Below are 72,089 nucleotides of genomic sequence, written 5' to 3'. Positions count from 1 at the left end.
AGTTTGAAGTTACGCTCATACAACCAAAAAAAAGGATTGAGCCTACTTGAGCCAATATCAAGTAAAATAAAAGAAACACTAATCATCAGACAGATTGTAATCAGAATCTGCAGCATCTTCTTCACTGCCAGCCCCCAGATCCTTTTCCAAATTTTCCAGCATCATACTCACTCGCTCTTTACATCTGCCCCAGGCACGTTCATTTTCATAGGCTAGCTTTCGAGCAGCTCTATGGAATTGAATCATGAGAGTGGACATGTTAGAGAATTCGGTTAGGATTTCCCTTGATGACTCAGTTGCTTTAGAAGATTCAAACTGGCTTTCTAGATCACTGTCCATTGGCATCGGTTTCTTGCTCTTTGTCCCTTTTACCGCACCACCACCTTTGATCATGGAAGTTTTGTTCTCCACATACTCATTGGTTAAATCTACCTTATAGTACTCAAAAATACACGTGAGAAACATTCCATAAGGTAAATTAGCCTTTTTTGTACTTCTTACATAGTCCCACATATGTCTGATCATAAGATAAGCAAATGAAATAGGAGTAGAAGTAACAAGGGCAAAAATTATTAAGGAATCAGATACAGTTACCCTATTGTGAGAATCACTCTGTGGAGTTAAAATGTGGGTAATGATGCGATGCAGCAATGAATTGGTTGGTCCAAGAGCTTTATGAGTAGGGACCGTGCCATCTAATCCAGACATGTTTGCACAAATATGGGAGAGAATCTGCTTGTAAGTCATCCCAACATGATCATTCCATTTGTCATTCATGTATACCTTTGGTCCCTCGTCCGTGTACCCAAGGGCAGCACTGATGGTTTCCGAGTTCAGAACCATATGCACACGTTTCACATAAGAGTGAAGAGCACCATCAATCATTCTGAGGTTCGCATAAAATTGCCTAACCAGTTTTGGGTATACCATTTTGTGAATGTGTAGCAGAGGGGTCCACTTGAGATTATCAAACAGGGGATGCAAAATAATTCCTTTAGTTGACAGATAATCAAGGTTCACCAGGTAGGAAAGACAGATATGTCTCTTTTCCAGAATTTCTTGATGGAATTCATAAAATGCACATGTCAGGAATCTGGATGGATCAAAATGAGAATGAGGCTTGTGAAACCGGTTCTTGAACTCCAGTGACTCAAGATTTGCTGGTTCCCTGGTTTCATGCAACACGAAACCTTTGGGCTTCTGAGAGCTTTTTCCTGATGTGTGTGGGTGATGAGCGGATAATTTGTATGCTTTTTGGCATTGTTTTTAGTATATTTTTAGTATGATCTAGTTAGTTTTTAGTATATTTTTATTAGTTTTTAGTTAAAATTCACTTTTCTGGACTTTACTATGAGTTTGTGTGTTTTTCTGTGATTTCAGGTATTTTCTGGCTGAAATTGAGGGACCTGAGCAAAAATCTGATCCAGAGACTCAAAAGGACTGCAGATGCTGTTGGATTCTGACCTCCCTGCACTCGAAGTGGATTTTCTGACGCTACAGAAGCCCAATTGGCGCGCTCTCAACGGCGTTGGAAAGTAGACATCCTGGGCTTTCCAGCAATATATAATAGTTCATACTTTGCCCAAGATTTGATGGCCCAAACCGGCGTTCAAAGTCACCTCAAGAAATTCCAGCGTTAAACGCCGGAACTGGCACCTAATTGGGAGTTAAACGCCCAAACTGGCACTAAAGCTGGCGTTTAACTCCAAGGAGAGTCTCTACACGAAAAAGCTTCATTGCTCAGCCCAAGCACACACCAAGTGGGCCCGGAAGTGGATTTTTATGTCATTTACTCATCTATGTACTAGTTTTCTATAAGTAGGACCTTTTACTATTGTAAAAAAAAAGAGACTTTTGGTAGCTATCTTGTTTTTATGCTATCTTAGACCTTTGGGAGGCTGGCCATTCGGCCATGCCTAGACCTTGTTCTTATGTATTTTCAACGGTGGAGTTTCTACACACCATAGATTAAGGTGTGGAGCTCTGCTGTACCTCGAGTATTAATGCAATTACTATTGTTCTTCCATTCAATTCCACTTGTTCTTTGTCCAAGATATCACTTGTTCTTCAACTTGATGAAGGTGATTATTGACGCCCATCACCATTCTCACTCATGAACAAGGTGACTGACAACCATTCTTGTTCTACAAGCATCTGAGGCTTAGTGAATATCTCTTGGATTCCTGATTGCACGATGCATGGTTGATCGCCTGACAACCGAGTGCTCGCCTGACAAACGAGCCAACCATTCCGTGAGATCAGAGTCTTCGTGGTATAGGCAAGAACTGATGGCAGCATTCAAGAGAATCCGGAAGGTCTAACCTTGTCTGTGGTATTCTGAGTAGGATTCAATGACTGAATGACTGTGACGTGCTTCAAACTCCTAGCAGGCTAGGGCGTTAGTGACAGACGCAAAAGTATCAATGGATATTATTCCGGCCTGACCGAGAACCGACAGCTGAATTCCGCTATGCCGTGACAGGACATATGCAATCGCTTTCACTGAGAGGATGGGAGGTAGCCACTGACAATGGTGAAACCCTACACAAGCTTGCCATGGAAAGGAGTAAGAAGGATTGGATGAAGGCAGTAGGAAAGCAGAGAGACGGAAGGGAAGGCATCTTCATACGCTTGTCTGAAGCTCTTACACCAATGATATACATAAGTATCACTATCTTTATCTTTTATATTATTTTCGTTCATCATCATATACATTTGAGTTTGCCTGACTAAGATTTACAAGATGACCATAGCTTGCTTCAATGCTAACAATCTCCGTGGGATCGACCCTTACTCACGTAAGGTATTACTTGGACGACCCAGTGCACTTGCTGGTTAGTTGTGCGAAGTTGTGTAATGCCATGGAATTGAACCACCAAGTTTTTGGAGTTCATGACCAGGGATTATGAGAGTTGTGAAAAGTATTGTTCACAATTTCGCGCACCAAGTTTTTGGCGCCGTTGCCGGGGATTGTTCAAGTTTTGAGCAAGCTCTTTGTCCGGTAACATCAGTGCCAAAATCCGGCAACAGCACCAAGTTTTTGGCGCCGTTGCCGGGGATTGTTCAAGTTTTGAGCAAGCTTTTGGTAACAATGCCTGGGATTGTTCTAGTTTGGACAACTGACGATTCATCTTGTTGCTTAGATTAGGTATTTATTTTTTTCGAAATTCTTGAAGATGAATTCTAGAGTTTCATGATGATTTGTTGAAATCTGGCTGGCTGAGAAGCCATGTCTAATCTGATTGGACCGAGGTTTCAACTTATCACCACAAGAGCTTGTTGATTTTCATCAATCTTGCTTTTGGAGCAGTGATCTGCTAAGACTTGGCTGACCTTTGGCCATGTCTAGTGTTTTGGACCGAAGCTTTCTTTGAAAGCTTGGCTGGCTGTGAAGCCATGTCTAATTCCTGGACCGGAGTCTTAGACTAGCATTGCACTGATTCCTGGAATTCTCATTAAGAATTTTGATACCTTTTCCCACTTAATTTTCGAAAAACACAAAAAAATTACAAAATCATAAAAAAAAACCAAAAATATTTGATGTTTCTTGTTTGAGTCTAGAGTCTCATCTTAAGTTTGGTGTCAAATGCATGTTTTTGTTATATTTTTCGAATCCATGCATATAGTTCTTTGTTTTGATCTTTAAATTCTATTGACTTGAGTGTTCATGTGTCTCATATAGTGTCAGTAGCACACAAACTGCTAAGTTTGGTGTCTTGCATGCATTGCTATTTGATTCTTGTTGCATTTTTTATTATTAAAAATCCAAAAATATTTTTAATTTGTGTCTTTTCAAGTCAATGATACAAAGAATCGAAGATTCAGAACATACTGCAGAGGAATTATACAGAAAAAGCTGAGCATTCAAAAATGCCCAGTGAAGAAGACAGACTGGCGTTTAAACGCCAGCCAGGGTACCTGGTTGGGCGTTTAACGCCCAAAGAGGTAGCATTTTGGGCGTTAAACGCCAGAATGTATACCATTCTGGGCGTTTAACGCCAGGATGGTGCTAGGAGGAAGATTTTGTTTTCAAAATCAATTTTTTTTCAAGTTTTCAAAGTTTTTCAAAACCAAATCTTTTTCAAATCATATCTTTTCAATCAAATGTTTTCAAAATCAATTTCTTTCCTTTTTCAAAGATACTTACCAACAATTAATGATTTGATTGAACATTTTTTGCCTTTTCTATTAAGAAAGGTTTTATGTTTGAATCTTATCTTTTCTTGTTAGGCAAGTCATTAATATTTTTTTTAAATTCATATCTTTTCAAATTGTTTTCAAATCATATCTTTTAAAATTATTTTCAAATCATATCTTCTCAATCACATCTTTTTAAAACCATAACTTTTCAATCAAATCTTTTTAACCTCATCTTTTTCAAAATAGTTTTCAATCAAATCTTTTTGACTTCTAATTTCAAAATCTTTTTCAAAAATCACTTCAATTCTTCCCCACTTTCAATTTTCGAAAATTATCAATCAATTTTTAAAATGTTTTTGACATCTTTCTAATTAATTTTCGAAAATCCTCTTCCCTCCTTCTCACATCCTTCTATTTATGGAGTACTACTCCTTCTTAATGCACAATTCGAACTATAACTAATCAAGTTCGAATTCTTCTACCTTCTCTTCTTCTATTTTTCTTTTCCTCTGACACTTCAAGGAATCTCTGTACTGTGACATAGAGGATTCCACATTTCTCTTGTTCTCTTCTCTTTCATATGAGCAGGAGCAGAGACAAAGGCATTCTTGTTGAAGTTGACCCTGAACCCGAGAGAACCTTGAAGAGAAAGCTAAGAGAAGCCAAGGCACAACTCTCTTTAGAGGACCTGACCGAATTCTTCAAAGAAGAAGAACACATGGCAGCCGAAAACAATAACAATGCCAACAATGCAAGGAAGGTGCTGGGTGACTTCACTGCACCTACTCCTAATTTTTATGGGAGAAGCATCTCTATCCCTGCCATTGGAGCAAACAACTTTGAGCTTAAGCCTCAATTAGTTTCTCTAATGCAACAGAATTGCAAGTTCCATGGACTTCCAATGGAAGATCCTCATCAGTTCTTAGCTGAACTCTTGCAAATCTGTGACACAGTCAAGACTAATGGGGTTAACCCTGAGGTCTACAGACTGATGCTATTCCCTTTTGCTGTAAGAGACAGAGCTAGAATATGGTTGGATTCTCAACCTAAAGAAAGCCTGGACTCTTGGGAAAAGCTAGTCAATGCCTTCTTGGCAAAGTTCTTTCCACCACAAAGATGGAGTAAGCTTAGAGTGGAAGTCCAAACCTTCAGACAGAAGGATGGAGAATCCCTCTATGAAGCTTGGGAAAGATACAAACAATTAATCAGAAGATGTCCCTCAGACATGCTTTCTGAATGGAGCATCATAGGTATTTTCTATGATGGTCTCTCTGAACTATCTAAGATGTCCTTGGATAGCTCTGCTGGAGGATCTTCATCTGAAGAAGACGCCTGCAGAAGCTCAAGAATTGATTGAAATGGTTGCAAATAACCAATTCATGTACACTTCTGAAAGGAATCCTGTGAACAATGGGACGAGTCAGAAGAAAGGAGTTCTTGAGATTGACACTCTGAATGCCATATTGGCTCAGAACAAGATATTGACTCAACAAGTCAATTTGATTTCTCAAAGTCTGTCTGGAATGCAAAATGCACCAAACAGTACTAAGGATGCTTCATCTGAGGAAGAAGCTTATGATCCTGAGAACCCTTCCATGGAAGAGGTGAATTACCTAGGAGAACCCTATGGAAACACCTATAATTCTTCATGGAGAAATCACCCAAATCTCTCATGGAAGAATCAAGAGAGACCTCAACAAGGTTTCAATAACAATAATGGTGGAAGAAACAGGTTTAGCAATAGCAAGCCTTTTCCATCATCTTCTCAGCAACAGACAGAGAGTTCTAAGCAGAATACTTCTGACTTAGCAACAATGGTCTCTGATCTAATAAAGACCACTCAAAGTTTCATGAATGAAACAAGGTCCTCCATCAGAAATTTGGAAGGACAAGTGGGTCAGCTGAGCAAGAAAGTTACTGAACTCCCTCCTAGCACTCTCCCAAGTAATACAGAAGAAAATCCAAAAGGAGAGTGCAAAGCCATAGACATGGCCGAATATGGAGAGGAAAGAGAGGAGGAGGATGCCACTGAGGAAGACCTCAGTGGGCGTGTACCAATCTCCTCTGAGTTCCTCAATGAGGAACAATGGGAATCTGAGGCTCAAAATGAGACCATAGAGATTCCATTGGACTTACTTCTGCCATTCATGAGCTCTGATGAGTATTCTTCCTCTGAAGAGGATGAGTATACTACTGAAGAGCAAGTTGCTAAATACCTTGGAGCAATCATGAAGCTAAATGACAAGTTATTTGGAAATGAGACTTGGGAGGATGAACCACCTTTGCTCACCAAAGAACTGGATGACTTGTCTAGGCAGAAACTGCCTCAAAAGAGGCAAGATCCTGGGAAGTTTTCTATACCTTGTACCATAGGCACCATGACCTTCAAGAAGGCCTTGTGTGACTTAGGGTCAAGTGTAAACCTCATGCCCCTCTCTGTAATGGAGAAATCAGGGATCTTTGAGGTGCAAGCTGCAAGAATCTCATTAGAGATGGCAGACAATTCAAGAAAACAAGCTCATGGACTTGTAGAGAATGTTTTGGTGAAGATTGAAGACCATTACATCCCTACTGATTTCATAGTCCTAGAGACTGGGAAGTGCATGGATGAATCCATCATCCTTGGCAGACCCTTCCTAGCCACAGCAAAGGCTGTGATTGATGTTGATAGAGGAGAGTTGATCATTCAAGTGAATGGAGAATCCTTGGTGTTTAAGGCCCAAGGACATCCCTCTATCATCATGGAGAGGAAGCATGAAGAGCTTCTCTCAAAACAGAGCCAAGCAGAGCCCCCACAGTCAAACTCTAAGTTTGGTGTTGGGAGGCCACAACCAAACTCTAAGTTTGGTGTTGAACCCCCACATTCAAACTCTAAGTTTGGTGTTGGGAGGTTCCAACACGGTTCTGAGTATTTCTGAGGCTCCATGAGAGTCCTCTGTCAAGCTAATGACATTAAAGAAGCGCTTGTTGGGAGGCAACCCAATGTTTTATAGTTAACTATTTCTTTTGTTATTTTATCTTTTTTGTAGGTTGATGATCATAAGAAGTCACAAAAACAATGAAAAAAGCAAAAACAGAATGAAAAACAGGAAGAAAAATAGCACACCCTGGAGGAGAAGAAGCTGGCGTTCAAACGCCAGTAATGCTAGCTGTTGGGCGTTTAACGCCCAGTCTGGCACCATTCTGGGCGTTTAACGCCAGAAAGGGGCACCAGACTGGCGTTAAACGCCAGTAAAGGGCAACAACCTGGCGTTAAACGCCAGAAATGGGCACCAGCCCGGCGTTTAACGCCAGAAATAGCTCAAAACGTGATTTTGAGCAACATTTGGTGCAGGGATGACTTTTCCTTGACACCACAGGATCTGTGGACCCCACAGGACCCCACCATCAATCTCTCTCTTCTTCCCCCATTCACCAATCACCTCAATACCTCTTCCCCAAAAACCCTTCACCTATCAAATCCCATCTTTCTCTTCACCACTCACATCCATCCTTCATAAAACCTCACCAACCTCACCCTTCAAATTCAAACCACTTTCCCTCCCAAACCCACCCATAATGGCCGAACCATTACCCCCCTCTCTCCTATATATACCCTTCTTCAACCCTTCATTTTCACACAACCTAAACACCCCTTCTTTCCCTTCTTGGCCGAACACACCACCTTCCCCCTCTTCCTCATTTCTTCTTCTTCTACTCTCTTCTTTCTTCTTTTGCTCGAGGACGAGCAAACATTTTAAGTTTGGTGTGGTAAAAGCGTTGCTTTTTCGTTTTTCCATAACCATTTATGGCATCCAAGGCCGGAGAAACCTCTAAAAAGAGGAAAGGGAAGGCAAAAGCTTCCACCTCCGAGTCATGGGAGATGGATAGATTCCTCTCAAGGGTGCATCAAGACCACTTCTATAAAGTTGTGGCCTTGAAGAAGGTGATCCCCGAGGTCCCCTTTTCACTCAAAAAGGGTGAATATCCGGAGATCCGCCATGAGATCCGAAGAAGAGGTTGGGAAGTACTTACCAACCCCATTCAACAAGTCGGAATCTTGATGGTTCAAGAGTTCTATGCCAATGCATGGATCACCAAGAACCATGACCAAAGTATGAACCCAAATCCAAAGAATTATCTCACTATGGTTCGGAGGAAATACTTGGATTTCAGTCCGGAGAGTGTGAGGGTGGCGTTCAACTTGCCTATGATGCAAGGAGATGAGCATCCTTACACTAGAAGGGTCAACTTTGATCAAAGGTTGGACCAAGTCCTCACAACCATATGTGAAGAGGGCGCACAATGGAAGCAAGATTCAAGAGGAAAGCCGGTTCAATTGAGAAGGCATGACCTCAAGCCCGTGGCTAGAGGATGGTTAGAGTTCATACAACGCTCAATCATTCCCACTAGCAACCGGTCCGAAGTTACCATAGACCGGGCTATCATGATCCATAGCATCATGATTGGAGAAGAAATAGAAGTTCATGAGGTCATAGCCCAAGAACTCTACAAGGTGGCGGACAAGACCTCCACTTTGGCAAGGTTAGCCTTTCCTCATCTCATCTGTCACCTCTGTTATTCAGTTGGAGTTGACATAGAGGGAGATACCCCCATTGATGAGGACAAGCCCATCACCAAGAAAAGGATGGAGTACACAAGAGACCCCTCTCACCATGAGATCTCTGAGATTCCTCAAGGGATGCACTTTCCTCCACAAAATTATTGGGAGCAATTAAACACCTCCCTAGGAGAATTGAGTTCCAACATGGGACAACTAAGGATGGAGCATCAAGAACACTCCATTCTCCTCCATGAAATTAGAGAAGACCAAAGAATCATGAGGGAGGAGCAACAAAGACAAGGAAGAGACATTGAGGAGCTCAAGCACTCCATAGGATCTTCAAGAGCAAGAAAGAGCCGCCATCACTAAGGTGGACCCGCTCCTTGATTTCCTTGTTCTTTATTCTTCTGTTTTTCGATTTTTATGCTTTATGTTTATCCATGTTTGTGTCTTGTGATCATTAGTGTCTTAGTGTCTATGCCTTAAAGTTATGAATGTCCTATGAATCCATCACCTTTCTTGAATAAAAACGTGCTTAATTGAAAAGGAAAGAATTGCATGAATTCTGAATTTTATAATAGTTTAATTATTTTGATGTGGTGGCAACACTTTTGTTCTCTGAATGTATGCTTGAACAGTGCATATGTCTTTTGAACTTGTGGTTCATGAATGTTGGCTCTTGAAAGAATGATGAAAAAGGAGACATGTTACTGAGGATCTGAAAAATCATTAAAAATGATTCTTGAAGCAAGAAAAAGCAGAAAAAAAAAAAAGAGAAAAAGCAAACGAAAAAAAAAAGAAAGAAAAAGAAAGAAATAAAGTTGTGATCCAAGGCAAATAAGAGTGTGCTTAAGAACCCTGGACACCTCTAATTGGGGACTTTAGCTAAGCTGAGTCACAATCTGAAAAGGTTCACCCAATTATGTGTCTGTGGCATGTATGTATCCGGTGGTAATACTGGAAGACAGAGTGCTTTGGGTCACGGCCAAGACTCAAGAAATAGCTATGTTCAAGAATCATCATACTTTACTAGGAGAATCATTAACACTATCTGGATTCTGAGTTCCTAAAGAAGCCAATCATTCTGAATTACAAGGGATAGAGTGAGATGCCAAAACTATTCAGAGGCAAAAAGATAAAAGCCCCGCTCATCTAATTAATACTGATCTTCATAGATGTTTTTGGAGTTCATTGCATATTCTCTTCTTTTTATCTTATTTGATCTTCAGTTGCTTGGGGACAAGCAACAGTTTAAGTTGGTGTTGTGATGAGCGGATAATTTGTATGCTTTTTGGCATTGTTTTTAGTATATTTTAGTATGATCTAGTTAGTTTTTAGTATTTTTATTAGTTTTTAGTTAAAATTCACTTTTCTGGACTTTACTATGAGTTTGTGTGTTTTTCTGTGATTTCAGGTATTTTCTGGCTGAAATTGAGGGACCTGAGCAAAAATCTGATCCAGAGACTCAAAAGGACTGCAGATGCTGTTGGATTCTGACCTCCCTGCACTCTAAGTGGATTTTCTGGAGCTACAGAAGCCCAATTGGCGTGCTCTCAACGGCGTTGGAAAGTAGACATCCTGGGCTTTCCAGCATATATAATAGTCCATACTTTGCCCAAGATTTGATGGCCCAAACCGGCGTTCAAAGTCACCTCAAGAAATTCCAGCGTTAAACGCCGGAACTGGCACCTAATTGGGAGTTAAACGCCCAAACTGGCACTAAAGCTGGCGTTTAACTCCAAGGAGAGTCTCTACACGAAAAAGCTTCATTGCTCAGCCCAAGCACACACCAAGTGGGCCCGGAAGTGGATTTTATGTCATTTACTCATCTATGTACTAGTTTTCTATAAGTAGGACCTTTTACTATTGTAAAAAAAAAGAGACTTTTGGTAGCTATCTTGTTTTATGCTATCTTAGACCTTTGGGAGGCTGGCCATTCGGCCATGCCTAGACCTTGTTCTTATGTATTTTCAACGGTGGAGTTTCTACACACCATAGATTAAGGTGTGGAGCTCTGCTGTACCTCGAGTATTAATGCAATTACTATTGTTCTTCCATTCAATTCCACTTGTTCTTTGTCCAAGATATCACTGTTCTTCAACTTGATGAAGGTGATTATTGACGCCCATCACCATTCTCACTCATGAACAAGGTGACTGACAACCATTCTTGTTCTACAAGCATCTGAGGCTTAGTGAATATCTCTTGGATTCCTGATTGCACGATGCATGGTTGATCGCCTGACAACCGAGTGCTCGCCTGACAAACGAGCCAACCATTCCGTGAGATCAGAGTCTTCGTGGTATAGGCAAGAACTGATGGCAGCATTCAAGAGAATCCGGAAGGTCTAACCTTGTCTGTGGTATTCTGAGTAGGATTCAATGACTGAATGACTGTGACGTGCTTCAAACTCCTAGCAGGCTAGGGCGTTAGTGACAGACGCAAAAGTATCAATGGATATTATTCCGGCCTGACCGAGAACCGACAGCTGAATTCCGCTATGCCGTGACAGGACATATGCAATCGCTTTCACTGAGAGGATGGGAGGTAGCCACTGACAATGGTGAAACCCTACACAAGCTTGCCATGGAAAGGAGTAAGAAGGATTGGATGAAGGCAGTAGGAAAGCAGAGAGACGGAAGGGAAGGCATCTTCATACGCTTGTCTGAAGCTCTTACACCAATGATATACATAAGTATCACTATCTTTATCTTTTATATTATTTTCGTTCATCATCATATACATTTGAGTTTGCCTGACTAAGATTTACAAGATGACCATAGCTTGCTTCAATGCTAACAATCTCCGTGGGATCGACCCTTACTCACGTAAGGTATTACTTGGACGACCCAGTGCACTTGCTGGTTAGTTGTGCGAAGTTGTGTAATGCCATGGAATTGAACCACCAAGTTTTTGGAGTTCATGACCAGGGATTATGAGAGTTGTGAAAATTATTGTTCACAATTTCGCGCACCAGTGGGGTTGCCTTCTTTGGTGATCGCGGCGGTGGAGAAGGAACGGGTGAGGTCTGAGACGACTCTTCATCAACACTGGGCTCCTTGTTTTTGCCACGGCCAGAACTCTTGTGAGCAATCTTCTTTCTCATGGTTGGAGTTTGCTTGACAGATTGAGAGGGAGAGGAAGAAGATGTAGAGTGAATGTGAATATGAGTGTGTGTTTGTGGAGTGAACGGTTTTTGAGAGAGATTGATTCTTCCACTCTTTCTTGAAGCAGTTTTCTTTTTCATTATGGAGTGAGATAATGGGGGGTTGAAGAAGAAAGGTTGGCCGAAGGTGAAGAGTGGAGAGAGGTTAAGGGAGCATTAAATGTTGATTGGAGAGAGATGATGGGAGTGGTTAATGATCATTATGTGCGGTTATTAACCAGGGCGGTTTCCCAAAAAATTTGAAAAGAGAGTTCCTTGAATCAAGGGATTAGTTGAAAAGGTAGGATTTGATTTGACATAATCCCTTTTTCAACTAGATATGATAGGACATCTTTGAGATTTGGTTTTCAAAAAATGAATAACTAACAAAACGGTCAGAGATGGGTCAAAGAGATTTTGTGGGGCCCAATGGAATTTGTTTCTGCGCAGCCTCCCCCTTAAGCATAGCTCTCTTATCATGCATTTATTTTTATCTCGTCCATTCCTGCGAGATAAAATTGAACACAGTCAGAAATTCACAGTTTTTCAACTTGATTTAAATCAATCATTCCCAAACTTTTCCTTAACAAACAGAATCTATCTTCACAGAGGGGTTTTGTAAAAATATCAGCAAGTTGTTCTTCAGATTTTACAAATTGAATATCAATAGTACCCTTTTGCACATGTTCTCTAATAAAATGATATTTAATTTCAATGTGCTTTGTTCTTGAGTGCAGAACAGGGTTTTTGGAAATATTTATTGCACTCATGTTATCACAAAATAAGGGTATGCTATTGATTTTTAATTTGTAATCTTCCAATTGAGTTTTTAACCAAATTAATTGTGAACAACACGCAGATGCGGATATATATTCAGCTTCAGCTGTGGATAGAGCCAATGTGGCTTGTTTCTTGCTTGACCACATGTTGAGTGAGCTTCCAAGGAAGCAGCACATGCCCGAAGTACTCCTTCTATCCACTCGATCTCCCGCATAATCTGCATCACAAAACCCTACTGCACAAAAATCATCAGATTTTGGATACCATAAACCATAATCACATGTTCCCTTAATATACCTAATGATGCGTTTAACAGCCGTTAGATGGGATTCTTTTGGGTGAGATTGAAATCTTGAACATACACCCACACTTTGAACAATATCCGGTCTAGAGGATGTAAGATACATTAGTGAACCAATCATTCCTCTATACCGTGTCTCATCCACATCTAGGCCATCATCATCTTTATCAAGTTTAGTATTAGGATGCATTGGTGTTCCCATTGATTTGGAATTTTCTAAGCCAAATTTTTTTATTAATTCTTTTGCATACTTGCCTTGGTGAATAAAAGTACCACTAGGAGTTTGTTTAATTTGGAGGCCAAGAAAGAAAGTTAGCTCTCCTATTAAACTCATTTCAAACTCACTAGTCATGAGTTTTCCAAACTCTTCACACAAGGTCTCATTGGCTGATCCAAACACAATATCATCCACATAAACTTGAACAAGAAGAATGTCATCATTAGAAACTTTAATGAACAAAGTAGTATCGGTGGTTCCCCTTTGAAAATGATTTTCTAACAAGAAGGCACTAAGCCTTTCATACCAAGCTCTTGGAGCTTGTCTTAGGCCATAAAGAGCCTTTGACAGTTTAAACACATGATTAGGGAAATCTTTATGTTCAAAACCGGGGGGTTGAGCCACATACACTTCTCTATCAATAAAGCCATTAAGGAAAGCACATTTAACATCCATTTGAAACATTTTGAAACCTTTATGGGCAGCATAGGCAAGAAGCAACCTAATTGCTTCCATTCTAGCTACCGGAGCAAAAGACTCATCAAAATCTATTCCCTCTTCTTGGTCGTAACCTTGGGCCACTAATCTAGCCTTGTTACGAACAACTTGTCCATCCTCACCAAGTTTATTTTTGAATACCCACTTAGTACCCGTTACCTTCTTACCATCCGGATAAGGTACTAAAGTCCAAACCTTATTCTTGTCAAATTGGGCAAGCTCCTCTTGCATGGCCTTGACCCATGATGGATCTTCAAGAGCTTGTTTGACATTGTTGGGCTCTATTTGTGACAAGAGAGCAAGGTTGCTAGGTTCGGTTTGCTTTTTGGTAGAGGATCTTGTGGTTACACCATGAGAGGGGTCACCAATGATGAAATCATGAGGATAACCCCTCATGGACTTCCATTCTCTAGGCTTTCGGACAGGTGTTGAGCTTTGATGAACTGCTGATGGTCTCACTGTTTCAGTTTCTCGTGTCTCCTCAGGAGACAAAATGGAAGTTTCTCCTTCAGTCTGGCGAGATAAAACAGGGCTGACAGATTCTTTATTTTCCATAGTTTTGGAATTTTCTTTACTTGTTCCGTCCTCTTCACAATCTGAATCATTTTCCTTTACAATACTGGGAATTAAGTTAGAATCACAAAAGGTAACATGTATGGATTCCTCTATGGTCCTATGTTCTTTGAGATAAACTCTATAGGCCTTGCTTGTGGTGGAATATCCAACAAACATTCCTTCATAGGATTTTGGATCAAATTTTCCAAGGTTTTCCTTATTGTTAAGTACAAAGCATTTACATCCAAAAACATGAAAATACTTAAGATTTGGAGGGGTTCCTTTCCATAGCTCATAAGGAGTTTTCTTTAACCCTTTTCTAATGATTGTTCTATTCAAAATATAACATGCTGTGTTCACAGCTTCAGCCCATAAAAATTTGGGAATTTCATTCTCACATAGCATGGCCCTAGTCATTTCTTGAAGGCTTCGATTCCTTCTTTCAACCACCCCATTTTGTTGGGGGGTTCTATGGCATGAAAAATTATGAGAAATCCCTAAGTCATCACAGAATTTTTCAAAGTCTTGATTTTTAAATTCTCTTCCGTGATCACTTCTCAAATGGGCAATTTTCAAATCCTTTTCATTTTGAATTTTCTTACAAAGGGTGGAAAAGGCATAAAATGCATCATTCTTATGAGCAAGGAAAAGTACCCAACCAAATCTAGAGTAATCATCTACCACCACAAGACCATAGTGTTTACCTCCCAAACTTTGAGTTCTAGTAGGACCAAAAAGGTCAATATGTAACATTTCCAATGGCCTTTTGGTTGAGATTCCATCTTTTGATTTAAAAGAGGATTTTACTTGTTTGCCCAATTGGCAAGCATCACAAGTAAGATCCTTATCAAACTTGATGTTTGGAATTCCTCTCACCAAATTCTTTTTGACTAGCTTAGAAATTTGGTACATGCTAGCATGACCCAACTTTCTATGCCAAAGCCATTTTTCATATTCAAGAGAGGTAAAACATGTTACATTTTGTTCCTTTAAATCCTCAAGAGTTAATCCATACACATTATTACATCTTTTAGCTTCAAATAGAACATCCCCAGTTTTCTCACAAACAACTAAACAAACAAGTTTCTTGAAAATAACTTCAAAACCCAAATCACACAATTGACTAACACTAAGCAAGTTATGTTTCAATCCATGTACAAGAAGGACATCATTTATACAAGATGAGAGATTTTTACCCACTTTCCCAACAGCAACTATTTTTCCCTTTGCATCATCACCGAATGTGACAAATCCTCCATCATATTCATCAAGCTTTATGAAGAAGGCTGTCTTTCCGGTCATATGCCTAGAGCATCCGCTATCCATGTACCACGTGTTCTCTTTTCTTTTGGATGCTAGGCACACCTGCAAAACAATGCTTAAGAGACCTTAGGTATCCAAATCTTTTTGGATCCTTTAACGTTAAACCATCTTCTATGTCCTAAGCCATTGTAATCAAAAACAACTTTACAAACTTTGTCACCAATCATTCTTTCACCAAAGAAACATTGGATGGGAAAGTGTCCATTTCGATTGCATAGTCTACAAAATCTTGGAGTTGCTGTTTTGTTAAAGCAAGTTGGGTCTTCATACTTTGCATCATTTGAAGATGAAGCAATGTTTTCAAAATGTGATTTTTTAGATTTATAAAAGCCCAAACCAGCTTTATCATAAAGAGGTTTCTGACTAGCCAAGATTTGATTCAAATTTTCAGAACTTTGGGTGAACTTGGCTAAGTCTTCTTTAAGTCTGTTAACCTCTTTAAGCAACTCTTCATTTTGCTTAAAACAATTCACATATGCAAGGACTGAATGGTCACTTTCACAACTTTTAATTTGGGCTCTTAACTGCTTATTCTCTTCAACAAGATCACAAACAGTTTCGGCCTCTCTCACTTTTTCTTTTAGAAAATTGTTTTCAGCTTGAAGAATGGTGACTTGTTGTTCAAGTTCTTGATTTTCCAGCAGAAAGCATCTTATTTTTTCAGAAAGGTGGTCTATCATAAGATGAAGATCTTCAGTGTCAGGGTTATGAAAGACTACCTGATTTACATGATCTGCCATAAGGCACTGTTGGGACTTGGTTTCTGATTTTTCATCATCATCATCTGAGTCATTTTCCAACTCTTCCCATGAAGCCATTAGTCCTTTCTTCTTTCCTTTTCTTGGCTTTTCTTCCTTCTTCAACTTGGGACAGTCAGATTTGAAGTGCCCCATTTCCTTGCAGTTGAAACAGGTTACCTTGCTAAGATCTTTCTTTGTCCTTCTGGAGCTGCCGCCTTTGCCTTTGAGCTTTGCCATTTTCCTGAATTTTTTTGCAAACAACACAAACTCATTTTCAGAAGAGTTATCGCTGGATTCATCATCCAGAGGGTTAGTCACAGAAGTAAATGCAATTCCTTTCTTTTTTGAATCTTTTTTCAAATAGGAGTTTTCAAAAGCAAGTAAGTTTCCTCTCAAATCATCAAGTGTCATGGAATCTAAGTTACTACTATCAGAAATAATTAAGGCTTTTGTTTCCCACTCTTTTGTGAGACACCTCAGCACTCTTCTCACTAGCACAGATTCTGAATGTGTGATTCCAAGAGCATCTAAGCCAATAGTGATGGCATTGAACCGTTCGAACAGTTCATCGATGGACTCTCCTTCCTTCATTGTAAACATTTCATATTCCCTGTTTAACATGTCTGTCCGAGTCTTTTTTACAATGGTAGTTCCTTCATGAGTGATTTGCAACTTGTCCCAAATTTCCTTTGCCGTTGTGCATCGTGATACTCGTCGGTACTCCTCAAAGCTGATAGCACAATTGAGCAGATTGGTTGCCTTGGCATTTAACTCCACCTTCTTCCTATCTTCCTCGGTCCAGCTTGCTTCTGGTTTAAGAGAGGTTACTCCTTGAGCATTTGTGGTAGTAGGAAATTTAGGACCTTCCAAGATGATCTTCCAAAGTCTGTAATCTACAGCTTGTACAAATATCTTCATCCTCTCCTTCCAATAGGTATAATTTTTCCCATTGAAAAGAGGAGGTCTGTTGCTTGATTGTCCTTCGGTCAGATTATAAGACACCACATTTGCGCCACTGTTTTCCGCCATTAGGATCTTTACTCCAAGCTGCAAAGCTTGATCTCTTTGAGACCAAGCTCTGATACCAATTGATGGTTTCAGTGGCTAAGAGAAGGGGGGGTTGAATCTTAGCCCCCTTTTTTTGCTTGCTGACACTTGCTGGACTTTGGATGAGACTTTTCTGTTTTATCTCGTCCCTAGTCACGAGACATTTTCATTTTGTCTCGTCACTTGGCATGAGACATTTTTGATGTTGCATCTTGAACAATAAAAACAGAAGTGAAGTAGGAGAGAGAAAGAGAAGATAACACCCAGATCTATCCTGGTTCAGCTGCTAAGTGCAGTGCAGCCTACATCCAGTCTCCATCACAACAATGATGGAATTTCACTATAATCAATCTGATTACAACTTGTAAAGTGCTAACCCAACTTACAAGGGGATTCCCACAGAATCATGAAACACAACACAGATGTACAAAGGAACTCTAGGACATCTATGGCTTTTTCTTTTAATTTTGCACTCTCTGCCTTTTTCCGCTCTATGGCTTTTTCATACAAACCTCACTGTTTGCCTTTTTTCCAAGAGACTCAAGACATGACAAAATTAAATAGAAAAATACTAAACAGAAAACATTGAAGGAGAAGAGAACTGCTAGCTTAGGTAGCTCTGAGAACTCTGTGCCTTGCACTCTCAAATCTTACTCCTTGAATCAAACCATGACTGTTCACCTCTTTTATAGAGAAGTGAAGCCTTCACAGTTGAAACACAAACCTGAGCTCAGCTTCTTTTCCTTCAACAAAAACCGGTTCGGCCACACAGAGAGAATAGGTAACTAATGCAAGAACCAACATGCAAATACCTCTAGTCCTTCCTTGGTCATCACTCTTCATCAATCCGAGCGCTCCATCCTTGGCTTCCTCTCCAAGATGGATTTCTGGCCCTTGATGCTTCATGATGATGATGACTTCATCTGCTTCAATCTCTGCCTTCAACCATCACTTCGCCACTCTAGCTACTCCCTGTGGTGGTTGAGCAGAATCAAAGACAAGCCATGCCTCCAAGGATCTTCCCTACTGGCCAAATCTTCTTCCTTCTTTTTGTGTATGAAGGATCCAAGATCTCATCACAAAATCTTACCATAAGTGATGCAAATCTTAGCCACAGCATACTTTTCTTTTTCTTTTTCGTGCCATCAACTCGATGGTCTTCAACCTTGCTTTTCTTTCCTTTAGGTAGCACCAAGTAGCTTCCATGGCTTCCTGTGTAATAACCGAAGAAAGAAGCAAATGTGAGAGAGAGAAGAGAGAGAAGTTTGAACTCAAACTAATGTGTAATAATGAAATGAAATTAAAAATCCCACTTCCCTAGCTTAGAGTAGCGTGTATCATCATAACAGCCATCAAATCAATCTTTTCTCTCTTTCTTATGTTTCCAATGCATTAATTACATTTGAAATCCTTCAAAATAATGAAGTGGAATCCGTTGGAAGCATTTAGTTATTTCCTTTGCTTCATGGATTCGAATAGTGCATGGAAACATTCATCAATGTTGGGCTTGGTAGCTATAGGTTTCAATTTGGCCCAATATCATTTTCTTTTTGGATCATAGCATGTATAGAACACATTGGGCTATTGAAATTTTGGCCCACTAAAAGCATTTGCTTTCCTGGTAATTATGGATCAAGCATTAATCACATAAGAAAGCATTCACTTGGGCCTACATCAATAATATTCATTCTGGCCCAAATAAAACCTGCATTACAAAATTAATTTAATTAATATTAAATCCAAAATTAATTTTGCAATTAATTATATTAATAATGTTTAGTCATCACAAATATTAGTTTAGAGTTTTCCAAACTCATCATAAAAAAATAATATAATAAAATGATGAATAGAATTTTTTTAAATATACAAAAAAGTCTACAATATTCTTTTATATATTATGAAAATAACACTTATACAAAGGAATAGGAATTTAAACTTTACTATTTTTCTCTCTTAATTTACATTCACACTAACATTGAACAAGAGAAACTTATCTTACAACAAACAAATACATCACCCTATGATGTACGGATACTGATACGGACATGACACGACACGAAATACGTCGACACGCGAATTTTAAATCTTACATGACACAGAGACAAGCATACATATAAAATATAAAGTATTTTTAGATAAATCGTAATGATATTTTGATATTTTATTGATATTAAAATATAAATTAAAATTCTTAATTATTTTTAATGTCTTATTTTAATTATATCAAGTATTTAAAATATTTTTTGTTTTAATAAATAATAATATATATTATATCTAAATTTATTTTAAGAATATATGTTAAGAATAAGACTAGACACACTGACATGTGATGGTATTTAGGTGTGTCCAGGCGTTAGGGGTGTAATCGGCTCGGTTCGGTTCAGTTTTGGACCAAAAACCAACCGAACCGACCTGATCGGTTCTTCAAAGAGACCAACCGTTCGGTTGGCTGCAGTTTGAGCAACCGAACCGAACCGAACCGAACTAACAGCGGTTTGGTTCGGTCAGTTTTTTCGGTTTTTTATACCTACTTATCTGAATTTAAAATGTCATAAAATAAAATTTAAAACCTTCAATAAACTAGAAAAACAAGAATTTATCACATCCAAATCCAATATAAATTCAACTTAATTAAACATAAAACAAAGACAATTAAAAATGTCTAGCAAAACAACAAGGTTAAAGGGTAAATGTGTAAAAACAAGGTTTCTTAACCAATATTTCGGTTCGGTTCGGTTCCGTTTGGTTTTTACTGAGCCAACCGAAAACTGAACCGAACCGATCGGTTTAATTCGAAAAAAACCAAAAAAACCGATTTTTTCGGTTTTTCTTTCGGTTGTTGTAAATTTCGGTTCGGTTTTGCGGTAAAATTCGGTCCGGTTCGGTAACTTACACCCCTACCAGGCGTGTATAGAGAAGAATTTTTTATTTTTTATTAAGATACGGTTGGATACAGTAGACACGCATGTCGGACAAGTGTCGGTGAGTGTCGTGTCCGAAATGTGTCCGACACATAGACACGACAACTCAGCGAAGTGTCCGTGCTTCATAGACATCACCTATGTATAAGTTTTTATGGAAGTGCATTTGGTTCATAAGTTGATCAAGTTGTACACAAATTGCACATTATGAACCACTTGCACAAATTACACAAGTTGTATGTATTATTATCCTCTTTTACATTTATGTTTATAAGTTGTAATCTTTGATTATGCAAGTTGTCCATGAGTTTTTTAACTTGATAAGAACCATTTGTATCGTACTTGATTCTAAATCAAGTTTATGTTTTATAATATTCTTTAATTTTTTTTTAAATTTTATCATACTCCACTTGTACCACTTGTAACCACTAGCCATTTATGTTCACTTCAAATAAAAAAAAACTACTTCTTTTTATACAAATAAGTTATATAAATTTGAGTAAACATTTAAAATAGTACTAAAAATATTGTGGCCTTAACAAAATAGATCATATAAAGACTTGGAACAATACAATGCAAGTTTCAAGAAAAAAGTGTTGACAGAGAGATTGAAGATCTTGACGAACATATTCGCGTTCTTGCTGAACAAAGAAAAAATCATCCAAATGAAATGGACCAAGTTGAATAAGGACTTGGAAGAATGTGATGGTAAAAGGAGGAAAACAGATGAGAATAAGAACTGGGTAGCTGAAAGCAAGGAGCTTATGTTGACAATTAACAATTCTAAAGTCTCTTATGCATCTGAAACATCCAAACAGGAGGTAACCGAGAAATGGGAAGGTTTTCGAACATCCTTTTCATAGAACTTAATAAGAAGTTAAAAAAACCTTATTCTAGAGTAATGTTGTAGCTAGAGTTTTAACAAGGTGTTTTAATTTTCTTAATTTTTCTCTCCAAATCCAGTAACAATAACATGTCAGCTTATCATTTGCTTTCTAGCTATCTCATTTTCCATGAAAACTTGTCAAGTCGCTATAGTTTGGTACAATCCGTGAAAATTTTACTAAAATAGTGATCCAAAGGCTGAGTAAGTTCAAAGGTTATGGAAGATCCCTTTGTCTGATATGTGAATCAATTTGGTATTCTGTTGTCTGGGTAAATGATTCTAAGATATCTAGGCCATCCAAATGCTCTTCCTCCTACTCTTTGTCTGAATTCATATGCATGCACTAGTTTCCCTGTACTTTGACGGAATAAATGAATGCATTTCCCTTCATCCACTTCTAAAGACAGAGAAAATTTCCTTACACTTGAACAACCCTCAACATGGAGTTGCTGAAGAGATCTAAGATGAATTTCACTTTCAAGTGCCTTAATCTTTTTGCAGTTGTGTAGATTCAAATAGCCAAGTGTGCCAAGAGATAAAATGGATTGGTGGACATGCCGCAAACTTCTACTATAGGGGAGATCTACACTTTCAAGAGTATATGCTTGGAGAAATCTGGGAGCTCAATCAACTCACAGCATTCAACTAGGTCTACTTCCTTCAAATTAACAAGATTCTGCAACAATGCAAACCAAGACCCCACAATGGTAAATCATTTGAAAGTTGAAACAACAAAAATCACACCCCATTTTTCAAATAAAATTTAAAGCATGAAAATTATGTGAACAAACCTGCACTCCACTCCAAAGTCTTTTAAATTGACTTTGTGGCATGCATAAAGTAACAAGATTTTCTGGGCAAAATTTTGATGGCAAGGACTGCATAGGGCATGCATGCCACTCAAGGTACCTTAATTCATCAGAAAGTGACTCTAGCCCTGTAGGAAGATGTAGATCACATAATCTTCCATCAATGTCTAAGGAGGTGAAGAATCTGAGATATCTTAAATTAGGCATCTTCTTGAATGTGTCTGGACAAGCATAGATTTCTACATCGAGACATATCTAACATTATGCCATGAATTGCTTCAGTTCCCTAACAGATGGAGGAAAATAAATCAAACTAAATTAGTGTCAAGGAGTTTAAGTAAAATATATCAGTGCATCTATTCTTAATATATAAAAGTAGATACATAAGCAAGCACCACATTACTTTTGAGACATTTCTTTCCTCCTACTAATGCCATGTCAGCGATATTGCTTACTTGGCACAACTTTAGAATCAACCACTCAATTCTTGCCAAATCAACTATTTTTTCCAAATCAGCAAAAAAATAGAATTCAATAAATTTGTAACCTTCAAATATATTGAATTCATATTCCTATATTTATTATATCTTACCGTTATAAACAATACAATAAATTTATAACCGCAATAATTAATTCAAAAATTAAAAGTTTAAAAAATAAAAATTATATTTTATTATTATAATTATGTTTATTATAATCATTTTAATTTTTGCTAATGAGTTATACCTCAAATAGCATAATCTCCCATATTGGTCGCAAGTTCGAGTCTCTGTATCTTTGGTAAAAAAAATAATCATTTTAATTTTTAGAAGTAACACTAGGTACAAAGAACTATTATTGTAGTTTTTACTTATTATTAAAAACAAATTCTATTTTATTTTACCAATATAAATTTTAAAAAGAATATTTGAAAACTAAAAAAAAAACAAATTTATTAAAAGAGTATCAAAACGAAACCAAAAAATAGTTGATATTAGACATACATTTTCATATATTAGATACATTCGTAGTATATAAGATGCATCATACATGCATATTTACCTCAAAACACTAATTAACTATTTTCTTTTTTTTTTTTTACTAAAAATGTTTAACTTTTAGCTTTTGTTGCGTATATTTGTACATATAAGATGCATGGATACAAATCTAAATATATAATTATTACAATAATTATGTTGACCGCAACTCCATAAGTTTAGGCTATTGATTATGCAATTGCATTGCCAACTTTAGAATAATTATTATTTGGCACAATTTTAGAATTAACTACTCAATTCTTGCCAAATCAACTATTATTTTTAAATCAGTAAAAAAAATATACAAATAAAAAACTAAAAAATAGAATCCAATAAATTTGTAACCTCTAAATACATTGAATTCATATTCCTATATTTATTATATCTTACCGTTATAAACAATACAATAAATTTATAACCGCAACAATTAATTTATTAATTTTTATAAATAACTCACTAAAGGTAATAAACATCCATATTACAAATCTCATAATAATATTATTAATCATAATAAATTTTACGTTATAAGTATTTAAATTCCATACCATTTAAACTACATATATAAGTCTTTTATTACTATTCCTTCACCTAACATCAAATTTAGCACAGAAAATTTATTTTTGAACTGCACATCTCAAACTTACTCAATAGAGCATCATTCTTTCAGAGTAGAACGATTAGAAATCGAATAACTATCCAAGATCTAATGGTCATGCAATGAGAATCTGATGATGGGGTATGACAAAAAAAATCACAACATGCATCATACATTCATACTTACTCAAATACCATATACTTCACAATTTTAGCAACTATAAACGAAATTGATGACAAATTAGGAAGAAACTATGTTAAATGTAAAAAGTGTTAGAAGAAAGCATATAAAAAAAAAAGAAACAACTACATTTGTGGCACATGTAATCAAACACCATAATATCCAACAATAAGGTAACTCTATATACTTTTTATAATCTCATCTATCAAATTATTAGTTGCTAGCCCAATACTTATTTTAGGTTCAGAATTCAATTAAAGGTTTTAGATCAAAGTGTTACAACAACTTTTATACTATTTGATGGCGACGCAAAAAACTTATTGGGCACAACAGCTTCAAATCTAATGATATTTTAGAAAAATAATGACATTGAAGCACCACCCGATCTAGAGATTAAGGAGAAGGAAAACCATACAAATTCAAGACACATCTTCGGAAAAAGAACATACATACAAAGATAGAACAAAATAATACAATAGAAAGTGCATCAAACTCAACAATTCACAAAGAACATGTCTTCGCAAGAACCTACTACAAAAAGAAGAAAGCACCAACTCTAACAACGACAAAAAGAAAAAAGAGGACGAGCGCCACATAAGATGATTAAGTCCATCAACTAAAACAAATGCAAAAATCAAACCACCAAATAAAAATGTCACTTTGTACAACTTCAACATCCAAATTTTTTGTACTACAAATTATTTAAAATAAAACACCTTTTAAATTTAACTTTAATTTACACATATTTAATTTATTTCTACAAAACATAACAATTTTTAATATTTATTATATACTATCATTAATTAACCGTCCCGCGCATCGTGCGGGTCTCATTCTAGTTTGACTAAATTTTCTTCCTAAAAAATAATAGTACCCCTTTTTTACTTTATTGTTCTTCAAAACATCACAAGCATCGTCAAAATCTCACAAACAACATTTTCCAGGATTTCTGATAGATTCTTGACAAATAATTTCCCAATTCCTTTGTTGTATTAGGTCATGCATCTCCATAGTATTGTTACTTGATATAGTTATAAGAGCCTTATCAAGAAGGGATCTCATGCCAATAACCGCATAGAAGCCACAACAGTCTAATTGATCAACTACACTTTTTTTTTTTACATTCCCTTTAAAAAGCATGCAATGTCTAGAAGTATCTATTTCTCCTCAAAATTTAATCCATCATAACTCAATCTTAACACATTTAGAAGTTCCTCACGGGGAGAGTGCAGGCGATAACTCATATGCTTTCCGAAGCTCATAATCGATGAAGGTTTTTATTTGCTTTTGGGACAAAGCTCTGTGAAGATGGCAAGTGAAGTTGGTGCGAGTGTCCTTGCCTCTAAAGATGATAAACACATCATATTTTTCAGCATTCAATTGATCAATCGAACCAGATGAACAACAAGTCGAAGAAGATGCACCACAAACCTAGCATTTTTTCAAGACAATTGATCATCATCATCCATCCGAAGGTATATCCTTCAACTAACCAGAAATTGTAAAGGGTCTCCAGTCTCTATAAATGTGACAAGGAGCTAACCTCCTTGATTACGCGTCCCTCTATAAATTTTGGATTGTGAATTTTTTATGCTGGGTTTGTGCTGCCGCATCTCCAACAAAGAGTTGTGCTGTAACCATGCGGGCACTGGGGGAAGGGCACGATGCCCTCTTACGCGTGCGCGTCACCTTGTTTTTCTGTTTTTCATGCTTACGCGTGAACGACGTGCTTGCGTCGATTTACGAACGCAGATTACAGTCGCGCGATGCCCTATTTCTTCTGTTCTCTTCTTGTTTCTTTTCTTTCTTCTTTTCTTTCTTTCTCTTCCTTACTTCTTCTCATCACTTTTCTTCTCCCATCTCCTGTCCGATGGACCACCACCTCCGACGGTCCCATCTCCTCTCTTATTTCTCCTCTTTTTATTTTTCTTCTCCTTCTTTTTAAGGTCTCACTTCTCCACCTCTTTTACTTTCTAATTTTCTTTTGTATATTACATTTAAATACTTTGATTGCTCTTAGTTACATTTAAATTTTGTTATTTGTAGTCTACTCTTAGTCTTTCCTTCTTCCTCCTATATTCTTACTTTGGTGTTGAAGTTTCAAATTCAATTTTTATGAGTTGGTGGATTATTGTGGTATCTTTTGATTAATTCTATATTATTTGGTGTTGCTATGGTAGTTGAAATTTATTTTGGGTACATGACACTCTTGGATTTGGCAAGCTACTTGTTATTTATAACATGTCCACTAAATATTTGTGAAAAAGAATTAATGACATTTTGCCTCAATGTTAGCTTTATTTTTACAACTCTTTGTTACTTTTTCATTACACTTGCATTTTTTGTGCATTACTATACTTTTTCATGGTAAATTCTTATTGTTGATGGCTTGCTATACTTGTAACATCATGCATGAATTGGTGATCTAACTCCATTCTTTTCAATTTTTATGCCTAATTGTCTTGGAGTTATACTTTCTTCATGTTTTAACTATTTTTTCATTGTTGATATTGATACTTGAGATTACTCTTTTCATGCCTTATGCTTATATGCTTTCTTCATTTTTGCATTAAGTGCTAGTAATTTGCATCAATGCTTTTATTGAGTTCTCACTTATATATTGTAACTACCATGTATTTGAGACACCTTACTTTTTGTTGGCATTATTTCTCACTTGCATTCTCTTACTTCCAGTGTCTTTCTCTCTAAACTTAATATTTCTTCTTTTTCCTCCTTTTCAAGATGAGGACCACGAAAGGAAAGGAGAAAGGCTCTAGAAAGGCACCCACCAAGGCGCGAGCTTCCAAGCCATCCATCAATCCACCACCAGCAGCACCACATGCACCACAACAATCTATTCACCAGTTGTTACTTGAACTTATTGAGAAGATAGACCGGCAAAGCTGGAGGATTGAGCAGATTGAGCGACGCAACAAATGCCGTTATGACTACTTGAAAAAGCTCATTGATTGTACTAACCCACCTATAGAGAAATCCGACACTCCGGAGTACACGTCTGATCATGACGAAGAGAGTAATCAAGAGATGAACATGAAAACGCCCCTGTCTCACTATCCCATGGCCATTAGAAGTGAGGCAGCCAAAAAAGACTATCATTGATTTGGAACTTGTTTGTTTGATTATAGTATGATTTTTGAAGTTTGATGTGGAGCTTATTTCTTTACCTATATTTTAGGTTGAATAAAGTCACCCACCAAGGCACGAGCTCCCAAGCCATCCATCAATCCACCACCAGCAGCACTACAACAATCTATTTACCAGTTGTTACTTGAGCTTACTGAGAAGATAGACCGACAAGGCCGGAGGATTGAGCATATTGAGCGATACAACAAACGTCATTATGACTACTTGAAAAAGCTCATTAATTGTACCAACCCACCTATATAGAGGAACCCGACACTCCGGAGTACACCTCTGATCATGACGAAAAGAATAATCAAGAGATGAACATGGAGACGCCCCTGTCTCACCATCCCATGGCCATTGGAAGTGAGGCAGCCAAAAAAGACTATCATTAATTTGGAACTTATTTGTTTGATTATAGGTGGAATAAAGTCTCACAAATCAAAAGTTATCCATTGTGAAACTACCATTTTCTTCTGTGAAGGATTACCATCATTGTATACTGCTTATGCAACAAATGTTGGATTTAAATGAAAGAGACGATCCTAAGTGAGACAAGAATGCACAAATAACATATCAAGTCTTCATATTGCCTGTGTATCATATATTTGATCTCTGAAAACAATGATGAACTGCAAATAAACTTGGGATATATTTTGTTAGTTAATCGTGCTTGTGTTTCTAAAAGTTAATTTAGTTTTTAATGTAAATAGCAACAAAATTTAGAATGTTATGGTGTCTAAAAAATAGTGTCTACTTATTAAAATGGTTAAAAATTAATATTTAATTTAAAAGATACAAAATAAATAATTTTAAAAAAATTAAAATTTACTGTAAATTAGACAAAATTTAAGTATCAATTCATAGCTATAGAATTGAACTTAAATTAAACTGCTCTGCTAAATCCTCAATCACTATTGAGTTATGCTCAATTAGAAATGTTTATCCATGGCTTAATAGAGAGAATATATGTCCATAGTGATTTGTGTTGTAGATCATACCTAGTTGAAGTAGCCATGAAAACTTAAAGTATACACTCTATACTAAATAGATAGAGTAAAGTATTTTTTTTGTCCCCAACATTTGGGGTAAGTCTTATTTGTGTCCCTAACGTTTAAATCGTCATATTTGTATTCCTAACGTTTATAAAAGTGATTCGTTATCCTACTATCAATTATACTAATAGATCAGATTATATTTTTCAATTATTCTCACTTGGATGCATTCATTCTCAATAAGGTCTCACTTTAGATGTGTTCGATTTTAATATTATATACCCACTATTTATGTTTAGATTCAATCCCTAAAAAAGTGAATTATGTAAATGTTGTAGGAATTAGTTTCAACTTTTGATAAGCTATTTTTCGGAGTGGATCATCAATTCTATCCCAGACATTTGTATTCTAACTTCAAGAAAAGATTTTTAAAACTCAAATTAAAGCATTCATGATGTCTAATTGACGGCAGGATAATATTGAATCACTTTTATAAACGTTAGAAATACAAATAGGACGATTTAAACGTTAGGGATACAAATAGGATTTACCTCAAACGTTGGGGACAAAAACGATACTTTACTCAAATAGATATTATGGAGTTTTATACGTGAGCTTGTTTGATAATAAATATTTTAACTTAAAAAACCAAATTAATGATCTAATTTTGCCAAGAAAAAAAAAAAGTGGGTATCGCTTAGTATTAATCTCAAAATAGATTATGCAAGGGAGACAATTTCAAAATCTATTATACACAAAATAAGTATATACAATGACTTCACTTGAGAACTATGACTTACATACACAAACATATCTACATTAAATAAGTGATAGAAAACTAAGTTAATTGAAATTAAACTGGACTTAACTAAACAGAACACTTCAAATATCTATTAATTCTTTTCCATCCACTATAGTTTTTTCTTTTTGTTCGAGTTTGCCTTCTTTCAATTGAAATAATGCATTTTAGTGGTTCTATTGTAACATTTGCATGTGAAGTAACTTTGCATTCTACGTCGGCGTTGTCCTTTATTAGTTCTTGCATCAAAACTTCATAACTGTACAACTCTTCTAGACTTTGTCTACCCTTATCAAAATCATTTTGTTGACATCATCAAAGTTAAGAAAAATCCTAGAAAAACAAAATCAAATTGTTAGTAATTTGCACACGCACGCACGCACTTACTAAAATAATCAAATTTGTTATCAAATTATTAATGCATAAATCACCACCAAATTAAGAAAGTCAACTTCAGCACTTAGCATCAGCATCAATAGCATTATTTTCTATAACTGAATTGCAAACAAAAGCCTTATTAAAAAGATTTTGAATGTGGTAACTTTTCAACTTTCCTATTCTTTGAAATCCAATCAAAACCATAACTAGAAGCAAAAACAACAGAGCGAAATAGCGAACCAAGCTAAGAACATACCAGAAAAAGAGAAAAGGCACGAGGGATGAGGAAGCAGACCAAAAGGCGACATCAAGAAGAGTTAGGCAACATGACTGCAACAATTAAACATAAAAATTGAATCACAATCATAAACAGAAACCAAAAAAAGAAACAATTAGAGCAAGGAGAGTGAGGAACGAACCCAAAGAGAGGCACACAACACGGCAGCAAGGTTGTTGGAAGGCAGCGGGAGCAAGTGGCCTGATTTTTGTGCCTTACCTCATCTTCTTTTGTTTTTTGTCATACACGACTCACACACCCACAAGGTCCTTAAACTTCATCCCAGTTCTAACTAGGATTTCAACTTGGTGTAGTTCTTACTAGGCAACTAAGTTTAGCGTGCTTTATGTTATCTAATTGTGCCAAAGCGTTTCTATGGGCCAAAGAGATAAAATGCATCTTATATTGTTATATTTTAATTCCTATGTTTTGGATTTAGCGGCAGATGGCCTTTGATTTGCTGATAAAATGTTTGATTTAGCTACACCACCCAAACATTTGTTGAAACCGCAGAAATCAAACCATTCAGCGGCAGTTAAAAAACAAACAATAAAGGGCATCCAGTGGTGTATTGATAGCATTTGATTGATTATTACTTGGCACTTATAGTCTTATATAATCTTATATAGTTTATTTTTCCCTTCTAGTTTTGTTTTTCCCTTCTCAATCCTAATACAAATATCTATTGAATGTAGGCTGCTTCTTGCAGAATTTATTTTCGCATCAAAGTTATGTTTTCTTATTCATTTTTCTATGTCTCCAGGGAATTGAGTATGCATTATAAATCCTTCAGATGGTTGAGCTTTTGTGTTTTTATTTCTCAATCTTAATACAATCTTTATTATTTCTTTAGTGTGCAAAACAATTACATAATGTAAAGAACACTACTTAGGAATATATATTATTATGTTATGTTGCTGTTATTTTGTTGAAACATTTTGGTATTTTTTTTACCTAATACTAAAGAGACTTTTACTTACTATTACCCTACGTATGACAATAAATATATATAAAATAAACATAAACAAAAATGATTAAGAACATATGAAAAGGGAAAAGGGAAAAATGGCAAACTTTCTAATGCAACAACGTAATGGTAGAAAAAAACACAAATAGCTAGTGTCACGTTTATAAATCATAACTATAGCCTTCAAATATGCTAAACACTTTCAAAATAATAAATAAATAAATGCTTTTTAATTGTAACCATATAAGAAGCCTATAGTCATGATTAACAACTTTGATCACAGAATAGTCTAATGTACCAATTAATAAATATAACTATAGAATACATTACAATCACAAACAGTAAGTATAGAATATGTATAAAGTCATAATTGTCTTAAATACTTAACACAATTATGGCTTAAACTCACAAAATCCTCACTATTAAACAAGAGTTAAACTAAACTGACATACAAAGAAAAGATATAATAACAGTTTACATTAGTTAATAATTTATTCACAAATGTTTGTATCAGACAAAAAAATATTATAATATATATCAAACAATATTAATCTATGTAAAATAGCACTAATAGTGTTTTAAAGATAGAGAACCTTACCCATTATTTCTATTTTCTGAAAATTTAATCAATTAAATCACAGTTGCTACAATTCATTGTGGCCATCGCGTTGCCATCAAATGATAGATATCCCCAATGCCATGTCCATCGGAGAAATGACCCATGAAAAGAGCTACAATCTACTCACGCATTCAATAGATATACACCAGATTAACATGTGTGGGAAGATAACATTGTAAATTGTGAAGAAAAAATAAACAGCGTATACAAAATCAATAGGATATATGGCATAAGAGTTCCAGCAAAATATCAGTATTATTATGTTATTATCAGTATCAATAATATTAGACCATATCATGCATCATTGATGATAATCTTTATTTGTTTAACATTTTTTTCCATATTCTGACCCTATAAACCATCTAATAAGATTCTGCTAACTTTCACCACATTATATCAGACTTACGAATGAAAAAGAAGAGGGAAGAAAAAGAGGCTTTTAAGAGTTTATTGGAGGTATTCATGTTTGGCATCTCCGGTCACAACAAATACACAATTAAATTAAATCACGGCAAACAATTAAAAGATATTTAAAAACAAATTATGATTAAAAAATATAATAATTAAGGATCTTTCTTACGTGTTTTAGGACAACACACAGAACGAATATACTTCATAAAAAAAATTATTATTATACCCTCTCAAATAAAAAATGCACCTTACCAAGAGAGCGCGACAGCAAAAGAACCCTCTTTTGGATTGAGCACTTAGTGACGAGAAAGGTGTAGAAATAAGAAGGATTTAGAAGAGTAAAGTGAAAACTCCATGGATGAACGAGCCACTATATATAGAAAGAGAATGAAGTTACTAAAAGATAAAACGGAGTGATTATGCTTTGTTTACATTGGTGAATTCTTATCAATTAGATAAGTTAGAGTTAAACTTTAATTGCGCTTTAGAGTCAACAAAAGATTTTAATCCTTTCCTCGCTGTCAACCAAAACCAAAAATCGCAAATTGAATTTGTCAATGTGAATTACAATGCACATAGATATATCTTCTGACGGACTGGGGACTCTCTTGCATAGTAAAATCTGTAACTTTATACCTTATAGAAACCTTTAAATTTGTGTTATATATATATATATATATATATATATATATATATATATATATATATACACGTAATTAAATTATGGTAGAAAAAAATATATTATCTCTCTTAATTTCATCGAAATTAAAAAAAATTTAATTTTCTATTCACTGACTATGAAATTGGAAACAATTTTTTTTTACCTCAATTTCTCGGTTATTTTCAACAAAATTGAAGAATAAAGTATTGGTTATCAGCAAAATTAAAATATAATTCATAAAAATATAGTCTATTCTACAATAATTTAAAATAAAACTAATTTTTTATTTAAATAAAAAAAACTTCGATCCCCTCACGAAGTTTATTTGTTGCAGTGTTTTGCAAATAGGTCCTATAATAAAATTAAAATTGAAATTTGTGATTTAATGACCAACTTAGATAATAAATAAATTAATATATTATGTGTACATTAAATTAACTATTAAAATTATTATTAGTATAAAATTAGTATTTTTACTCGTAATAATATTATGGGAATATAAATTTTTTAAAATTATGGTCTATTTTGTTCTGACAGTATAACACAAAAGATTTATAAAATCAAACTACTTTTACAAAAAAAAAAATCGTAAATTGATAAAAGTCTCTGGCTAAAAAACCAAGATATCTGTAGATAAAAAATCAAATAATAAGATTTTTAGTTATTATTTTTATATGAAAAAGTCTAATTTTTATTAATAATTAATTTTAACATTCGTTATCTAAAATTTAAAATAATTTAACATGTATACTTTTACATTTAATTAGGTGTTAACTGTTAAGTGCGTTGCACAAATAGAAATAATTAATTTTTATATTTGCTATTTAAAAATAATATTTTTTCTCTCTATGTATATAAAAATATAATTAGATATTAGCATAAAAAATTATACTGATAGTTATAAAATTAACTCAAAATTAATTTTTTTAAATAATTAAATTTTGATTCTAACTTTTAATTATAACATTAGTATTCTCTCCAAATTATATGTAATAAATATTTGAAAGAAGAGAAATAAAAATATAAATTAAAAAGATAAACGGTGAAAATTTAAAACTATAAAACTATGTATATAATAACAATAATAATAATATTTTTTATTTAAATTAGATTATTTTGTTAATTTTGTTTTCTGTAGAAGAGAAAGATGAAAAAAAATAGAGAATGAGAGAAAAGAGAGAAAGATAAAGATGAAGAGTGAGAGTTTGTTAATTTTGGAAGAAAATTTTTTATTTTAATTGTAAAAAAATATCGGATGACATATTTTGATTTGTCCAATTACTAATATAAAATATAAATTATATATGAGTAAAAATAGTAAAGAAAAATGGAGAGAGGTAGGTGAGAGAATTTAGGAAGGGAATTTATTAATTTTGAAAAAAATTTCTCTCAATTTTAATAAGAGAGTCTCATGTGAGATGTGAGTATGTGACTCATTTGATCATTAAATTAAATAGTAATATATAATACATAATACAGGTATATTTTAATTTCAATTTTAATATTTTAATTTTAATTTTAATGCAATTAAAGAATGTCATGTTGTACACTTTGATTATCAAATTAGTAATTAGTCATTGACATTGATAATGATATATAAAATAGATAGAGTGGTTGAAGGAATGAGAGAAATAGAGAAAGAAAGAGGGAGGAGGGGATAATTCTTTACTTTTGAAGGGAAAGATTTGATTTCAATTACAATGAGGGAGTGACATGTGACACATTTTGGTTGTAAAATTAGTAAGGAGGAGGAAAGAATTCTTTAATTTTGGAGGGAATGATTTAATTTCAATTATAATGAGAAAAGTAACATGTGGCACATTTTGATTGTAAAATTAATAAGGAAGAGAGGAGAATTTCTTAATTTTAGAGGTAAAGATTTGATTCCAATTGCAATAAGAAAGTGACATGTGACACATTTTGGTTGTAAAATTATAAATATATAATAGATATAATAGATAATAGATTAGTAATTAGTCATTTATATTAATAATAATATATAAAATAGATAGAGTGGTTGAAGGAATAAGAGAGATAGAAAAAGGAAGAGGAAGAAGGGGAAAATTCTTTAATTTTAGAAAGAAAGATTTGATTTCAATTGTAATGAGGGAGTGACATGTGGCATATTTTGGTTGTAAAATTAGTATAAAGGAGGAGAGAACTTTTTAATTTTAATTGCAATGAAGAAGTAATATGTGACATATTTTGGTTGTAAAATTAGTATAGAGAATAAAAAAATTTCATAATTTTAAAAGAAAATATTTAATTTCAATTACAATAAAAAAGTGACATATGACACATTTTGATTGTAAAATTAAAAATATATAATAAATAATAAATATATATTAACATATAAAATATATATTAAAAATAAATTAAATAATACATACATTTATATATAAATATATAATAATTAATTTTAGTGTATAATTATTTTTTTTTATAAATTAAACAGGTTCTATAATAAACTCTTCCAACATATACCTACTTTCACAAAGGTACAAAATCAGCTCTATATGTCATGTTTTAATTGGTTACAACTCTTAACTTCGTGATGAAGTATCCCCAAAGAATTAATCTTAGTCCCGCTTCCTATGCTTTGCAAATTGTCCAACATCTTCACATCATCTTTGGGTAAAAATTTTTATTACGCAAGAGAAATATGTGCAATTTAATTTTATTGATGGTACATGTGTTTTTATTTTAGCATAAAAATTAGTAATTGGTAGGTTTGATTATTTTGTAAGTTAATTTTTTATTTTTTTAATATCAAATCAAAAGATTCAATTTATTTATTTTAATTAAAAAAAATTATAAATTGAAAGGTCTAACTTTTATTCCTAATAAATTGAATAGTCTGATTTTTATTTCCAAAAAAAATCAAAAGATCCAATTTTTATATTTTAAATAAAAATTTTCACATTTAAAAATAACATCTTTATAGTCCATAATCCTAAAAAACATTATTTTTATCCTAATATAAAAAATAATTCGCGCCAATCTTTCTTTATTCATTTTTTTTCAATCTTCTCTCTGCCCTCCATCTCTTTGTCGTTTACTCTCAAGTCATAGAAGTGGTAACTAATTAAGAATGGAGAATAATCTAATAGTAAAGAGTATTGTAAAAAAGAGAGTACTATTTACTCTAATTAATTAAAAACAATGTTAATAGAATAAAACTATTATTTTTAGTAGGGTGCTGATGTCTTTTTCTGTTTGTGCTAGTCGTTGATGTCCTTCATCGGATGATTGGAGAGGCGATAACAAACGGGCGCATTTCTCCACTTTTGGTAGGACGAGATCACATTGAGCTGTCGTACTTGCAGTTTGCGGATGATACTATACTGTTCTGCCCTCCAGAGGAAGAGACTATCAGAAATTACAAGCGCTTACTGTGTTGCTTTGAACTGATGTCCGGGTTGAGTATTAATTTTGAGAAGTCCAATTTCATTCCAGTTAATTGTGAACAGCGTTGGACGGGACAGATGTGTCAACTATTGGGATGTAAGGAAGCCTCTCTACCAGTCCGATATCTTGAAATCTCTCTGGGAACGAATCCAAGGTTAGTTAAAACTTGGAAACCGGTGATTGATAAGGTGGAAGAAAAGTTGAGCTTGTGGAAGGCGAAGACTCTCAATAAAGCAGGCAAGTTAGTTCTCATCAAGTCCGTTCTCAATAGCCTACCTATATACTATCTCAGCCTATACAAGATGCCAAGGCAGTAGTAGAAAAGTTGATCTCCATGCAAAGACGGTTCTTATGAAGTAAGGAGGATGGGAAGATAGGGATGCCACTAGTGAGATGGGAGATAGTGATGGCTCCTAGGAAGGCGGGTGGATTAGGAGTGGGAGATGTAGTGGTTAGGAATACAGCCCTTCTGTTCAAGTGGTGGTGGAGATTTTCGAAAGAAGACTGCCCTTTATGGAAGAGAGTAGTATGCTCTTGTAACAGCATGAATCCCACTGCGATGCTGTGTGGCCAGCCTATTCCTACAAGAGGAGGCCCTTGGAGAGATATCTGTCAGCTCCAGATCAGGGAGCCGCAAATCAGAGAAAAGATGATAAGAGGCTTATCTATGGATGTAGGGAATGACAGAACAATCAAGTTCTGGGAGGATGTCTGGCTACCTGGTGGAAGGTTGAAAGAGATGTTTCCTAGACTTTTCTCGGTTTCAAACCTCACAGGATCTGTTATAGGGGAATGCGGGTTCTGGGATGGGTTAGAATGGATCTGGAGTTTCCAATGGAGGAGAGAATTATTTCAGTGGGAGCTGGAGCTATTACACCAACTCCATGAGGTCTTGCAGTCAGTAAGAATAACAACTGAGAGGGAGGACAGGGTGGTCTGAAAATATGATAAAACTGGTATTTTTACTACTAACTCCTTTGTGCAGGTGATGCAGGAGGAAGCACTCCCGGAGGAAATTACTAGCTATAGCTTTACTAGTGCTATTTGGAGGGGATTCGCTCCACCAAAGATTAAGTTATTTTCATAGTTTGTTTTGGTTGAGAGGGTAAACATTAAGGAGAGACTATGTGGTGCACGAAATTGCAATCACACTTTTGCAATCCCGTACAACTAACCAGTAAGTGCACTGGGTCGTCCAAGTAATACCTTACGTGAGTAAGGGTCGATCCCACGGAGATTGTCGGCTTGAAGCAAGCTATGGTTATCTTGTAACTCTTAGTCAGGATATCAAAAATTATCAGGATTGATTGTGAAAAGCAAAAGAACATGAAATAAGTACTTGTTTTGCAGTAATGGAGAATAGGTTGAGGTTTTGGAGATGCTCTGTCTTCTGAACCTCTGCTTTCCTACTGTCTTCTTCTTCAAACACGCAAGGCTCCTTCCATGGCAAGCTGTATGTAGGGTTTCACCGTTGTCAATGGCTACCTCCCATCCTCTCAGTGGAAATGTTCAACGCACCCTGTCACGGCACGGCTATCCAGCTGTCGGTTCTCGATCATGTCGGAATAGAATCCAGTGATTCTTTTGCGTCTGTCACTAACGCCCCACAATCGCGAGTTTGAAGCTCGTCACAGTCATTCAATCATTGAATCCTACTCAGAATACCACAGACAAGGTTTAGACCTTCCGGATTCTCTTGAATGCCGCCATCAATTCTAGCTTATACCACGAAGATTCCGATTACAGAATCCAAGAGATATCTACTCAATCTAAGGTAGAACGGAGGTGGTTGTTAGGCACATGTTCATAGTTGAGAATGATGATGAGTGTCACGGATCATCACATTCATCAGGTTTAGGAACAAGTGATATCTTAGAATCGAAGCAAGCATGATTGAATGAAAAACAGTAGTAATTGCATTAATCCATCAAGACACAGCAGAGCTCCTCACCCCCAACCATGGGGTTTAGAGACTCATGCTGTAGAAGATACAATGAGAAACGTGTAAAGTGTCATGAGGTACAGATACAATATCAAAAGATCCTATTAATAGTGAACTAGTAACCTAGGGTTTACAGAATTGAGTAAATGACAGAAAAATCCACTTCCGGGCCCACTTGGTGTGTGCTTGGGCTGAGCATTGAAGCATTTTCGTGCAGAGACTCTTTCTGGAGTTAAACGCCAGCTTTTATGCCAGTTTGGGCGTTTAACTCCAATTTTTATGCCAGTTCCAGCGTTAAACGCTGGGAATTCTGAAGCTGATTTGCAACGCCGGTTTGGGCCATCAAATCTCGGGTAAAGTATGGACTATTATACATTGCTGGAAAGCCCAGGATGTCTACTTTCCAACGCCGTTGAGAGCGCTCCAATTGGGCTTCTGTAGCTCCAAAAAATCTACTTCGAGTGCAGGGAGGTCAGAATCCAACAGCATCTGCAGTCCTTTTCAGCCTCTAAATCAGATTTTTGCTCAGGACCCTCAATTTCAGCCAGAAAATACCTGAAATCACAGAAAAACACACAAACTCATAGTAAAGTCCAGAAAAGTGAATTTTAACTAAAAACTAATAAAAATATACTAAAAACTAACTAAATCTACTAAAAACATACTAAAAACAATGCCAAAAAGCGTACAAATTATCCGCTCATCACAACACCAAACTTAAATTGTTGCTTGTCCCCAAGCAACTGAAAATCAAAATAGAATAAAAAGAAGAGAATATACTATAGACTCCAAAATATCAAAGAAACTTAGCTCCAATTAGATGAGCGGGACTAGTAGCTTTTTGCTTCCGAACAGTTTTGGCATCTCGCTTGATCCTTTGAAGTTTAGAATGATCGGCATCTATAAGAACTCAGAACTCATATAGTGTTATTGATTCTCCTAGTTAAGTATGATGATTCTTGAACATAGCTACTTTATGAGTCTTGGCTGTGGCCCAAAGCACTCTGTCTTCCAGTATTACCACCGAATACATACATGCCACAGACACATAATTGGGTGAACCTTTTTAGATTGTGACTCAGCTTTGCTAGAGTCCCCAATTAGAGGTGTCCAGGGTTCTTAAGCACACTCTTTTTGCCTTGGATCACAACTTTATTTCTTTCTTTTTCTTTTTCTCTTCTCTTTTTTTTCGTTTGTTTTTTTTTTTTTTTGCTTTTTCTTGCTTCAAGAATCAATTTGATGATTTTTCAGATCCTCAATAACAGTTCTCCCTTTCCATCATTCTTTCAAGAGCCAACAATTTTAACATTCTTAAAACAACAAATTCAAAAGACATATGCACTGTTCAAGCATTCATTCAGAAAACAAAAAGTATTGTCACCACATCAAACTAATTCAACTAGTTTCAGAGATGAATTTGAAATCCTGTACTTCTTGTTCTTTTGTGATTAAAGCATTTTTCATTTAAGAGAGGTGATGGATTCATAGGACATTTATAGCTTTAAGACATGAACTTTAAATTTTATTAATCATGAACTAAGAACAAGACTCAAAAATAGATATAAGATAAAACTAATAATAATAGAAAACAAAAAATTTAAATAGGCTCCTAATGATAGAGGTTATCACAGAGTTAGGACTCAACAACCTTGATTTTGAGAAGTGGATGCTCCCTCCACTTGAGGGGAGAGCTTTTGGCGTTTCATCTCTTGAAGTTCACGCCCCTGCTTCTCTTGTTCCTTCAGCAATTTGCAGAGCATGCAGTTCTGATTCTGCTGTTCTTCCTTAAGTTGCTCCATAGTTTCTTGCAACTTGGTGATAGATGCTTCTAGGCTGGCCCAGTAGTCAATTTCAGGAAATTCAGGGAGGAACTCCTGCGCCCTCTTTTTGATAGAATTGTCTTGCATTTGTCCTTCCATTGACTTCTTGGTGATTGGATGTTCAATGGGTATGAATTCATCTACTCCCATCTTCACCCCAGCCTCTTTACAGAGCAAGGAGATCAAGCTTGGGTAAGCCAGTTTGGCTTCAGTGGAATTCTTATTTGCAATTGTGTAGATCTCACAAGCAATCAGATGATGAACCTCCACTTCTTTTCCAAGCATAATGCAATGAATCATCACTGCTCTCTTGATGGTGACCTCAGAACGGTTGCTAGTGGGCAATATGGAACGCCCAATAAAGTCTAGCCAACCTCTTGCAATTGGTTTGAGGTCTCCTCTCTTGAGTTGGTTTGGGACACCTTTTGAATTGGTTATCCATTTAGTTCCAGGGAGGCATATGTCCTCTAGAACTTGATCCAACCCTTTATCTACTCTCACCATCCTCCTATTAAAGGATTCAGGATCATCTTGCAGTTGAGGCAATTTGAAGACCTCTCTTATTTTGTACAGATGGAAGTAAATAACTCTCCCTCTGACCATGGTTTTGTAGGTATGAAAAGCAGTTCCAGTCATTCTCTGCTTATCTGTCAGCCACAGATTTGAGTAGAATTCCTGAACCATGTTCCTTCCAACCTTTGTCTCAGGGTTGGTTAGAACTTCCCATCCTCTGTTTCGAATTTGCTCTTGGATCTCCGGATATTCATCTTCTTTCAGATTGAATTTGACTTCCGGGATCACTGACCTCAGACCCATTATTTTGTGGTAATGGTCTGCATGTTCTTTGGTTAAGAACTTCTCTTGACTCCAAACATCCTTTGGATTATTCTCTTTCTTGCCTCTTGAATTGGTTTGTTTCCCTCTAGGAGCCATGATCTTGATAAATCTTGGCCTAGTGATCACGGAAAGCACACCAAACTTAGAGATTTGCTTGTCCTCAAGCAAAAGAAGGCAAAGAGGGGAGAGAAGAGGAGAGCAAATTTGAATGGTGTGGGGAGGGAGGGTGGCCGAACGTGTTTAAATAGGAGAGGAGGAGAGATTTTCAAAAATTTGAAGGAGATTTGAGAAGATATGGAAAAATTTTGAGGAGATGATTGAGTTTTTTGAAAGAGTCTAGGAAAGGATTTGAAATAGATTTGAAGAGGATTCTAATTTGTGAAATTGGAAGGTGAATGATGAAGGTTTGTAATGTGTTTATGTAAAAAGATATGGATTAAAACAAGAAAGTTTGAAAAAAATTTGAAGTGGGAACAAAATCTCCTCCCCCTGCCTTTCTGGCGTTAAACGCCCAGAATGGTATCCATTCTGGCGTTTAACGCCCATTTGGTGGCCTAATTGGGCGTTTAACGCCCAGCCAGGTATCCTGGCTGGCGTTAAACGCCAGAAATCCCTTTATCACTGGGCGTTTTTCTAAACGCCCAGGATGCTGCCCATTCTGGCGTTTAACGCCCAAAATGGCACAATTCCTGGCGTTAAACGCCCAGAATGGTGCCCATTCTGGCGTTTAACGCCCAAAGTACCTCTTACTGGCGTTTTTTCGCCAGTAAGCTCTTTTTCTCTGCTTTTCACACTGAGTCCTTCTGTAACTCTGTGAATTCCTTCAAATTTGATAATTGCCCTTTAGGAATGTGTATTAAATCTTGATTAGACAGAACAGATACCCTTCTAATCACTGGGTTGCCTCCCAGCAAGTGCTTCTTTATTGTCTTTAGCTGGACCTTCACTGTAAATCACTCAAGTCTCAGTTTTGAGCATTCTTGCTCAAAATTGCTTTCAAGATAATGCTTGATCCTCTATCCATTAACAATGAACTTTTTGTCAGAATCAGTATCCTAAAGCTCAACATATCCATATGGTGATACTCCTGTAATCACATACGGACCCCTCCAGCGGGACTTAAGCTTTCTTGGGAACAATCTGAGCCTAGAGTTGAAAAGCAAGACCTTTTGTCCTGGCTCAAAGACTCTGGATGACAATTTCTTGTCATGCCACTTCTTTGCCTTTTCCTTATAAATTTTTGCATTTTCAAAGGCATTGAGTCTGAATTCCTCTAGCTCATTTAGCTGGAGCAATCTTTTTTCACCAGCTAACTTAGCATCCATGTTTAGGAATCTAGTTGCCCAGTAGGCTTTATGTTCCAGTTCCACGGGCAGATGACAGGCCTTCCCATACACCAGTTGGTATGGAGAGGTTCCGATAAGAGTCTTGTATGCTGTTCTGTATGCCCACAGAGCATCATCCAAGCTCCTTGCCCAATCCTTTCTACGGGCAATAACAGTCCATTTCAGGATTCTTTTGAGCTCTCTGTTAGAGACCTCAGCTTGCCCATTTGTCTGTGGGTGATACGGAGTTGCTACTTTGTGGCTAATTCCATATCTAACCATAGCAGAGTACAGTTGTTTATTACAGAAATGGGTGCCTCCATCACTGATCAGTACTCTGGGAACACCAAACCTGCTGAAGATGTGTTTCTGGAGGAATTTCAGCACGGTCTTGGTATCATTATTGGGTGTGGCAATTGCTTCCACCCATTTAGATACATAGTCTACTGCCACTAGAATATAAGTGTTTGAGTATGATGGTGGGAAGGGACCCATGAAGTCAATTCCCCATACATCAAACAATTCAATCTCTAAGATCCCTTGCTGAGGCATGGCGTAACCATGAGGCAAGTTACCAGCTCTTTGACAACTGTCACAGTTACGCACAAACTCTCGGGCATCTCTATAGAGAGTAGGCCAGTAGAATCCGCATTGGAGGACCTTGGTTGCTGTTCGCTTACCTCCAAAATGTCCTCCATATTGTGATCCATGGCAATGCCATAGGATTCTTTGTGCTTCCTCTCTGGGTACACATCTGCGGATTATTCCGTCTGCGCATCTCTTAAAGAGATATGGCTCATCCCATAGGTAGTACTTGGCATCTGAAATTAATTTCCGTCTTTGCACTCTGCTGTACTCCTGGGGTATGAACCTCACAGCTTTGTAATTTGCAATATCTGCAAACCATGGAGCTTCCTGGATGGCGAAAAGTTGCTCATCTGGAAAGGTCTCAGAGATCTCAGTAGGAGGGAGGGACGCCCCAACTACTGGTTCTATTCGGGACAGATGATCAGCTACTTGATTCTCTGTCCCTTTTCTGTCTCTTATTTCTATATCAAACTCTTGCAGAAGCAACACCCATCTTATGAGACTGGGTTTTGAATCCTGCTTTGTGAGTAAGTATTTAAGAGCAGCATGGTCAGTGTACACAATCACCTTTGATCCTACCAAATAGGATCTAAACTTGTCAATGGCATAGACCACTGCAAGCAACTCTTTTTCTGTGGTTGTGTAATTCTTCTGTGCGTCATTTAGAACACGGCTGGCATAATAAATGACGTGCAGAAGCTTGTTATGCCTCTGTCCCAACACTGCACCAATGGCATGGTCACTGGCATCACACATTAATTCGAATGGTAATGTCCAGTCTGGTGCAGAGATGACTGGTGCTGTGACCAGCTTGGCTTTCAGGGTCTCAAATGCCTGCAAACACTGTGTGTCAAACACAAATGGTGTGTCAGCAGCTAGCAGGTTGCTCAGAGGTTTTGCAATTTTCGAAAAATCCTTTATAAACCTTCTGTAGAATCCTGCATGCCCCAGAAAGCTTCTGATTGCCTTAACATTGGCAGGTGGTGGTAATTTTTCAATTACCTCTACCTTTGCCTTATCCACCTCTATTCCCCTGCTTGAAATTTTGTGCCCAAGGACAATTCCTTCAGTCACCATAAAGTGACATTTCTCCCAGTTTAAAACCAGGTTAGTCTCTTGGCACCTTTTCAGGACAAGTGCTAGGTGGTTAAGACAGGAGCTGAATGAGTCTCCATATACTGAGAAGTCATCCATGAAGACTTCCAGGAATTTCTCTACCATATCAGAGAAGATGGATAGCATGCATCTCTGAAAGGTTGCAGGTGCATTACACAGACCAAAAGGCATTCTCCTGTAGGCAAACACGCCAGAAGGACAAGTGAATGCTGTTTTCTCTTGATCCTGAGGGTCTACTGCAATTTGGTTGTAGCCTGAATAGCCATCCAAAAAGCAGTAATAATCATGACCAGCTAGTCTTTCTAGCATTTGGTTTATGAATGGCAAAGGAAAATGATCCTTTCTGGTGGCTGTATTAAGCCTTCTATAGTCAATACACATGCGCCACCCAGTGACTGTTCTTATAGGAACCAGTTCATTTTTTTCATTATGAACTACTGTCATGCCTCCCTTTTTGGGGACAACTTGGACAGGGCTCACCCAGGGGCTATCAGAAATAGGATAAATAATCCCAGCCTCTAGTAATTTAGTGACCTCTTTCTGCACTACCTCCTTTATGGCTGGATTTAGCCGCCTCTGTGGTTGGACCACTGGTTTGGCATTATCCTCCAATAGGATCTTGTGCATGCATCTTGCCGGGCTAATGCCCTTAAGATCACTTATGGACCACCCAAGAGCTGTCTTGTGTGTCCTTAGCACTTGAATCAGTGCTTCCTCTTCCTGTGGATTTAAAGCAGAGCTTATAATCACTGGAAAAGTGTCACCTTCTCCCAAAAATGCATACTTCAGGGATGGTGGTAGTGGCTTGAGTTCAGGTTTGGGAGGCTTATCCTCTTCCTGAGGAATTTTCAAAAATTCTTTTGTTTCCTCTGGTTCTTCCTGATCAGGCTGAGCATCCTTGAAGATGTCCTCAAGCTCTGATTCTAGACTTTCAGTCATATTGATCTCTTCCACCAAAGAGTCAATAATGTCAGCGCCCATGCAGTCATTTGGTATGTCTGGATGCTGCATAGCTTTTACAGCATTCAACTTGAACTCATCCTCATTGACTCTCAGGGTTACTTCCCCTTTTTGTACATCAATGAGAGTTCGTCCAGTTGCTAGGAAAGGTCTTCCTAGAATTAGAGTTGCATTCTTGTGCTCCTCCATTTCCAGCACTACAAAGTCAGTTGGAAAGTCAAATGGCCCAACCTTGACAATCATGTCCTCAATTATGCCTGATGGATATTTAATGGAGCCATCAGCAAGTTGGAGGCATATCCGGGTTGGTTTGACTTCTTCAGTCAACCCAAGCTTCCTGATAGTGGATGCAGGTATTAGATTGATGCTTGCTCCAAGGTCACACAGGGCTGTCTTGGTGCAAGCACCTTCTAATGTGCATGGTATCATAAAGCTTCCTGGATCTTAAAGCTTTTCTGGTAAGCTTTTCAGAATGACTGCACTGCATTCTTCAGTGAGAAATATCTTTTCAGTTTCTCTCCAATCCTTCTTATGGCTTAAGATTTCCTTCATGAATTTAGCATAAGAAGGTATTTGCTCAAGTGCCTCTACAAACGGAATCTTTATTTCAAGAGTCCTTAGATAGTCTACAAAGCGGGCAAATTGCTTGTCCTGTTCCGCTTGGTGGAGTTTCTGAGGATAAGGCATCTTGGCTTTATATTCTTCAACCTTGGTTGCTGCAGGTTTATTCCTTACAGAAGTGGTTGGAGAAGCCTTTTTAGAGGGGTTACTATCAGCACTTGCAGGTGTCTGGTTCCCCTCTGGCGTTTGAACGCCAGGATTGGGTGGAAAATGGGCATTTAACGCCAACTTTTCCCCCCATTTCTGGCTTTTGAACGCCAGGACTGGGCAGGGAATGGGCGTTTAACGCCAGCTTTCCCTCCTTTTCTGGCGTTTGAACGCCAATAGTATTCCTCTCTGGGCTCTTACTGTCCTCAGAGGGATTTTGGATAGTGGTTTGTCCATCCTCTGTCAATTGCTCCTTTATTGACTTTTTGCTACTTTGAGCAGTGTTATTCAATGTCTTCCCACTCCTCAGTTGAACTGCTTGGCATTCTTCTGTTATCTGTTTAGATAGCTGCTGTTTTGTCTGATTCAACTGTGATTCTATGTTCTTGTTAGCAATTTTAGTCTCTTGGAGCATCTCTTTAAATTCTGCTAACTGTTTTGTCATCAGATGTAATTGTTGAGTAAGCTCAACCATCTGTTCTTGAGGATTAGGATCAATGGCTAATGCCATAACTTCCTTTTGTGTAGAGGACTCATTGCTAGAGTACAAATGTTGATTTCTAGCAACAGTATCTATAAGCTCTTGAGCCTCCTCAATCGTCTTCCTCATATGTATAGATCCACCAACTGAGTGGTCTAGAGACATCTGAGCTTTTTCTGTAAGCCCATAGTAAAAGATGTCTAACTGTACCCACTCTGAAAACATTTCAGAGGGGCATTTTCTTAGTATACCTCTATACCTCTCCCAGGCATTATAAAGGGATTCATTATCCTCTTGTTTAAAGCCTTGGATGTCCAGCCTTAGCTGTGTCATCCTTCTTGGAGGGTAAAATTGATTCAGGAATTTGTCTGATAACTGTTTCCATGTCTTTATGCTTGCTGTAGGTTGGTTATTTAACCACCTCTTAGCTTGATCTTTTACAGCAAATAGAAACAGTAATAATCTGTAGACATCCTGATCCACCTCTTTATCACGTACTGTGTCAGCAAGTTATAAGAATTGTGCCAGAAACTCAGTAGGTTCTTCCTGTGGAAGACCGGAATACTGGCAATTTTGCTGCACCATGATAATGAGTTGAGGGTTTAGCTCAAAGCTGCTTGCTTTGATGGGAGGTATACAGATGCTACTCCCATATGCAGCTGTAATGGGGTTAGCATATGACCCCAGAGTCCTTTTGGATTGTTCATTCCCACTTATGTCCATGATGGAGAAAAGGGAATTGATGTGAATAGTAATCAAGATATATATGTATATATATTTTTTTTGAAAAGAGGAAAGATAAAAACAACAAAGAGACACCAAACTTAAAATCTTTCAAAAAATCAAACATGAATTTTCGAAAACCTAAAGAAAAACACAAAGAAGACACCAAACTTAGAATTTTTTTTAAAGATCAAAAAGGGACTAAAGACATGCAAATTCGAAAATTAAAAGAAAAACAAAAGCATGCAATTGACACCAAACTTAAAATATGAAACTAAAATAAAATAAAAGACTCTAAACCAACAAAAATAAAACAGTCCTAATCTAAGCAACAAGATAAACCGTCAGTTGTCCAAACTCGAACAATCCCCGGCAACGGCGCCAAAAACTTGGTGCACGAAATTGCAATCACACTTTCGCAATCCCGCACAACTAACCAGCAAGTGCACTGGGTCGTCCAAGTAATACCTTACGTGAGTAAGGGTCGATCCCACGGAGATTGTCGGCTTGAAGCAAGCTATGGTTATCTTGTAACTCTTAGTCAGGATATCAAAAATTATCAGGATTGATTGTGAAAAGCAAAAGAACATGAAATAAGTACTTGTTTTGCAGTAATGGAGAATAGGTTGAGGTTTTGGAGATGCTCTGTCTTCTGAACCTCTGCTTTCCTACTGTCTTCTTCTTCAAACACGCAAGGATCCTTCCATGGCAAGCTGTATGTAGGGTTTCACCGTTGTCAATGGCTACCTCCCATCCTCTCAGTGAAAATGTTCAACGCGCTCTGTCACAGCACGGCTAATCATCTGTCGGTTCTCAATCGGGTCGGAATAGAATCCAGTGATTCTTTTGCGTCTGTCACTAACGCCCCACAATCGCGAGTTTGAAGCTCGTCACAGTCATTCAATCATTGAATCCTACTCAGAATACCACAGACAAGGTTTAGACCTTCCGGATTCTCTTGAATGCCGCCATCAATTCTAGCTTATACCACGAAGATTCCGATTACAGAATGCAAGAGATATCTACTCAATCCAAGGTAGAACGGAGGTGGTTGTCAGGCATACGTTCATAGTTGAGAATGATGATGAGTGTCACGGATCATCACATTCATCAGGTTTAGGAACAAGTGATATCTTAGAATCGAAGCAAGCATGATTGAATGAAAAATAGTAGTAATTGCATTAATCCATCAAGACACAGCAGAGCTCCTCACCCCCAACCATGGGGTTTAGAGACTCATGCTGTAGAAGATACAATGAGAAACGTGTAAAGTGTCATGAGGTACAGATACAATGTCAAAAGATCCTATTAATAGTGAACTAGTAACCTAGGGTTTACAGAATTGAGTAAATGACAGAAAAATCCACTTTCGGGCCCACTTGGTGTGTGCTTGGGCTGAGCATTGAAGCATTTTCGTGTAGAGACTCTTTCTGGAGTTAAACGCCAGCTTTTATGCCAGTTTCGGCATTTAACTCCAATTTTTATGCCAGTTCCAGCGTTAAACGCTAGGAATTCTGAAGCTGATTTGCAACGCCGGTTTGGGCCATCAAATCTCGGGCAAAGTATGGACTATTATACATTGCCCAGGATGTCTACTTTCCAACGCCGTTGAGAGCGCGCCAATTGGGCTTCTGTAGGTCCAGAAAATCCACTTCGAGTGCAGGGAGGTCAGAATCCAACAGCATCTGTAGTCCTTTTCAGCCTCTAAATCAAATTTTTGCTCAGGGCCCTCAATTTCAGCCAGAAAATACCTGAAATCACAGAAAAACACACAAACTCATAGTAAAGTCCAGAAAAGTGAATTTTAACTAAAAATTAATAAAAATATACTAAAAACTAACTAAATCTACTAAAAACATACTAAAAACAATGCCAAAAAGCGTACAAATTATCCGCTCATCACTATGCAAATTAGGTGTCATTGACCAGCATGATAATTTATGTGTTCTATGTTGTAAGTCTGTTGAGTCTGCTGCTCATCTTTTTATTGGCTGTGAGATCACCTGGCAGGTGTGGTGTGCATGGCTATTCGCTCTTGGAAGGATATGGACTATACCGGGTACGCTAAAACAACACTTTGAGAGCTGGACAAATGCTTCATCAAGAAAGAATGAGCAGAGGCGGTGGTTGACTGGATTTTTTACTGTTATCTGGGTAATTTGGCTAGAAAGGAATGATAGAGTCTTCAATAATAAAGGCTCAGGGGTGATGGACATAATAAACAGATCCTTTATGATGTTCAACGAGTGGCTTGGTGGTGAACCTCTTGGTTGTTGATGGCAATGCCGAAGATGACTAGAGGAATCTCTACTTATTTAGTTGATTAATGATGGTTTGTACGTTGAGTAGCCTGTTACGCTTGTTCTACTACTCCACCTTGTTGTGTTGAGCACTTTTTATTTCAGAAAAAAAAAAATTGTAACAAAGGTATTTTTTATACTCATAAAAAGAAGTGTTTAATTTTAAGAATACAAAATTTTAATATTTTATCACACCACTTTAATTTATTTTCACATAAAAAATATTAAAAATATGAATAAATATGAATTATTATATTACATGTTTATTTATATCCAAATGCTAAAATTTGACAAACAAAATTATTGAGTTAATATAGTATGATTCAACAATTAAATTGGAAAAAAATTTCATAATATATAAAAAGTCATTTGGTTGTAAGATAATAATACCTAGTGCAAATAAATAGATTACCAAATGCATATATAGAAAAATTCTAACATTCACTCATCATTTGAATGAAATGTTAACATCCTTTTATCGTTACTGTAAAAGTCCAATTAATGCCAAATCTAAATCATTCATTTTAAAGGAACTACTTCATTAAATCAAGAAAAATATATTCTCCTTCATAATAATTATATTGTTATTAGAATAGTTATTTTTATTTTCATCTTTATTAGAACTCCCCACCGATCTAGGCTAATTTTTTTTGTTATGGAAGTAGAAGTACTAATATACCTTAATATTGTAATTTTTTGTGTTTTTTAAAATTGTAGAAAGTAAACAAATTGGAGGGTCCGATTTCTGTACCTCAAATTTTTTAATTTTTTTTTAACACAAATCGGACGGTCCGATTTGTGTACCTCTAGAAATCGGACAGTCTGATTTCTGTACCTCTAATAAATCGAACGGTCCGATTTCTGCTTCTTTAGTTAATAAACTATTCCACATTTGAATATAATACCCTAACAATTCACATTTTAAAAAAACACCACTATCACTTTAATATTAGAAATAAAAAGTTCACTGATCTATGGTAAAAAATAAAGCTAAGTTCTTTTTTTAAAAAAAATCAAAGATAGAGAGACTCAAAAACCTAAAATGATAAAATTTTAACTATCAAAGACTTATATCATAAGGATCCTACACCATTATTTTACCTTATCTTATCTTATCATATACACTAATCATTAAGTTCCAAGAATTAATAATACATAGTGTACCTTACCGATATCCTCAGCAATATCTCCCATTATCTTCGGCAACCAAAACTACGCAACTGAGAATAAATCCATTAATTCAAATTATACCGAGATCCTTGGGTAACAGAACTTAGGAATCTAATCCTACTAACAACAACACCGAGCATGACTCAAAGCTCAACCTATTTAATCAGGCGAACCTAACTCGCCAAACACACACAGAACAATCATTATCTACTTCTTACTTCTCATTTTTTATCTTCTTAACGTTATTTATTGTGAGTTTATTATTCTGGTAACTGACTTGAGCGTCAGAGTCCTTTCTGCAGGGTCCACGCCGAGGTCAAAGGTTCGTAGGAGAACGCTTCCGAGTCCTCCCACAGTCGCGACGCCGACCATACTTCGGCGGCGTATTCTGGACGGAACAATTGGCGCCCACCGTGGGGCCCGATTTTTTCTTCACTTTAGAGTATAACCCCCACATACCTTGTGCTTTTCCTTATTTTTTCAGGAACTGAAGCATGACGGATCAATCGGGCACCCATCAACAAGCTGGTCCCGACCTCGTAGCTGCGAACGCAGCATTACTGGCAAAAAATCAGCGAATGGCCGAACTATTAGCCACCTTGCAAAACAAAGGTGAAAGGAAAAATGTCGACAAGGAAGTAAACACTGATCAGCAAAATGAACACCAGTCAGAATCCAATGCCAAAACAGAGGAGAAAACCCCGAAGACCGGAAGGGGACGAGCTAACCCCTTTTCTGAGGAAATCATGAGCTTTAAAATGCCTCAGAACTTTACGCTCCTTATGACGCTGGTACCTTATAAAGGGATCGGAGATCCTAAGATTCATGTGACTAAGTTTGAGTCCATGATGTTCCTCAATAGCGATTCCGATCCCATATTATGTCGTTCTTTTCCTACTTTTTTAGACGGTGCTGCGCTGTTGTGGTTTTCCAATTTGCCTGCAGGTTCAATAACAAGTTTCAACGAATTCTCCAAACTCTTTATCAATCAGTTCGCGGCTTCCAAGATTTACGTACGAGACTCAGACTATCTCAGTACTATCAAACAAGGAATGCACGAGAGCCTGAAGGACTATATGACTCGCTTCACGACGGTGGCCATGGAGATCCCCGACCTTAACCCGGAAGTTCAACTGCACGCCATAAAGAGTGGTCTGCGCCCGGGGAAATTCCAAGAAGCAATTGCGGTAGCAAAGCCAAAGACACTGGAGGAGTTTCGAGAAAAAGTGACTGGGCAAATCGAAATAGAAGAACTACGGGAAAATCGGAGGAGTGAAAGGCAGCCGAACAAAAGGGACGAGGATAGGACAAACGCCAAAGACACTAACAAGCCCTTCAGACTGACACCCAAATATGACTCCTACACCAGATTCAATACCAAGAGGGAAGACATCATCAAGGAGATACTACATAACAAATTGATAAAGCCGCCGAGCAGAGCCGGCTCATATCAAGACCAACGATATGTGGATAAGTACAAGCGCTGCGCCTTTCATTAGAAGTTCGGCCACACCACTAATGAATGCGTGGTCACAAAAGACCTCCTGGAAAGACTAGCAAGACAAGGACACCTAGACAAGTACATCAACAGCAAAGCAAGGGGGACCTCTGACGACCCTAGCGATTGACGTCAGGAGCGAGCTCAGCACACCTCGGATAAAGCCAGAACCCTACCCCCACCGACCAGGGGAGTCATCAATTGCATCTCTGGGGGATTCGCAAGCGGAGGTGACACCAGTTCAGCGCGAAAGCGACGATACAGGGACATGCTAACACTCCGGCGAACGGCCGATGTATTGACAGCCAAACCGAGAATACCTAACATATATTTCAAACAAGTGATGAGCGGATAATTTATACGCTTTTTGGCATTGTTTTTAGTATGTTTTTAGTATGTTTTAATTAGTTTTTAGTTAAAATTCACTTTTCTGGACTTTACTATGAGTTTGTGTGTTTTTCTGTGATTTCAGGTATTTTCTGGCTGAAATTGAGGGTCCTGAGCAAAAATCTTATTCAGAGGCTGAAAAGGACTACAGATGCTGTTGGATTCTGACCTCCCTGCACTCGAAGTGGATTTTCTGGAGTTACAGAAGTCCAATTGGCGCGCTCTCAACGGCGTTGGAAAGTAGGCATCCTGGGCTTTCCAGCAATGTATAATAGTTCATACTTTTTCCGAGATTTGATGGCCCAAACCGGCGTTGCAAATCAGCTTTAGAATTCCCAGCGTTTAACGCTGGAACTGGCATAAAAATTGGAGTTAAACGCCCAAACTGGCATAAAAGCTGGCGTTTAACTCCATAAAAAGTCTCTACACATGAAAGCTTCAATGCTCAGTCCAAGCACACACCAAGTGGGCCCGGAAGTGGATTTTTCTGTCATTTACTCATTTCTGTAAACCCTAGGTTACTAGTTCACTATTAATAGGATCTTTTGACATTGTATCTGTACCTCATGACACTTTACACATTTTTCACTGTATCTTCTACAGCATGAGTCTCTAAACCCCATGGTTGGGGGTGAGGAGCTCTGCTGTGTCTTGATGGATTAATGCAATTACTACTGTTTTTCATTCAATCATGCTTGCTTCCATTTTAAGATATCACTTGTTCTTAAACCTGATGAATGTGATGATCCGTGACACTCATCATCATTCTCAACTATGAACGTGTGCCTGACAACCACCTCTGTTCTACCTTAGATTGAGTAGATATCTCTTGGATTCTTTAATCGGAATCTTCGTGGTATAAGCTAGAATTGATGGCGGCATTCAAGAGAATCCGGAAGGTCTAAACCTTGTCTGTGGTATTCTGAGTAGGATTCAAGGATTGAATGACTATGACGAGCTTCAAACTCCTGAGGGCTGGGCGTTAGTGACAGACGCAAAAGAATCACTGGATTCTATTCCGACCCGATTGAGAACCGACAGATGATTAGCCGTGCTGTGACAGAGCGCGTTGAACATTTTCACTGAGAGGATGGGAGGTAGCCATTGACAACGGTGAAACCCTACATACAGCTTGCCATGGAAGGATCCTTGCGTGTTTGAAGAAGAAGACAGTAGGAAAGCAGAGGTTCAGAAGACAGAGCATCTCCAAAACCTCAACCTATTCTCCATTACTGCAAAACAAGTACTTATTTCATGTTCTTTTGCTTTTCACAATCAATCCTGATAATTTTTGATATCCTGACTAAGAGTTACAAGATAACCATAGCTTGCTTCAAGCCGACAATCTCCGTGGGATCGACCCTTACTCACGTAAGGTATTACTTGGACGACCCAGTGCACTTGCTGGTTAGTTGTGCGGGATTGCGAAAGTGTGATTGCAATTTCGTGCACCAAGTTTTTGGCGCCGTTGCCGGGGATTGTTCGATTTTGGACAACTGACGGTTTATCTTGTTGCTTAGATTAGGACTGTTTTATTTTTGTTGGTTTAGAGTCTTTTATTTTATTTTAGTTTCATATTTTAAGTTTGGTGTCTTCCTTGTGTTTTCCTTTAAGTTTTCGAAAATTTGTGTTTGATTTTCTAAAAATTTTAAGTTTGGTGTCTTTTGTGCTTTTATTCAGTTAAAAATTTTTCAAAAATTTGTTCTTGGTGTTCATCTTGATCTTCAAAGTGTTCTTGGTGTTCATCTTGACATTCAAAGTTTTCTTGTTTGTTCTCTTTGTTTTGATCTAAAATTTCTAAGTTTAGTGTCAATTTGTTGTTTTTCTCTTCCCTCATTAAATTTTAAAAAATCAAAAAAATATCCTTTCCTTATTTTACTCATATTTTTCGAAATTTTGCATTAATTTAGTCAAAGATTTTCAAAATCATATCTTTTTTTTAGTCAGGTCAAAATTCTAATTTCAAAAATTGATCTTTTCAAATCTTTTTCAAAAATAAAATCTTTTTAATTTTTTTCAATCATATCTTTTTAATTGATTAATTAATTTAGTTTTCAATTTACTTTGATTTTATTTTCTTTTAATTTTCGAAATCTTACTTTATTTTCTTTTCCATTTATTTTATTTCATTATTTTTGGTCACTTTTAATTAAAAAAAAAATTTTTACTTTACCTGTGAATCGATATCATTTTCCTTTCTCCATCATGGACCTAAGTGGAATTGAGCAGTCCAGAAGGACTCTGGGGTCATATGCTAACCCCATTACAGCTGCATATGGGAGTAGCATATGTATACCTCCCATTAAAGTAAGTAGCTTTGAGCTAAATCCTCAACTCATTATCATGGTGCAGCAAAATTGCCAGTATTTCGGTCTTCCACAGGAAGAACCTACTGAGTTTCTGGCATAATTTTTACAAATTGCTGACACAGTACGTGATAAAGAGGTAGATCAGGATGTCTACAGATTATTACTGTTTCCATTTGCTGTAAAAGATCAAGCTAAGAGGTGGTTGAATAACCAACCCATAGCAAGCATAAAAACATGGAGACAGTTATCAGACAAATTCCTGAATCAATTTTACCCTCCAAAAAGGATGACACAGCTAAGGCTGGACATCCAAGGCTTTAAACAAGAGGATAATGAATCCCTTTATAATGCCTGGGAGAGGTATAGAGGTATGCTAAGAAAATGCCCCTCTGAAATATTTTCAGAGTGGGTACAGTTAGACATCTTCTACTATGGGCTTACAGAAAAAGCTCAGATGTCTCTAGACCACTCAGCTGGTGGATCTATACATATGAAGAAGACGATTGAAGAGGCTCAAGAGCTTATAGATACTGTTGCTAAAATTTAACATTTGTACTCTAGCAATGAGTCCTCTACAAAAGAAGAAGTTATGACAGTAGCCACTGATCCTAATCCTCAAGAACAGATGGTTGAGCTTCATCAGCAATTACACCTGATGACAAAACAGTTAGCAGAATTTAAAGAGATGCTCCAAGACACTAAAAATGCTAACAAAAATATGGAAGCACAATTGAATCAGACAAGACAGCAACTATCTAAACAGATAACAGAAGAATGCCAAGCTGTTAAATTAAGGAGTGGGAATACATTGAATATATCAACTCAAAGCAGCAGAAAGCTAAGAAAGGAACAACTGACAGAGGAGGACCAACCAACTACCCAAAATCCCTCTGAGGACAGTAAGAGCCCAGAGAGGAATGATTCTGGCGTTCAAACGCTAGAAAAGGGTAAGAAAGTGGCGTTAAACGCCCAATGGGTAGCCACTTCTGGCGTTCAAACGCCAGAAAAGGGTTGCAATCTGGCGTTAAATGCCTAAAAAGCACCCAATCCTGGCGTTCAAACGCCACAAAGGGGTCAGACACTTGCAAGTGCTGATAACAACCCCCTTAAGCAGGCTTCTCTAACCACTTCAGTAGGAAATAAACCTGCAGCAACTAAGGTTGAAGAATATAAAGCCAAGATGCCTTATCCTCAGAAACTCTGCCAAGAGGAACAGGATAAGCAATTTGCCCGCTTTGCAGACTATCTAAGGACTCTTGAAATAAAGATTCCGTTTGCAGAGGCACTTGAGCAAATACCCTCTTATGCTAAGTTCATGAAAGAGATCTTAAGTCATAAGAAGGATTGGAGAGAAACTGAAAAAGTGTTTCTCACTGAAGAATGCAGTGCAGTCATTCTGAAAAGCTTACCAGAAAAGCTTCAAGATCCAGGAAGCTTTATGATACCATGCACATTAGAGGGTACTTGTACTAAGAAAGCTCTATGTGATCTTGGGGCAAGTATCAACCTAATACCTGCATCCACTATCAGAAAGCTCGGCTTGACTGAAGAGGTCAAACCAACCCGGATATGTCTTCAACTTGCTGATGGCTCCATTAAATACCCATCATGCATAATTGAGGACATGATTGTCAAGGTTGGGCCATTTGCCTTTCCCACTGACTTTGTAGTGCTGGAAATGGAGGAGCACAAGAGTGCAACTCTCATTCTAGGAAGACCTTTTCTAGCAACTGGACGAACCCTCATTGACGTCCAAAAAGGGGAATTAACCCTGAGAGTCAATGAGGATGAGTTCAAGTTGAATGTTGTCAAAGCTATGCAGCATCCAGACACATCAAATGACTGCATGAGCGCTGATATTATTGACTCTTTGGTGGAGGAGGTCAATATGACTGAAAGTCTTGAATCAGAGCTAGAGGACATCTTTAAAGATGTTCAGCCTGATCTGGAGGAACTAAAGGAAATAAAAGAAATTCTGAAAATTCCTCAAGAAGAAGATAAGCCTCCTAAATCCGAGCTCAAGCCACTACCACCATCCCTGAAATATGTATTTCTGGGAGAAGGTGACACTTTTCCAGTGATCATAAGCTTTGCTTTGAATCCACAGGAAGAGGAAGCACTAATTCAAGTGCTAAGGACACACAAGACAGCTCTTGGGTGGTCCATAAGTGATCTTAAGGGCATTAGCCCCGCAAGATGCATGCACAAGATCCTATTGGAGGATGATGCTAAGCCAGTGGTTCAACCACAAAGGCGGCTAAATCCAGCCATGAAGGAGGTGGTGCAGAAAGAGGTCACTAAGTTACTAGAGGCTGGGATTATTTATCCTATTTCTGATAGCCCCTGGGTGAGCCCTGTCCACGTTGTCCCCAAGAAGGGAGGCATGACAGTGGTTCATAATGAAAAGAATGAACTAGTTCCTACAAGAACAGTTACAGGGTGGCGCATGTGTATTGACTACAGAAGGCTCAATACAGTCACCAGAAAGGATCATTTTCCTTTACCATTCATAGACCAGATGCTAGAGAGACTGGCAGGTTATGAATACTACTGCTTTTTGGATGGCTATTCAGGTTATAACCAAATTGCAGTAGACCCTCAGGACCAAGAGAAAACAGCATTCACATGTCCTTCTGGAGTATTTGCCTACAGAAGGATGCCTTTTAGTCTGTGCAATGCACCTGCAACCTTTCAGAGGTGCATGCTCTCTATCTTCTCTGATATGGTAGAGAAGTTCCTGAAAGTCTTCATGGATGACTTCTCAGTATTTGGAGACTCATTCAGCTCCTGCCTTAACCATCTAGCACTTGTTCTGAAAAGATGCCAAGAGACCAACCTAGTTTTAAACTGGGAAAAATGTCACTTCATGGTGACTGAAGGAATTGTCATTGGGCATAAAATTTCGAACAAAGGAATAGAGGTGGATCAAGCTAAGGTGGAGGTAATTGAAAAATTACCACCACCTACCAATGTTAAGGCAATCAGAAGCTTTCTTGGGCATGCAGGATTCTACAGAAGGTTTATAAAGGATTTTTCAAAAATTGCCAAACCTCTGAGTAATCTGCTAGCTGCTGACACTCCATTTATCTTTGATAATGAGTGTCTGCAGGCGTTTGAGACTCTGAAAGCTAAGCTGGTCACAGCACCAGTCATCTCTGCACCAGACTGGACATTACCATTTGAACTAATGTGTGATACCAGTGACCATGCCATTGGTGCAGTATTGGGACAAAGGCATGGTAAGCTTATGCACGTCATTTATTACGGCAGCCGTATTCTAAATGATGCACAGAAGAACTACACAACCACAGAAAAGGAGTTACTTGCAGTGGTTTATGCCATTGACAAGTTCAGATCTTATTTAGTAGGATCAAAAGTGATTGTGTACACTGACCATGCTGCTCTTAAATATCTACTCACAAAGCAGGATTCAAAACCCAGGCTCATAAGATGGGTGTTGCTTTTGCAAGAGTTTGATATAGAAAAAGAGACAGAAAAGGGACAGAGAATCAAGTAGCTGATCACCTGTCCCGGATAGAACCAGTAGCAGGAGCATCCCTCCCTCCTACTGAGATCTCTGAAACCTTTCCGGATGAGCAATTGTTTGCTATTCAGAAAGCTCCGTGGCTTGCAGACAGTGCAAACTATAAGACTCAAGGTTCTCTTTCTGTAACCATGGAGAAGAAGCATGAAGAGCTTCTCTCAAAACAGAGTCAAACAGAGCCCCCACAGTCAAACTCTAAGTTTGGTGTTGGGAGGTTCCAACATTGCTCTGAACATCTGTGAGGCTCCATGAGAGCCCACTGTCAAGCTACTGACATTAAAGAAGTGCTTGTTGGGAGGCAACCCAATGTTATATTTATTATTTTCCTTTGTTATTTTATGTTTTCTATAGGTTGATGATCATGGGAAGTCACAAATTCAATTGAAAAAGTAGAAACAGAATGAAAAACAGGAAGAAAAACAGCACACCCTGGAGGAAAACCTTGCTGGCGTTTAAACGCCAGTAAGGGCAGCAAATGGGCATTTAACGCCTAGTCTGGCACCATTCTGGGCGTTTAACGCCAGAAAGGGGCACCAGACTGGCGTTAAACGCCAGGAATGGGCACCAAGCTGGTGTTAAACGCCAGAAATGGGCACCAGCCCGGCGTTTAACGCCAGGATTGGCAGAAGGAGCATTTTTGCTCGCCACTTGGTGCATGGATGAATTATCCTTGACACCTCAGGATCTGTGGACCCCACAGGACCCCCACCTACCCCACCACTCCCTCTCTTCTTTCTTCTTTTGCTCGAGGACGAGCAAACCTTCTAAGTTTGGTGTGGTAAAAGCGTTGCTTTTTTGTTTCTCCATAACCATTTATGGCACCTAAGGCCGGAGAAACCTCTAGAAAGAGGAAAGGGAAGGCAAAAGCTTCCACCTCCGTGCCATGGGAGATGGAGAGATTCATCTCAAGGGATGCACTTTTCTCCACAAAACTATTGGGAGCAAATCAACACCTCCCTAGGAGAATTGAGTTCCAACATGGGACAACTAAGGGTAGAGCACCAAGAACATTCCATCCTCCTCTATGAAATTAAAGAAGATCATAGAATCATGAGAGAGGAGCAACAAAGGCAAGGAAGAGACATTGAGGAGTGGTGCACGAAATTGTGATCATCAATGGCGCCATCAACATGGTACGCTCATTGCAATCTCAACTCTCTATCACAACTCCGCACAACTAACCAGCAAGTGCACTGGGTCGTCCAAGTAATAAACCTTACGCGAGTAAGGGTCGATCCCACGGAGATTGTTGGTATGAAGCAAGCTATGGTCACCTTGTAAATCTTAGTCAGGCAGACTCAAATGGGTATGGGTGATATATGAATAAAACATAAAGATAAAGATAGAGATACTTATGCAATTCATTGGTGAGAACTTCAGATAAGCGAATGGAGATGCTTGGTCCCTTCCGTCTCTCTGCTTTCCTACTGTCTTCATCCAATCCTTCTTACTCCTTTCCATGGCAAGCTTATGCAAGGGTTTCACCGTTGTCAGTGGCTACCTCCCATCCTCTCAGTGGAAATGTTCAACGCACCCTGTCACGGCACGGCTATCCATCTGTCGGTTCTCAATCAGGCCGGAATAGAATCCAGTGATTCTTTTGCGTCAGTCACTAACGCCCTGCCTTCAGGAGTTTGAAGCACGTCACAGTCATTCAATCATTGAATCCTACTCAGAATACCACAGACAAGGTTAGACCTTCCGGATTCTCTTGAATGCCGCCATCAGTTCTAGCCTATACCACGAAGACTCTGATCTCACGGAATGGCTGGCTCGGTTGTCAGGCGAGCGCTCAGTTGTCAGGCGATCAACCATGCATCGTGTATCAGGAATCCAAGAGATATTCACCCAATCTAAGGTAGAACGGAGGTGGTTGTCAGTCACACGTTCATAGGTGAGAATGATGATGAGTGTCACGGATCATCATATTCATCAAGTTGAAGAACAAATGATATCTTGGAACAAGAACAAGCGGAATTGAATAGAAGAACAATAGTAATTGCATTAATACTCGAGGTACAGCAGAGCTCCACACCTTAATCTATGATGTGTAGAAACTCCACCGTTGAAAATACATAAGAATAAGGTCTAGGAATGGCCGTGAGGCCAGCCTCCCAAAGAGGGTTCAATCATCAAAACATGATCAAAAGATGAAAAATACAATAGCAAAAGGTCCTATTTATAGGGAACTAGTAGCTTAAGAATTACAAAGATGAGTAAATGACATAAAAATCCACTTCCGGGCCCACTTGGTGTGTGCTTGGGCTGAGAAATGAAGCAATTTCGTGTAGAGACTCTTCTTGGAGTTAAACGCCAGCTTTTATGCCAGTTTGGGCGTTTAACTCCCATTTGGGTGCCAGTTCCGGCGTTTAACGCTGGAATTTCTTGAGGTGACTTTGAATACCGGTTTGGGCCATCAAATCTTGGGCAAAGTATGGACTATCATATATTGCTGGAAAGCCCAGGATGTCTACTTTCCAACGCCGTTAAGAGCGCGCCAATTGGGCTTCTGTAGCTCCAGAAAATCCACTTCGAGTGCAGGGAGGTCAGAATCCAACAGCATCTGCAGTCCTTTTCAGTCTCTGAATCAGATTTTTGCTCAGGTCCCTCAATTTCAGCCAGAAAATACCTGAAATCACAGAAAAACACACAAACTCATAGTAAAGTCCAGAAAAGTGAATTTTAACTAAAAACTAATAAAAATATACTAAAAACTCAACCAAATATACTAAAAATATACTAAAAATAATGCCAAAAAGCGTACAAATTATCCGCTCATCAAGGAGCTCAAGCACTCCATAAGATCTTCAAGAGGAAGAACAAGCCGCCATCACTAAGGTGGACCCGTTCTTTAATCTCCTTGTTCTTTATTTTTCGAATTTTTATGCTTATGTTATCTATGTTTGTGTCATATTACATGATCATTAGTATCTTAGTGTCATGCCTTAAAGCTATGAATGTCCTATGAATCCATCACCTCTCTTAAATGAAAAATGCTTTAATCACAAAAGAACAAGAAGTACAGGATTTCGAATTCATCTTTGAAACTAGTTGAATTAGTTTGATGTGGTGACAATACTTTTTGTTTTCTGAATGAATGCTTGAACAGTGCATATGTCTTTTGAATTTGTTGTTTTAAGAATGTTAAAATTGTTGGCTCTTGAAAGAATGATGGAAAAGGAGAACTGTTATTGAGGATCCAAAAAATCATCAAATTGAATCTTGAAGCAAGAAAAAGAAGTGAATATAAAAAAAACGACAAAAAAAAAGAAAAAAAAAAGAAAAGAAAGAGAAAAAGAAAAAGAAAGAAATAAAGTTGTGATCCAAGGCAAAAAGAGTGTGCTTAAGAACCCTGGACACCTCTAATTGGGGACTCTAGCAAAGCTGAGTCACAATCTGAAAAGGTTCACTCAATTATGTGTCTGTGGCATGTATGTATCCGGTGGTAATACTGGAAGACAGAGTGCTTTGGGCCACGGCCAAGACTCATAAAGTAGCTATGTTCAAGAATCATCATACTTAACTAGGAGAATCAATAACACTATCTGAGTTCTGAGTTCCTATGGATGCCAATCATTCTAAACTTCAAAGGATAAAGTGAGATGCCGAAACTGTTCAGAAGCAAAAAGCTACTAGTCTCGCTCATCTAATTGGAGCTAAGTTTCTTTGATATTTTGGAGTCTATAGTATATTCTCTTCTTTTTATTCTATTTTGATTTTCAGTTGCTTGGGGACAAGCAACAATTTAAGTTTGGTGTTGTGATGAGCGGATAATTTATACGCTTTTTGGCATTGTTTTTAGTATGTTTTTAGTATGTTTTAATTAGTTTTTAGTTAAAATTCACTTTTCTGGACTTTACTATGAGTTTGTGTGTTTTTCTGTGATTTCAGATATTTTCTGGCTGAAATTGAGGGTCCTGAGCAAAAATCTGATTCAGAGGCTGAAAAGGACTACAGATGCTGTTGGATTCTGACCTCCCTGCACTCGAAGTGGATTTTCTGGAGTTACAGAAGTCCAATTGGCGCACTCTCAATGGCGTTGGAAAGTAGACATCCTGGGCTTTCCAGCAATGTATAATAGTCCATACTTTTCTCGAGATTTGATGGCCCAAACCGGCGTTGCAAATCAGCTTCAGAATTCCCAGCGTTTAACGCTGGAACTGGCATAAAAATTGGAGTTAAACGCCCAAACTGGCATAAAAGCTGGCGTTTAACTCCAGAAAAAGTCTCTACACATGAAAGCTTCAATGCTCAGCCCAAGCACACACCAAGTGGGCCCGGAAGTGGATTTTTCTGTCATTTACTCATTTCTGTAAACCCTAGGTTACTAGTTCACTATTAATAGGATCTTTTGACATTGTATCTGTACCTCATGACACTTTACACATTTCTCACTGTATCTTCTACAGCATGAGTCTCTAAACCCCATGGTTGGGGATGAGGAGCTCTGCTGTGTCTTGATGGATTAATGCAATTACTACTGTTTTTCATTCAATCATGCTTGCTTCCATTCTAAGATATCACTTGTTCTTAAACCTGATGAATGTGATGATCCGTGACACTCATCATCATTCTCAACTATGAACGTGTGCCTGACAACCACCTCCGTTCTACCTTAGATTGAGTAGATATCTCTTGGATTCTTTAATCGGAATCTTCGTGGTATAAGCTAGAATTGATGGAGGCATTCAAGAGCATCCGGAAGGTCTAAACCTTGTCTGTGGTATTCTGAGTAGGATTCAAGGATTGAATGACTGTGACGAGCTTCAAACTCCTGAGGGCTGGGCGTTAGTGACAGACGCAAAAGAATCACTGGATTCTATTCCGACCCGATTGAGAACCGACAGATGATTAGCCGTGCTGTGACAGAGCGCGTTGAACATTTTCACTGAGAGGATGGGAGGTAGCCATTGACAACGGTGAAACCCTACATACAGCTTGCCATGGAAGGATCCTTGCGTGTTTGAAGAAGAAGACAGTAGGAAAGCAGAGGTTCAGAAGACAGAGCATCTCCAAAACCTCAACATATTCTCCATTACTGCAAAACAAGTACTTATTTCATGTTCTTTTGCTTTTCACAATCAATCCTGATAATTTTTGATATCCTGACTAAGAGTTACAAGATAACCATAGCTTGCTTCAAGCCGACAATCTCCGTGGGATCGACCCTTACTCACGTAAGGTATTACTTGGACGACCCAGTGCACTTGCTGGTTAGTTGTGCGGGATTGCGAAAGTGTGATTGCAATTTCGTGCACCAACAAGCAGACTGTCAAACCCACTCAGATAATCTGGACGACCTCGTGGTAATCTCCATTCAAGCAGGGGACCTCCTAGTAAAGAAAGCCCTCCTCGACCCCGGCAGTAGTGCCGACGTCCTTTTTTATTCAACTTTCAAAAAAATGAAACTCAGCGAACGAACCCTTCTACCCTCTACAGGAGAGCTGATCGGATTCTCAGGGGAGCGTGTGTCAATCCTCGGCAGCATCTGGCTGAAGACGACCTTAGGCGAACATCCCATGAGCAAAACCAAGGACGTGCAGTTCCTCGTAGTCGATTGCATTAGCCCATACAATATTATTTTGGGTAGACCTTTTTTAAACTCTTTTGGTGCCATCGTTTCCACACTGCACTTGTGTGTCAAATTCCAGGTACAGGAGGATCAAATAGACACCATACACTCCAACCACATTGAAGCTCGCAGATGTTACAATGAAAGCTTGAAGATCAGAGTAGATATCCGACCAAGACCCGAGCCAACCCAAGGCACATACAACGTCGCTAACATATCAGGCATTGCCGAGCTCGATCCACGAGGAGATCTCCATGACAAACCAACACCAATAGACGAACTCAAAAAGGTACAATTAGATAACAATGTTAACCATTACACTCACATTAGCTCTTCCCTCCTTTCAGGAACAAAACAAAAGATAACAAGCCTACTCCGGCGAAATGCCGACCTTTTCGCGTGGACACCAGCAGATATGCCCGGCATAGATCCGAGCCTCATCTGCCACAAGCTGCAAATTGATCCGAAGGCACGACCTGTCTCCCAAAAGAAAAGAAACATGGGAGATGAAAAGCGCGCAGCATGCCTCGAGGAAACCCAGAAGCTCCTCCGAGCAGGATTCATAGAAGAGCTCCGATTCACTACATGGCTATCAAACGTGGTTATGGTAAGAAAGGCCTCAGGTAAGTGGCGAATGTGCGTAGATTTCACTAATCTAAATAAAGCATGCCCCAAGGATGCCTATCCCCTCCCATGCATAGATAAATTGGTAGATAATGCATCAGGATATAATGTTTTAAGTTTTTTAGACGCATATTCTGGTTACAATCAGATATTAATGCATCCAAAAGATAAGGAAAAGACAGCTTTCATAACTGAACTAGGAAATTACTGTTATACTATTATGCCTTTTGGCCTTAAGAATGCAGGGGCTACCTATCAACGCCTCATGGACAAAGTTTTCAGCAAACAAATAGGGAGAAATCTAGAGGTATATGTTGACGACATGGTCGTCAAAACCCAACAAGAAAACACCCATGATACCGACCTAGAAGAAGTGTTCGGTCAGCTAAGGAAACACAACATGCGACTCAACCCGGAAAAGTGCGCCTTCGGAGTTAAGGGAGGAAAGTTCTTAGGCTTCATGCTGACTTCAAGAGGCATCGAGGCAAACCTCGAAAAATTTGAAGCGATCATTAACATGAGACCTCCCCGAACAATAAAGGAAGTCCAGAGACTAAATGGAAGGCTGGCCGCACTCTCCCGATTCCTACCAAGTGTATCAACACATTCCCAACATTTCTTCAACATACTGAAGAGACAAACGAAGTTCAATTGGAATACGGAGTGTGAAACTGCTTTTCAGAAATTAAAGGCCATAATCTCGTCCCCACCGATCTTACAGAAGCCAAATCCCGAAAAGCCGCTACTGTTATACTTGTCAGTATCCCCAAAGGCTATCAGCTCAGTACTCGTCACGGAGATAAAGGATAAGCAGGAACTAGTCTACTTCGTCAGTAAAACATTGCAAAACGCCGAGCTCAGATATCCACCAATGGAGAAGCTGGCATATGCACTGATACTTACAACAAGAAGATTAAGACATTACTTCCAAAGCAATAAAGTCATCATTAGAACAAATCAGCCCTTGCGACAGATTCTCACCCGACCCGAGGTCTCAGGAAGACTCACCAAATGGTCAATAGAATTATCTGAATTTGACATAGCATACGAGCCGAGGACAACATTAAGGGCACAATTTTTAGCAGATTTTGTAGCCGAGTTAACAGACCAAGAGGACCACGCACACACATGGGAGCTATACGTAGATGGGGCCTCAAACTCAGAAGGATCAGGGGCAGGAGTATACTTAACAAACAGATCGGACCTCCAAGCAGAGCAGTCAATCAAGTTCTCATTTCAAACAAGCAACAACCAAGCCGAGTACGAGGCCCTACTCGTCGGCCTTCGACTCGCACAATCCCTAAACATAACACACCTACAAATATATTGCGACTCACAACTGGTGGTACAACAGGTGACCGAGAATTTTCAGGTAAAGGACCAACTATTAGAAAAATATCACGCATTAGTAAGGGAACTCATATCTCATTTCACTTCCATACAAATCACACACATAGCTCGGGAACAAAACACCCGAGCAGATGCTTTATCAAAACTAGCAACAACTAGGAAAAGTATGCATGATTCTGTTATATCTCAGCTAACCCTTGTAGAACCGAGCTTTGGCAAAACAATCTTTTCTATCTCACAGGAATAAGACTGGCGAACACCATACAAGCAATATCTACAAACTGGAACCATACCAACAACCATCAAAGACGAACAGGCCTTTAAAAGGCGAGCAGCATCTTTCACACTGATTGGAACCGATTTATACAAAAGAGGTTTCTCCCAACCACTTCTGAGATGTCTAAGCACGGATGAAGCTAAGATTGCCATGGATGAAACCCACGAAGGAGTATGCGGTAACCACATTGGAGGGATAAGCTTGGCATCTAAGGTCGCCAGAGCAGGCTATTATTGGCCAACAATGAAGAGTGATTGTATCGAAAAGGTAAAAAGATGCGACAGTTGCCAAAAGCATGGACCATTAACTCACAACCCAGCCGAGAACCTACACACCTCGGAGGTAAGCTGGCCATTTTATAAATGGGGGCTTGATATTCTCGACCCATTCCCCAAAGCTCCAGGACAGGTAAAATATTTACTCGTAGCAATTGATTATTTTTCGAAATGGATAGAAGCCACACCACTAGCAAAAATAGGGGCCGACAAAGTCCGAGCTTTTCTCTGGAAAAACATTATCTGTCGTTTCGGCATACCACATGCCATTATAACTGACAATGGTCGGCAGTTTACCGATCAAAGCCTGGCAGAATTTTTGCAGGGTTTCGAAATTAAGCATCACTTCTCATCAGTGGAACACCCCCAAACAAACGGACTCACCGAAGCAGCTAATAAGGTAATTCTTATGGCACTCAAGAAAAAACTCGGCGAAGCTAAAGGAGAGTGGGCAGAGCTGATCCCACAAATACTATGGAGTTACAACACAACGAAACAAACAACCACCAAGGAAATACCCTACCGACTCGTTTACGGCGCTGACGCAATGATTCCAGTCGAAGTCGCCCTAACATCGGCAAGAACAATAGAAACCTCGGCAACAAACAATGATGACGTCATACAAATCGAGCTGGATACAATAGAGGAAGATAGATACAAGGCAGAGATAAGACACAAGGCGATGCAAAACATAATAAGAAAGAAATACAATAAGAAGGTCAAACTCAGGTCTTTCGCAGAGCAGGATCTCGTCTTAAGACGAACAGATGAGGCAAGGAAACCACAAACACACGGAAAGCTCGCTGCAACTTGGGAAGGTCCTTACAGAATAATAAAAGTCCTCGGCAAAGGAGCATACAAACTTCAAACATTACAAGGGAATGACATCCCTGGAATATGGAATGTATCATCTCTTAGATCGTACTTCTCATAAAAAGATATGGACATGGGGAGACACTCTTTTTCCTACTCACAAGGTTTTTCCCGAAAACAAGGATTTTTCTTGGAGAGGTTTTAATGAGGTCCCCCACCCCATATCATTCATGTACTCCAATAATCAAACACACATTTTCTAACCAGAATATCAACATTATCATAATAACCACACCAATAGTGTCAATACTGAATTAATGTGCGCACATCTACAATCAAAACACCAAACCCCCTAAACGGGTGCAAAATATCTAAGTCCAAATTAAGCAAAATAAATTACAAAAGCAGTCCTATAATCTGCTCCATTCTCCACTGACTCACTATCACCCTGATTCTCAGGCAGGGTACCATCATCCATCAAACGGCCATTACTTACAATTTTTGTTACGTCCAGCAAACTCACATCAGCATCTGGGGCGACAACACCAATCTGAGCAACCGCCCGATCAAAGCCCAGAGTAAAAGCAGTCAAAACTTCCTCTTCAAGCTCGGCAACTCTTGCTTTCAATCCCACCAGCTCGGCAACATTTGCCTCTAAATCACCCCTCAGCTTAACAACTTCGGCTTCAGAAGCTTTCTTCACGTTCTTTACCTCAGCCCTTAACTTCTCAATCCTCGAATCCCTTTCCTGCAAAGAATCCTTAAGCTTCTTCACAGCAGCCACATTATCTGCATCTAATATGGCATCCAGTTCAGAGGTGCGTCCAATCGATAGCAAACGAGAACCCATGACCTAAATAACAGAGGTCGTCAATCAATACTCAAATCAAGTAAAACAAACAAACTCACACTAAAATAAAGTCAAACCTGCAGATAACGTGCGACTCATATCTTCCCAGCATCATGAATTGTCTTTACATCAGCATCAACCTAAGCGAACTCATCAGCCACCGCCATGAAGGGAAACGAAGCCGACCATATAGAATTACTCGGCCCATCCCTATAACCATGTAGGACAAGTTGACTCTGGTAGGCAGACTCAATCTCCTCTGCCGTAAAGACAGCATTATCCTCTTTCACTCCAGTCAGATCAACCACCTTTGCAGATCCTCCACCTCTTTTTCTCTTAAGGGGAACTTCCTGACCAACAGAACCCCCACCCTCTTTTCCCACATTTGTCGAAGACCCTTCTTTTTCCTTTTTCCTAGCCTTCGAAACGAAAGCCTTCAAATTAGCAGTAGTTAAGGTTGAAGCCTTTTCACCTGGCAAAAATAAACCAAAACAAAATCAAATAACTCCTGAAAATATTAACATAACCAATTCTATAAAATGCATACCTAGATATTCATCTAACGCCTCCCTATCCCCCTCGAGCCTCAGTAGAGACTGAATAGACAACAGCTCGGAAGATGACATAGCAGACATAAGGAAACCAATAACATAGTCCTCACTTTTCACCCTTTCCTCACACTCTAAAACCTGCCGAGGATCAGGGGACCATAAAATCGGAAACCTCTCTTCCATCATAGCATCAAGATAAAAAGGATAACACTCCTCACAAATCTGAACCTTCACAAAAAACTCTTTAAAATCTTTAAAAGAGGATTTGTACAGGCTGAAGATAGCTCGTCCAGGGTGGCTACTCAAGTTCACCCAACCACCCTTCCAAACACCTTTCGCTTGAAATAGCAAAAAGAATACCCCAAGAGAAGGATAACAACCCAGATACTCCATGAGACATTCAAAAGCACGAACAAAGGCCCACGAATTAGGGTGAAGCTGCGTGGAAGCACAATTTAGCAACGATAACACACCACATTCGAAATCAGTAAAGGGAAAGCAAACACCTAACTCCGTCAACAAGCAAGTGTACATATAAAAGTACGCTCAATCACCCATTTTCTCACACGCCCTATCACTCTTCTCGCAAGGCAAGAACCTAACCCTCAAGCTGTCCCCACCCCTAACCCACCTCGCATTGTTCAACTGAGACAACATATCATAACTACTGAAAACTGAAGCCCGCGCCTTGACATCGCTATCAACCCAGCCATAAGGGTCATTTTCATCCACATCAACTTCCTTCTTACCCATGCAAACTAACTACAAACAGTAACGCTAAAGACAAAAGAAAAATGAAAAGAAGTTACCTTTCTTACTCATCTTGCTACTCAAAAGCCAAACTCGCAGAAGCCTAATGGATAAGGGGACAGGGAGTTACTTCGACACGTTACTCCACATAACTTTCCCACTTCCCCATTAATCACAACTGGCATTTCCCAACTTTCTACCTTCAAAAAAAAAAAACACAATACAAAACATAAATTTCACAAAGCCCAATCATCCAGGCCCAAAGCAGCTTAGCAAGAGAAACACGTTAAGATTGGGGGCTACCCAGGCAATACATCCACACAAAAACTCCAAGAAAACAAACATGCCGAGGATATAGAAAAGCTCAACATGTTCCTCATGCCGAGCTTGGGGGCTGTGTACCTTACCAATATCCTCGGTAATATCTCCCATTATCTTCGGCAACCAAAACTACGCAACCGAGAATAAATCCATTAATTCAAATTATACCGAGATCCTTGGGTAACAGAACTTAGGAATCTAATCCTACTAACAACAACACCGAGCATGACTCAAAGCTCAACCTATTTAATCAGGCGAACCTAACTCGCCAAACACACACAGAACGATCATTATCTACTTCTTACTTCTCATTTTTTATCTTCTTAACGTTATTTATTGTGAGTTTATTATTCTGGTAACTGACTTGAGCGTCGGAGTCCTTTCTGCAGGATCCACGCCGAGGTCAAAGGTTCGCAGGAGAACGCTTCTGAGTCCTCCCACAGTCGCGACGCCGACCATACTTCGGACCTCTTCGTACTTAAACGACCATAACTTGAGCTACAGAGGTCCAAATGATGCGGTTCCAGTTGGGTTAGAAAGCTAACATCCGGGGCTTCGAAACGATATAAGATTTGCCATAGTTGCTACACATATGGTGGCGCGCACGCGCAAAGTACGCGCACGCGCCGTTGCTGCCACCTGGTTCACTTAAAGCAAAACATGACCAGTGAATTCTAAAGCCTTGTGGGCCCAATCTAACTCATTTCTGAGGCTATTTAACCCAAGGAGTGAAGAGGGAAACATAAGTTAATTACCATTAGTTTAGTTTAGTAGTTAGAGTTAGTTTCTAGAGAGAGAAGCTCTCTCTTCTCTCTAGAATTAGGATTAGGATTAGGATTAGTTCTTAGATCTAGGTTTTAATCTTTGCTTTCTTCTACTTCTACATTTCAATTCTTTGTTGTTAGATTCATCTTCTTCTACTCTTTTGTTGTAATTTCCTTTATGTTGTTCTTGTGTTTTGTTATAGATCTACTTTTGTTTCTCCCATTTTCTTTCAATTCAATAAGAGGTAATTCATAATAATTGTTCTTCTTTGCTTTTCTATTGTTGATCTCTTGCCTTTGTAGTTAGATCTCTCTTTAATTCTTGCAATTTATGTTGTTTACTTGTATTGCACTCTATGTGTTTGTTGAAATGCCTCTTCTAGATTTAGTGTAGATTTTGTTCCTCTTGGCCTAGGTAGAGTAATTAGTGACACTTGAGTTATCTAATTCCTTTGTTGATTGATAATTGGAGAGACTGCTAATTGGTTTGGAGTACACTAAAGCTAGTCTTTCCTTGGGAGTTGGCTAGAACTTGTGGCTCAAGTCAATTCATCCACTTGACTTTCCTTTATCTGGTAAGGGTTAACTAAGTGGTAGCAATGAACAATTCTCATCACAATTGAGAAGGATAACTAGGATAGGACTTCTAATTTTCATACCTTGCCAAAAGCCTTTTATAGTTATTAGTTTACTTTCATTTCCATTTACTTTCATGCCTCTTATCAAAACCCCAAAACAACTCAAACCAATAACAAGACACTTTATTGTAATTCCTAGGGAGAACGACCCGAGGTTTGAATACTTCGGTTTATAAATTTAGGGGTTTGTTTTAGTGACAAATAACTTTTTGTATGAAAGGATTATTGCTAGGTTTAGAAACTATACTTCGACGAGATTTTATTTGAGAAATTCTAAACCGTCAAAAATCTAATCGTCAAAATGGCGCCGTTGCCGGGGAATTACAATGGTGTTGTGTTATTGGTTATTGTAAATATGTGAATATTGTGAATAGCTTGATTTTTGGATTGTTTGCTAGTTTTTGCTAGTCTTAGTATTTTGTTTCATTATTTCTTATTAGTTTTTGTTCCTTACTTTCTCTTTCCATTATGAATTCTCATTTTGGCTATGAGTGTGATTACAACTATGTTGTAGGTAATGAGAACTTCAATGAGAATGTGTATCAAGGATGGGACAATCAAAGGTGGGAGGAACCATATGCATATGATCAATCTTCATGGCAACAACCTCCACCAATGCACTATGAAGAAGAGCCATTCTATGATGCATATCAATCCAATGGCTATGGTGAATCACCTTGTGACTTTCAAGAACCACCACCATATGCCTATGAGCCATATCCTCAACATAACTCTCAACCATACTCACAAGCCTCTTTTCACCAACCACCTTCATACGACCCTAATCCATATCCATCCTACCAACAACCATATGAGCCATATGAACCACACATAGAGCTACCACCACCCCAACATCAACATTTTCAAGAGCCACCCCTTCCATATTATTACCAAGATGAACCACCTCCAATATACGAAAATTTTCAACCACAAGATGAATACTACTTTCCACCACAACCTCCCATGGAATAATACTCATATCCATTGATCCAAGAGCCACATGATCCTAATCATATTATCCAAGAGGAACAAGAGTCAAGGGATCATCTCAAGGAAGCATTGGATCAATTTCAAGCAACCATGGAGTGTGTTGTGCAACAAGTGGAAAGAATGGAAAACATTGAACCACCACAACTCTACCAAGAAGAACCACCTTCCTACTATGAATCCTTCCCCCAAAATGATGAATCCTTCCAACCACCCCAATCTCTAATGGATGAAACCCTTGGTGTTCTTGTTCAAGGGCAAGAAGAGATGAAAAGGGATGTGCAAAATTTCATGGCCGCCTTGGATGCGGTAACAAATCAATTAGCTTCCCAACGCTTGAACACTCAAGGAACTCCCATGGCTCAAGAAGAGCATAGCATGAAGGAGAGATTGGAAACTCCGGTAGGAAATGAAGGAAGTTGCTTTGTATTGGAACAATTAGAGGAAGCTTTAATTGTTGAAGACAAGGAAGAAGTGGTAGAAGACTTAGGAGATGCGGAGCCTCCATGGGAACATAAAGTTGAAGAAAACCCCTCCAAGATGATTGAAGTTGATGCTAGGGAGGAAAGTGCACACCTTCCAAGGCATATTCCATATGAAGACTTGGATGGGATAGAGCAAGAATTGACTTCCCATGGCAATGAAGAGCAAGCATCAAGTCCTAATGGTGGAGAATCCTTTGAACTTGAAGAACCTTCTCCCGGTGCATTTGAAAATATTGTGGAGGTAAACTTCTTTCAACCTCCCAATCATAGTTTGATTAGGGGTAAAGGCTTAGATAGTATTAATGAACAAAGGATTGAATTAGAGAAATCTTGTGAAGAGGTGGAAGTCCTTAGAAATAGAAGGATGGGAGTGGAATACACTTTGTCAAGATCGTTGGAAGCAACTTTGCTTAGGTTGCCATCTACACCTTCATTTGAGTGGGTGAAATTCATTTCTATTAGCTTTATTATCTCACTTGAATATGGTTTGCTTAAAACGGATGGCCAACTTAGGGAAGTTTGTGGGATGAAGCGTAAGCGGAAAAGGTTTTGTGGTGGGCGTTGCAAATCAAGGCTCATTATGGTTGATGCATCAAACATGAGATATAAAGGTTGGAGTAGTGCTCAAATAGATGGGTCTAGAAGGATTGTTGGCCACTATATAGAGAATTCACCTTACTCACCACCTGGTTGGACTAATAATAATGAT

At 38.1% G+C, this 72,089-nt stretch overlaps 2 protein-coding genes and 1 non-coding gene across 3 annotated transcripts; 2 read left to right on the top strand and 1 right to left on the bottom strand.

Moving 5' to 3' along the window:
• Positions 1 to 5,263: 5,263 nt before the first annotated feature.
• Positions 5,264 to 5,371, bottom strand: LOC130953087 (small nucleolar RNA R71). The gene has a single exon (XR_009075260.1). It is a non-coding gene; the product is annotated as a small nucleolar RNA R71 (small nucleolar RNA).
• Positions 5,372 to 35,192: 29,821 nt separating this feature from the next.
• LOC130948990 (uncharacterized) lies at positions 35,193 to 35,672 on the top strand. The gene has a single exon (XM_057877835.1). It carries the CDS (start codon positions 35,193 to 35,195, stop codon positions 35,670 to 35,672), a length of 480 nt encoding a protein of 159 aa, XP_057733818.1.
• A 14,207-nt stretch (positions 35,673 to 49,879) lies between these two features.
• LOC130948989 (uncharacterized) lies at positions 49,880 to 50,884 on the top strand. The gene has a single exon (XM_057877834.1). The coding sequence runs from the start codon at positions 49,880 to 49,882 to the stop codon at positions 50,882 to 50,884; it is 1,005 nt and encodes a 334-aa protein (XP_057733817.1).
• The last annotated feature ends 21,205 nt before the right edge of the window (positions 50,885 to 72,089 follow it).

This window comes from Arachis stenosperma, chromosome 9 (genome assembly GCF_014773155.1).
Source record: "Arachis stenosperma cultivar V10309 chromosome 9, arast.V10309.gnm1.PFL2, whole genome shotgun sequence".
Lineage (NCBI taxonomy): Eukaryota > Viridiplantae > Streptophyta > Magnoliopsida > Fabales > Fabaceae > Arachis > Arachis stenosperma.
Note: the sequence above shows the minus strand (reverse complement) of the source record. Positions and strands in the feature narration are given on the sequence as shown.

Coding starts and splice junctions, on each gene's coding strand:
- LOC130948990 (XM_057877835.1), top strand. CDS start 35,193: ATGATTGGAGAGGCGATAACAAACGGGCGCATTTCTCCACTTTTGGTA.
- LOC130948989 (XM_057877834.1), top strand. CDS start 49,880: ATGACGGATCAATCGGGCACCCATCAACAAGCTGGTCCCGACCTCGTA.